The sequence below is a fragment of the Aedes aegypti genome, chromosome 2, assembly GCF_002204515.2.
Source record: "Aedes aegypti strain LVP_AGWG chromosome 2, AaegL5.0 Primary Assembly, whole genome shotgun sequence".
NCBI lineage: Eukaryota > Metazoa > Arthropoda > Insecta > Diptera > Culicidae > Aedes > Aedes aegypti.
In genome coordinates, this window is record NC_035108.1 from 163,499,193 (window position 1) to 163,571,281 (window position 72,089).

At 35.7% G+C, this 72,089-nt stretch overlaps 1 long non-coding RNA gene across 1 annotated transcript; it reads right to left on the bottom strand.

The window, feature by feature from the left end:
• Window positions 1-2,744: 2,744 nt before the first annotated feature.
• Window positions 2,745-18,506, bottom strand: LOC110676179. The gene is made up of 3 exons (XR_002500136.1): window positions 18,071-18,506; window positions 3,601-3,755; window positions 2,745-3,531 (listed from the first exon to the last, which is right to left on the bottom strand). It is a non-coding gene; the product is annotated as an uncharacterized LOC110676179 (long non-coding RNA).
• Window positions 18,507-72,089: the final 53,583 nt, after the last annotated feature.

Consider the following 72,089-nt stretch of genomic DNA (forward strand, 5'->3'; position numbering starts at 1 on the left):
ATAAAACCCCTCATGCCAAAGTGAATCATGAAAGTGCCCATGTAGCTCTGCATCCTCGGGGACAAAAAAAAGTAATTTAGAAAATGTGTTGGTCTTTATTTTTATACCTTTTAGTGTAACTTTTCTTTAGCGTGTACGTTGAGGCTGACAGCGACGACATTCTACTCGCTTAGTAGGGTCGGATGACACTTGCCTGAAAGAGCGAGTGAGCTAATGGCACAAGCCGTAAAAGGTGTGGAAGGCCTTTGAGTACGTTCCAAATGGAAGCGATGATTGATGGCCCACGAGTAATGGGACCATGAATCGCAATAGGAAGTACCTCCCAAATCTGTAGGTGACTGCTGAGCAACTCGATGTCGTAATCGAGTTTATTAAGACCCAACTGAATCAGCAAGTACTTGAAAACACCAGCTAGTGACCAATCAATTAGGTTTCAGTTTAAACGGATGTTTGGTTCTCCAGATCCGTGCTCTTGAAAATTTCAAATTTGGCTTCGATTCATTTTCACCTTAACTGCAACGTAGGACTACGAAAAAGTCAAGGCAAAATGTGTCAAGGCAGAGGGTGAAATAGACACTAAGTCATGTCAGACTCAAGTGCGAAGAGAATTTCAAGTGGACGCATTCCAGAGCAGATGATGGACGAAACATAGTCCAGTTGCCGAAAAATTCAAATTTCATCCGGATGTTTGGCGATTCAAGGGCGGCAGTTCTGGACAGGAACCGAAAACTGGAGAACCACCTGGAAGAGGATTTCCAATACGGAATCGCTGTTCCTATTCAACATTGATGACGAGCAAAATGAATGGACCAAGAGTTTAATAGTATCTGCAATAACAAAGCTATTCGATCCTTTTGGATTGATATCTCCAGTCGTGGTAACCTCAAAAATCATGATGCAGCAGATAGTACTGAAAACTGGTTGCGATGCGCCAATACCAGTCCTAGCTAGCAGAATTCAGCATCTCTAGATTCGCATTTGTTGTGGATTACGTCAACGTCGACAGTTTTGCCAACGCTTCGGAGGTGGCATATGGAGCTTGCTCTGTGGACCACCATGGCATCGTCCGAATCGAACTTCTATCCGTGAAATCTCGAGTGACGCCACTTTAAAGAATGACTATTCCAAGATTGGAATTATGTGCCGCTCGAGAAGCTTCACACCTTTATCAGACCGTAACCAAAGCCCTTGCGCTGAATGGGCTGAATTGCAACTTGTGACGGGTAAGAAGAACCATGCTGAGTTGATTTTTCGCAAAATTCCTGAAAAATGACATCTGGAAATGAGAACCTTATTTTCTGAAGCAAGTGCCCTCTAGCTGGTTGTCAGTAAACGTGGAACCAATTCCTGATGATACGGATTTGGAATACCGAATCGTCGTTCAACCAAACATCGTAGCAGTGGAGCCGAACTCCATTTTTTCTCTCCGATCTACGCTACTTCCTCTCATCAGAATAGTCGCCTTATTTTTACGGTTTTTTGACAACTGCTGGTGAACATTCCAACGGAAAAGTGCAGTATTTCTCACTGCACCAGAGATCAAGGCTGCTAAGATGGCTCTCACTCGGTTAGTACAGTACGAAGTCTTCTCTGAGGAAATCACATCCTTGAAGAAAACCTTCCAAGTTTCGCCTAAATCTCTGTTGAAACTTCTACGCCCATTCATCGACAAGGAAGGAATTATAAGAGTAGCTGAATGCCGGTGCTATTCCATCGAGGATTACGCCGCCAGAGCCCAGCAGTCATTCCGCAGTCACATGTCTTCACTATAGTACTACCATCTTCAAACCCACCATGGAGGACATCAAGCGACCTACGCGAGTTGTACTACAGCCTTAATAGCATAAAGAGTGCGGATCTGCAGCAAACTATCTTTGTATATGTACCGTGGCGTGTAAAACAAGGCACGTAAAGGTAAAGTGAAATAATCGGTTCGCTTTTTTCGGATCAGTTTTGTCTGATCCGTGCTGATCAAATGAAACGACACTCGTTAAGGCCTAAGTAAAAATTGAGCAAATGACAAAACTTTAAAACAGTTTTCTTCTTTCAAACCGACAAATCTTAGAAAATAAAAAGGCACAGCTCTTTTATTTGCCAAACAAAACAGCTATATGTTTTTATTATATATGATTTGTCAGTTTGAAAGAAGAAAACTGCTTTTTCAGTTTTGACATTTGCTCCATTTTTACTTGGGCTTTAAAAAAGACCCACGGATCACTCGTTCTTTTAAGTGACTCGGATCTTTTGAAAAACTTCGATTCTTTTTGCCCATTTCTACTCACTAATTCAACATCTGGATGAGATCTCCGATGCAGTTGAGGTCCCGGTAAACCCAAACGCAATGATAGCGGAACGGTAACAGAAAGCGGAACCGTTTTGCCAGCATGAACTATAACATGCTTGATGATTGAATATTGGTTCACTTTCGTTCGTTGACCGCTCAGTCAAGATGTTGTGATTCATGCTGGCTAACCCGTTCCGCTTTCCATCGCCGTTCCGCTATCGGTTGCAGAGGTCAACAAAGCGAAGAATTTGGCCATAATTAAGGTAGGCTGGTCGGTTGACCGGCTGACTGGGCATACAAGACTGTCGAAAAAGTCATGAAACTATGTTTGTGATAATCGAAGATCAGATTTAATTACTGAAGGAGTATCAAAATGTAACCATGGAATAATTTGCTTCAATTCAATCATACGAATAAGGTTGACAAACACATAGAATCCATATGAAAAGTTATAGTCAGCGTAATATCTTCGAGACGGAATCTTCAGTTGTTTCTATGTAACGTCGAAATCAGTAACATGCAGCTGGTTCACAACCCGCCTATCGGCACTGTTCATCATACAGAAAAGCCATCACAAACTAACGTTTTGCGACCTCAAAAAGACCACAAACTGGCAAATGGATCTGCAATCTCAGTGTATCATCATCTGGTCCTTCAAACTGGTACTCTCAATTAGGAATATGCCTAAATGTTCACTCGCACAGTCTCTCAGGGTCAGGGGATGCGATGCCAAAGACAACCGACAACAAATGTTGATGTTTCGCTCACTTGACCAACACAAGACGGCGGTAGTCCCATCGCAGCTTCTCTACGTCTATTCCGTCGATTAGTGGGGTGACATTTTCCGACTTTGGCCTGCCACGTACCAAAGTAGCAGCCGTGGTGACATGGCCGTTGTTGTCATCGGTCGGTTGCCCATCGCAAATAAATGAACAGCAATGAGGCGTGGATGAGGCAAAGTTATCTAACTCTCCGTATATCTCAAGTCGCTGTTTTTGTCATATTAATAATTTATGGCTCCCTGCCGGTATCGTCCATGCGGGAACATCGAAAATCTTTGACTCATCCCCCAGGCATGTTTGGTTGCACTCTAACTAATGTACATCTCTACGTGCATGTTGGCAAGTAACTATTTCTGTTCAATGCTATAAAATCTGGGTCGTCCTTTGCGTTGTTGCGAGGTATTTCAAATTGTCACGGCTTTCTGATACTGTAGGTGAATTATGCATGATTGCTCAACAATGTTCCTGCGTTGCCAGATGTGGAAACAACAAGATAGATACAAACTAGTCTGTGAAACAGTGTACAAATCTTACGGTTGAGGAGAGTGAGCAGGATCATGACCGTGATAAATTACCCCGAGTGCATATCTCATGTTTTCCACGCTGAAGACCCGTTCGGGACAGGAAACTGTTTATCCTTTGCTGCACTACTGTCGGTTATGAGGATGATGTTTGATAACAGCACTCACCTGGAAATAAAAATGGAGAATGGCGAAGAAAGGATTCATTAGTTATGCAGATGAGAAGTAAACATTCACGCATGGATGGAATGGGATTGAATCCAAATATGTTTGCATATTCTGATAAAAGCGTAATCATTGAAGACGAGAGGTATGAAAATACAGCACACTCATCTGGTTGACTGGAAGAGTTTAAATTGTCTATAGATGTACTAAAACCTCGTTTTTTGAAGTCTGTTCAACGCTAATTCAATTTTCGTAATATTTCTATGAGGTCCATAAATTGAGTTAAAACGATCCGATGAACATTCATGATCATGGAATGATAATTTTTGCGGTGATAATGTTTTGATATTTTAATTGTTTTCTTTGAAATTTATTTTTAGACATATTTAATTATTTAACCGATAAAAATACCTAAATATGCCAGGTATAACACGATAGTACTTCGAAATAAAGTGTACAGATCTACATATCTTTTTATATTCTTGGATAATATAAGAAAATTTTTCGAAGTTATCCAAAAACTTCCTGGGATAAAAGTCTTTACAAGTCATACAGGTCACTTATGACATTTCGGCAGATTATTGATGCAGCATATGTTCATAGTAGTTCAAGGAAATGAGCTTTATGAAATCTAGGTCAACTTTGAAGGTTAATATTATTCGTAGACAATCTGAGTCATCCGTAAACTCCATGTAGTATAATTATTTATATCTAAGGGAATAATTTATTATCTACTGAAGAATTTTTAAGTACAAACATACTAAACAAAATTCAAACTGCGTATCTTGATGAATATAACATCAGTTCAAAGTCATCCGAGAACTTCTAAGAACAGTAGTTCGAAATCGACATGATCTGCTAGTGTGGGCAAGGAATTATGCAGTTTGTACAGTATCAACCGTTGAAATTAACAATAATAAATTCAAAAAAACGGAACAATCCTGAAGCCTAGAAGAAAACTAAAAAAGTGTTGTAACTTAACCTAAGAGCTCAGAGTTGTTACACAGAGTTTTTTAATTGGTACGAATTAAAACAACAATGAGCAAGACGCACAATATATAGGGTAGGTGTACTTGTTATGGACATAATGGTTCCCTATTTCGCCATACGGGATAATTTGATGATCTCCGAATTTTTAATCATTCTGTGTCTGTGAAACATTAAAAAAAAATCAAAATGTGAAAGTTTTCGAGAAAACACATATGTTTAAATTTCTCTATAGCCATAAATGGTACACTTTCCCTACCCGTTTCTTATGTGACTAAAGCGTTCAGAGCGGACAAAAAATCTGACAATTTTAAAACTACTAAAAAAATTCATATCACGCGACTACAACAGATAGTGGGTTACGATCACGTAATTTTTTCAAAGATGCTATCTCTATATCTTAAAGTATAATCGGCGTCCTTTATGAACGAGATAAGCGCCGCCGTTGAAGAGGGGTCGTTCTGCAGGGCTTCTCGGATGCTACCTGAAATCCTATATGTACATCTGATGTCATCAAAGGCTGGGAAGTTGCGGATTTTCTATCTCAATTATGTTACCCGTGACATAGACCTCAAGCTTTTTGTTTTATTCTATCATCAAATTTAAGATTTGAGCTGTACCAGTCTCATTCATCACACCAGTGTGTTTTGGCAATTGGTGGGAGATGCAAGCCAGTGGCGTTCTATAGCAGGTGATCTGCGTCGTCCATGAAGCGAGTTCTGCGGTTTCCCGCGGTTCTCTCTGCGATGGCGGCTGCTTTCGTGCAGAGGGCCATGATGAAGAAGAAGTAAAATGGAAGGTGTGGAAGGGAGAAGCACCGAGACAATTCGAATATATCAGTTGTAGATCGGAGATAGTGCGTCAGTGAGATTGTTCACAGCCATACGTGATTTCCAATCCGTACAGCAGGCGACTGATGACAGCGGATACACGGAATCGGACATTCTGGTTGTTGCTGTGATGAGGTCTCGATAAGGATCTCAATACATTTGACTTCTTCATAGTGGGGCTTGAAGGTCTGGCCTCGGTCGATGGTGACACCGAGGATTCTTGCCGTTTTACGGACGGGGATGGCTTGATTGTTGACGTAGATCTGAGGCCCACTAACCATGTTCCCGGATAAGCATATATGCCATCGGACACTTTTAGAAGCCAACGGCGGACGACCACTTGGTTACTCTGGTAACGGCAACTTGGCCTTTCCTTCATTTAGCCGCGATTGTAGGTCCAGATAATACAATTACGATGTCATCCGCGTAAACGCCGTTCTCTTCTCTGAATGAATCGGATTTGGTGTTTTCAATGACAACGCTGAAGGTACGATTGGTGAGAAAGTTTTTTACGAAGCGCAAAACGTGGCTGATGAAACCTCAGCTTTTTTGCAGGACGAGTGGCGTCCAAAGCTTTTGAGATATCCAATGAAACAATTTGGGTATGGTGATCCAAAGATTTTGTCTACTGCAGAGCCTTACCGAGGGCCGCAAAGTAGGTATAAGTACGGTAACAGGGCCGGAAGGCGCGTTGCTGGAGATGCTGCGTAAGCCGACCGTTTTTCCTTTCGATCTACTATCTTAAAAAGGCATCAGATGAGTGCAATTGTACGATAGTTTGTTGTTTCTCGAGCTTGATTGTCGGGTTTCGTGATTGGGACAACGAAACTATCTTGCCATTCCGGCGGGTAGCAATCATCAGTCTGTAGTAGATGAAGCTTACATAAGATATAATTTAAAAAAATCGTTATTAGGACACTTGATTAGAAAATGTTCAGCGTGTCTGTCATGAATTCAAAACATGCCATAATTTACGAAAAATTAAAATGAACCAAATGAGCCAAAAATATGAACCACGTAAAACGTGATTGATCGGCTTATTCTCGTGTGAATCGGGTTGTTTTCGGTGGAAATGGAAAGTTCGGCGTACCGATTAGAATGGGAAAGATAGGCGCGTTCGGTACTTCGGATTAGAACCGACACAACGTGCACACAAACGTAAGGCATGCGACCATCGAAGTGTGCCAGAAAAGGAGAGCATGATATTTGTTACCACTCCATCTCGGAAAGAAATTAAAACGACGTAGAACCGAACAGGCAGACATAGAATCTGAGAAAATGAAGCGGTGGACAAGCATGTAGGTTTTGAGTCCCCACGATGCATCTGAAAAGATCATTCTGTTGGTAATTGTTCACGCGATTAGACGTATTGGTTTTTGTAGAAGCAAGGTATAGGAATTTGTTCTGAGCCAGCGGTTTTTGAGTTTTGGCGGATTTTTGTTGAAAATTATAAATTCGTTACGACACAGTCCACAGTTGATTTATCAGCTCAAGTAGGATAAGCCTTCAAGGTCTGCGAATTTCGCACTACTTCGACTCAAAGCATACTGCAACTGCCTAAATGAGAAAGGTTGATTAATGGCAAGCTGCACATTATCCTCGGGTACAGTGAAACTGCTTATGTCGTTGGCAGTCGCACCGGTTTGGGTAACGAAGACTCGGTCAACAGGCTCGTTTGGCGTCTCGTATGGCTTCCCGCCAAGTGTTGCGTTCGATGTGATACCGATCAACGATTACAACTCGGTTTGGATGATGCCAGTAGGTGCCATTCCCTTCACGGCGCGAAGAGCCTTTCTACGTGACTTGATCACTTTTTCGATCTCTGGAGACCACCAACGAAGAGCTTTTCGACCAGGCTTGATGCGGTATCGAAACGGCAGCCGCTTGCGTGAGAACGGCAGTGAATTCTGTCATGTTATTCGGGTGGAGTGAGCCGAGTGATGCACTGACGCTGTTATTATAAACAGTCCAATCTACCTAATCATACAGCCAGCGGGGACACCTGGTTGTGACGGGAGCCTCGAAGGCTAACGAGATTTGAAGAGGATTGCTGCCATGTGGATCAGAATTGACGCACCAACTGAACCTTCCGATTTCCGATCGGGTCATAGCCGTAACATCGATTGCCATCGAATAGCGAATTTTGAAGAAAGTCGGGGAATCATTGATTGATCGTAAGATCACTATCTTCGAAGAGATGTAGTAGAGTATTGTCAATAGAAAATCTAATATTGAGCTGGAAGCCACTAGGATTATCTTGAAGAAATCTGAAAACGCATAAGAATTTTCGAACGCACTGTAATGTGTTTTAGGACTTAAAAAAAACTTGAAAACCTCGTTTGAAGACGCAGGAAACTGCTAAGAGCCTTTCGGTAACCCCTGGAAAGCTCTCCGAATTTCCATGAAAATCATTAGGATCCACAAGAAATCTTCTTGGAAACCTCTGAAAATTTTTCTGGACACTTTAGAATCCCCAGAGGTAACTATTGATACGCCCTGGAAACTTCTTAGGTACTTCTTGAAATCCCTTGAAGGACTTTGGTAGCCTCTGGAAACCACTTAGGAACCACTGTCAAGCCGCACGAAATCATGGGCTACCTACAATGATTACCAATTGGATTCATCAAATGCTCAAAAACCGACATCTCTTCTCGACATTGCGTCAAGCAGCGATTCGAAAATTGAGTGTTTGCGGATGCCCCCAAGGGGGAGTCTTGTCACCACTTTTGTGGAATCTCGTAGCAGATACGCTATTGAGGCAACTCAATAATTGCGGTTTTCCAACTTATGGATTTGCCGACGACTATCTAGCTCTGATAGTTGGTATGTGCATAAGCACCTTATTCGACCTGATGCAAAGTGCTCTTCAGGTAGTCGAGAGTTGGTGTCGCCTTTCGGTTAACCCGAATAAAACATCTATTGTTATTTTTACGGAAAGACGAAACCGCGATGGAATTCGACCTTTACGTCTTTTTGGCACTGAGATTAATGTGACTGATCAAGTAAAGTATGTCGGAGTCATTCTAGATTCCAAACTTTTATGGACAGCTCACATTGATTTCAGAGTCAAAAAAGCTTGTATGGCCTTCGGTCAATGCCGGCGAACCTTTGGTAAAACTTGGGGCCTCAAACCCAAATATATCAAATGGATTTACACAACAGTTGTTCGACCAATATTGGCATATGGATGTCTTGTGTGGTAGCAAAAGGGCGAAGTGAGAACAATCCAATCAAAATTGGGCCATCTCCAAAGGATGTGCTTGATGGCGATGTCTGGTGCGTTCTCTACAACTCCCACAGCAGCGCTCGAGGCCCTTTTCGACGTTGCGCCACTACACATATATCTTAAACAAGAAGCACTTTCTTGCTCTTACCGTTTATGGGTACTGGATCTACTGGAAAAAAATCCAGTGAATCGTAGATCTACACACACTTCGTTGTTTCCACTTTTGGTAAATTGGGACAAAATTGTCCTTGCTCCAAGTGATCTCACAATTGCTTGTAACTTTCCTTACAGGACATTTACCACACAATTCCCTTCACGGGAAGAGTGGACGTCTGGCTATTTGGAAAGAAGTATATCAAACAATATAGTATGTTACACTGATGGCTTCCTTCTTGAAGGTAGAGCTGGTGCAGGAGTATATTCTCGTGAGCTAAGGCTGAATCAGTTTTACTCACTTGGTAGAAACTGCACCGTTTTTCAGGCGGAAATATTTGCTCTTATGTGTGGAGTGCAATCAGCACTTCAACAGCGCGTAATGGGTAAAGTCATATACTTCTGTTCAGATAGTCAGGCTGCTATAAAAGCTCTCGCTTCGGCCAACTCAAGGTCGAAGCTTGTTATCGCATGTCGAACTCAAATTGAGGAACTGAATTCAGTCAACTCTGTAAACCTTGTATGGGTACCTGGCCATTCTTCCATCGCTGGATATGAATTGGCTGATGAGCTAGCTCGCGATGGAGCATCGCATGACTTCATTGGCCCTGAGCCGGCTATTCCAATTTCGAAGTGCTGGGTGAAGCTTCAGATAAACTCTTGGGCGGCAACTCAGCACAAGCAATATTGGAATAGTTTGGAGTCGTGTCGTCAAACAAAATTGTATATTACTGAGCCATCTCCAAAGGTGGCGAAGTACTTAACAAATCTGTCAAAGCAGAATTGCAGTCTCTTGGTCAGAGCGTTGACAGGCCACTGCCGACTCAACTATCACATGGCAAATATTCAGCGTGCTGACTCATTTGTGTGTGATAGTTGTGACTCCGATTATGGGACTTCGTATCACCTGATATGTAACTGTCCAGTTTTTGCGCAAATGCGATTCCAATTACTTGGTAAACACTTATTAAGTGAAACTGAATACAGAAGCCTGAATCTTCAAGACATCCTGTTATTCTTAACCCGCTGTGGTAATGAGCTATAGGCTCTCTTTACGCTCATGCGTTTTGCAGTGCCCTTTTTAGGGCGCTGTTCGAACCCATTGTGGTATGGAGCTACATGCTCTCATTTCGCTTATGCGATCTTCCCTCTTCAAGGGACCCCACTCCTATTTCCTCCCATCTTTCCCTTCCCTTTCCTCTCCCATCGGGTAGATGATAAAATAGGCTCAAATATGGCGATGGCACAAATCTCCCAACTGGTGGGGAACGTGCCTTTGGAGCCGGCCTTCTGATACCTGAATGTGTTTTAGGACATAAAAAAAAACTTGAAAACCTCGTTTGAAGACGCAGGAAACTGCTAAGAGCCTTTCGGTAACCCCTGGAAAGCTCTCCGAATTTCCATGAAAATCATTAGGATCCACAAGAAATCTTCTTGGAAACCTCTGAAAATTTTTCTGGACACTTTAGAATCCCCAGAGGTAACTATTGATACGCCCTGGAAACTTCTTAGGTACTTCTTGAAATCCCTTGAAGGACTTTGGTAGCCTCTGGAAACCACTTAGGAACCACTGTCAAAAAAAACTCTGTAAATCCCTCAGGTTTGCCTGGGATCCTTTAGCAAACCTTTGTAAACCTTTAAAATACCCCTTGCAAACTCCTTCCACCTCAGAAAGCCATCTCCACGGCATATACAAATTTCTTGTAAGGATCCTGTGGAATGAAAACCACGGAGAACTTTCGAAATATAAATTACATTACTAATGATAGGCTGTTGTAAAATATCATGTAATCCCCCATACAAAATAACACATTAGTATTCTCCAGTTTTCCCGATTATTCCAGATACTTTCCTAACCTTTTTCCTCGCACGATCACGTCGCATCCCTAATCGCGTGCAACAGTGAAAAACTTTGATCAATCCGTTCATCCGTTATCTAGCCACTTTGTGACATACAAACAGCGCTTCATTTTTATTCATATAGATTTTCGATTTCCAAAATAACAAACCATACATATTTCGAAATTGAAGAGAATGCTCTTTTAAAATACCTACTACTTTTTGCTACTTTATCCACGATTTTGCCCATTACTGTTTTCATACCTGAATTCCTAGCTGGATCTCTTAACTATTATCTACAATTCAATAAATAGATACACCCAAAACCGAAGTGATCCAACATAAAAATGAAAATGCCTTGAACTTTTAAGAAGTGTGTATATTTTTCTTAAAGATATATTTGGTGTGAGACTCACAATAATGCGACACACTACATACATTCTTGAATAATCGGACCAATGTCGTAAAAATTCATCCGAATGAGTCCCAATCAGTGCGAAAACGAACAGAAATAAACTCCGCTGGCACGAAGCCAATCTGACTTTGAGGGCGAATGTGACGAGAAAGAGAGTGGTTGAAACACACGCATACATTCAGTTTCACCCACTGTTGGTGTCATTTCCATACTGAATTTCACCTACATTGAAAATTGAGCATAAGAAATTTCAAATTAATTTTATACTACTGGTGTAAGAAAACGGCAATGTGATGCCTCCAGTTGATGAATCATGCTTGTATTTGAAGAAAAAGTACAACTTTTGCAATTTGCGCGTTTTTTTTTTTGTGGGGTATTTTGATGCAAATGACTTTTTTCACAAGCGAAATTGAATTTGCTGCCACCGAATGTCAGTAGGTTAATGAGAATCAGTGTAAAAAAGTAATTGAAAACTGAATGCACGCTCCACCATATTCGTGCATATTGTCAAAAAAACATTCTCACAAAGAAGAAATCGGCGATGACGGATCATTATTATTTATTATTTATTATTATTCATTTGTCACTGTCTCGAATTATTGAAATCCCACAGACTGTTTCTTAATCTAAATCCTTAATCCTATTCTTAAAAACATACTTAGACACATTAAAATCGAACAAAGCACTAACACTATTAAACAAACGAAGGCACTTGGACAGCGGGTAGCGTTGATGAAAAGAATGGTCCTAACATCGCTACCCTGCTGCACGCCCGACGTGATTGAGATAACGCGAGAACGCGTGCCGTTGATACTGACGAACGCCTTACGCTGCGTTAAATAGGACTGCAACCATAGAGCTATCCAATTTGGAAAACCTAGGTGTCTATGCTTTGCAATAGCGAGATCATGCGGGACTTTATCAAATGCTTTGGAAAAGTCGAAGTAGATGGCGTCTACCTGGTGCTTATTTTCGATTTCGGTCGAGAGAAAGTTTGTGAACGTCATGAGATTTGTCGTAGTTGAACGCTTTTTGACGAATCCGTGTTGAAATTCTGATATCAGAGGTTGACATGCAGTGTCATACTGAGGGTCGGCGTTGTTGACTGTATATTGAAATATGCAGACACTGAAACGGACAACAAAAAGATGATATTCTTGTATTTGATCCAAATCGATTTTGAGTCTCCTTATATCTTTTTGAAAGTCATGGATTCATGTGAATCCAATTCATCATCAACATGAATAATCTGTTTTCTTGATATTGTTCAATATGCTCTCCACTCTTCCCCACTTCAAAAAGTTCATTGATAAGCTTTCTGGTAGTGGGCTGAACTTTTCCAAGTTAACTGGCAACATTCATAAGAAAAGGCATAATTAGAAAACTTATAAAACTATTTCTAATTAATACTAGCAACAAACAAAACTACAGAGACAGCTTGATTTATCAGCTTTTGAGGACTTAGATGACTATAGCATAAATCCAGAGGAGATTTTTCTTGTTTGAATTGATTTTCATCAACGATTGTAGAATATGTTCATACCTATACCACACTTAAAAACCATCAATATGTAACTGCTTATGCTAGTAGGACTTGGAGGACATGGAGTATTTGGAGGATCGCAGCATCCGTACAAAATAATACAATATTCTGCTGAGTTAAAGCTTTGGAAAACCAAAAATGCCGTACAACTCAATCCAATACTCCGTTTGCTTATATGGTTGGTTGAGACTCTATGTCGGAGCAAACATTATCCACAAACAACTACTTTCCTTTGGAGATCTTAATGCCTCTGCACTGTGGAATCTATTGATAATCAAGAACATTCGCATAGTTCAATAAAATAATTCGATTACTAGTATGAATATGATATTATGCCGTAATGATATTCACCAAAAGGTTGATAATTACATGAGTTGGTTGAAAGTGTGTAATTTATTACGCTGCTGGATGAACTAGGACACCTGTTGAACTATTTAAGATACCCAAGCTTGAAACTTTACGAAACAAATGATTTTGCCAACGATCTCCATTTGCGTACGTATAAAGCCTAAATACCAAGGAACAATTGGAACTTCCTTACATGTTAGTTTCATTAAGATCCACAAATATCAATAATGGACTTAATATATTTTATTGTTTAGAGATGAATTTCTAATAAACCGTCTTAAAAAGTCAAAATCTTGTTTTACGAGCTTCATTACCTCGTTTACGAACTGATTACGAACTTCTGATCTAGTTATAAAATTAAGGTAGAGTAATTATAAATAAAATAAGTAATTATAACATAATTAAAGTTTCTCAAGCAAGAACATTTCGTAAACGAAAAAATCAAGAGTGTAATTCTCTAACAGTTATTAAAACCCTGAATCGCTTTGAATAACTTAAGTTATCATTCGGTTGACCTTTATTATTACTTGCATCCATGTGAATATAATATTACAATACGTCATTTTCCTTGTGGAGCCTACTTCCAAGAAACTGTCATCACCGCTTTCGTTACATCAATCATGTGCGGAACTATTCCGCAAAAAAAACAGCACAAGATTGATAAGCATTTATTACCAAGCTTCCGAGCTTCTGTTTCACAGCACGGCCCAACACTTAGTCGACACCAACAACCTTCATTCCCAGGAAGCCGTGGTCTGGCTATGCTGGTCCCCAAAGGCAGATAGACAATCCGTCTTCGGGGACGCCTTGGTGTTTTTGATTAATTAAGTCTACGACGGCTACGGCTTGGGCAGTTCGCTCTACGGTTCTGCCTGCTGCTAATCTGCACGAAATACCATTTCACACCCATTACGGGCGGTAATTTGGCTGACGTTTGTCTGTCCCTATTGAAACCATGAATAACTCTGGAAGCCACAAACAGTTCAGCACTACTGACAAGCCGGTTGTGGATGGAGCATGAGCGTGTGTGGTTTATGTGTTTCCGAAGAATTGACCAATCATCGTTGGTGGAGTGGGAGTTTTGCTTTCCTCCCAGAGGAGATGAAACCTTGGGGGAAAAATTGAATTCACGTAACAAGTCAAATGGAGTACGGTTAAATCAGTGGAAGTATATTAAGTTGTACAGTTGATCTGTTTTTCTTCTTAAAAAATCATTCATCCTAAACACTTATCAAATAAGCAGCTTACAGTAATAAATAATCTTAACAATCGTATTCACGAATGACAATGAAAGTAAAAGGTATGAAAATCATTCTAACAGTTTTAAGTGGATAGAATTATTACGAAAATTAAATAAGAATCTTGAAGCCAAGATCAAGTGGATAGCCTTAAACAGTCATTGAACTTTTGAATTCATCTCTCATTGAATTTGGGGAGGAACAGTCGCTGAATTAGCTAGCGGCCCTCAAAAATAACGTGCCCGGCAAATTTTAATTTGATAATCTCAGACGTAGCAATCATTTTGAAATTTTTAGAAATTATTTAGAATTTAGAAAAATTAAGCTACTCTAAAAGTGAAGAGCTTTGCCGTGCTTTTTGATAACTTTAATTTTTAATAATTTGATTTACACTGTCTTCAGCCAAAAACTATAAACTAATTATCACAATGGACACACGTATCCAGGAGACTTATGAAAAAAAAAAATTCGTTCGACGAATATTTTACTTCGACTGGGACGAGAATTGAACCCATACCCCGTTGCACAATACGTCTTAATGACCCCCTTTTAATATGAACCACTCAATGATTATCCTAAATCCAATGTTAATACGCAAATTTTAAGCATGATTTAATTATCGCAAACGCCATTAATCTAGAAGACGAATCAATCACGATGCCCGAAACCACAATCGAAAGTCAACCTCCTCGAAGGAAAACGATGAAGTCGCCACCTCATCAATGTTGACTCCATAAATATTCTAAAATATAACTTCCCTAAAGTTGGCATTTCCTGTCAGGTGGTGGTTCGCTTTCATTTGAAGAGCAATAAATTTCCCCTTCTCCCAGGATCCCGATCACGTTCTGGTAGCAGCAGCAGTGGGGCCGTTCGGAATCCTCGTTTCAGCAATCACGTGATACGATACGACCTAACAGTTACTCGGATGCCATTGAAATATGGCACAGCGCATTATGACCATCACCACAGAGCCCAACTAGGCAGTTGGTTGGGCGGTTGGTCGGTTTGTCGGTTTGTTGGTAACCTCTGGCACACCGATACGCTTCGGTACCTTCCGATGCTAATTTCTCAATCAACCGGGTGTCTTCGTAGTTTGATAAATGTTCACCGAAGAATAAAGCCATGCTCGCAAAGTTCAAAAGTTGATATCTACTTAAGGAGTGTTTCGGAAAGTAGTCTGCAACATTTATAACGGTCTCAGAGATATTGAGTCGAACCCACAAGCAATTTTATGATTAGGAATATCTTAGACTGTATTCGAAAGTGATGTTGTGGTGATATTGTTAACAGAATGGCGCGTTGGGTGTGAAGTATGAGCAAACTTTTATAATAAATGTCATTGTATTTTTTCGAAAATACAAATATTTTTTAAATAATTGTCTGTTCTTTTATGGCAGAGATTCCCAAACTGCGGCTCACGGGACATGGTTTTGTGCATATCATGAAAGTGTTTTAAATATTAATGTGATGTAGCCCTTATGTTGTTTTATGTTTATAATGTTTATAACATTTTGATCAAGTACCATGTTTTCAAAAAGTAGGTAATAGAAATCATGCTATTCTTTTTCTATTCACCCTAGCATAAATCAACTTTCAAAAGCAGTGCTTAATTTTCTTAATGCTTCAGCTTGAAACTATTTTATTCAACGAAATATAAGCAATCAAACATCTATAGCAATTAAGGTCTACAAAAAAGTGCTTCTAATACCAATTTTGTTTATATCTGCTTTCTTACAGCAAACAAAAGCAATGTTGTGACAGTTTTCACAGCAAACACTTAAAATATTGTCATCATTGCACTATTACGCAAGCAATTGAATTTGTCTATACACTTCTTTTCAGGTTATTTATATTACAGTCTACTTACATCAATAGTTTTTACTTGCCTTTATTTACATTCTCGATCGGTTCAACAGCGACTTTATTGCTTCCTCTAACAGTAGAGATTTACCTTTTCGTCATCAAACTCATCACATATTAATAAGTCTCGTCTCACCTAATTCAGATTCCAAATTACAAATACAATGCACTCCTCACTCTTACACGGAAAAAAATCTGTTCCCGTTATCATGAATAAAAAATCATGAAAAGAAAAACAAAATATCTCATGAAACCATGAATCAAATTCATGATATCATGATGAAAATACAAAATATCATGAACAAAAACGAACCGTTCCATGAATAATAATCATAAACACTCTGGGCGTTACGCGCATCTGTCAGTTTTGTCAGTTAGAACCGGTTTGAAAATTTTCTGCGTCGGTGGTGATATTAATGTTGTTCGAAACAATTAAAAAATGTGAAATTTCATTTGCTTCCCACAGAAAAAAAAAAGTTTGGATTACATTATTCAGGTTAGCTGTACATAACAATGAAGTTAGCTATTGATTTTTCTGCATCCACTTACTCCACGGTGCCTTATCTCAAAAAAACAGACGTGATATTTTTGAAAACGGCAACCCTAAATTAGGAAGATAGCGGTATTTTAGTGCTTGAGACGAAAATAAAAAATGTTCCGCAGTGTTATACGAACAAAGACTTAAATACCAGGGTTGTTAACGTTAATCAACGACAAACGCCGCTAACGTTGATTTTGATCTGGATCAACGCAACGCCGTTGCTTTGATTTTCATGGTTGTTAGCGTCAACGTTAACGAGTTTGCGTTGAATCAACGTCAACGATCAGCGCTAACCAAAGCGTTGATCTTATGTTCCGTACAGGTTTCTAGAGAATGTTTCGAAGCATCAATAAACAACTCGTTTCTATGCTGATATCCCGTATCCAAGGAAAATCGATTAAAAAATCGAAGTTCACTGTGCAGAGCAATGATTTGGCTCCCAACAAAGCCTCGTCAGAAACTTTGCTTGGAAGAACTTTCATTAATTACAAAGATTTTCCAAGCAATATATTGTATAGTGGTTATCACGCCCAATGGTATGGGTGCTCTAGTGTAGATGTAGTTGTGAACCTTAGAGGTAAACAATATGCACTCTGTATCGGAAAACACCCACAATCCGGGTATACATTTTTCGTGTGTTCAAATGTCACTAAGCTCTATACTCTCATCGTTCCAGCCCCCACAGCAATGGGCCAAAATCGTTGCCAGAGAGCGGCTTCCTTTGCCTCCATGAAGTACACGGCATCCTTTTTTCTACCCAGCAAAAAAAATAAAATGTTTCTGAGTGACCACCCCAGGATGACCCCGATCTCCCATTTTCAAATACAAGTTGCTATAACTTAACATGACAGACAAAAGTTTTCTTTTAAATCAAAACTGGCAATGGCCGTGGAACAGATTTTCTTTCTTGCAAGACTGTGGAGCCCACAAAGAGGAAGTCAGTTAACATTCCAGAAAAACTGCAATAAGATCACGCATATTTGTCTTTCAAGGACATGTCAAGTTTCAGAGTTACTTATTTTTAAATACATCACATGACAAAAGTTATTAATTTTTTTAGACATCAAAATCGTCGTTAACGTTAAAAATAACGAAGTCGTTGACGTTAAATCAACGCTGTACGTTAACGTTATCGTTAAATCGATTTTCGAACGAATCAACGCAAGCTTCGTTAATCGTTACTGGTTAACGTTAACGAATTAGCGAAACGGCGTTAATCGTTGATTAACGTTAACAACCCTGTTAAATACCAAATACTGTTTTGACCATCTTTTCCAGGGATCGACTCAACAACACCAGCAAGTCGACAGTCTGTTCCACACATTACAAATACATTACCGCAATGTCCCTGGTCATCGCTGCTGGCACCGGTAATCTGATGGATCTTTCCCAACTCATCATCCATGGCTTCAATGTTGGTCTTTTCTCTGGAACTAATGTCCTCGTACTCCAACCGTCCTTCCTCTTCATCGTCGTCGCTTTCGATTCCCCCTCTTCATGTTCATCGTCAATGGCATCACTGTTGGTGACCCCAGGGTATTCAGCGACGTCGTTTGGACCGATGCCGTATCTTCTGTTCCTGGAGGTGGTGGTTCCTCATCCGGTGCACTACTGCCAACACTTGCCACGAACTTTGACGATATTTGAACAGGGGGTTGCTGCCACCGTGCTGCTTGATGGAGGTGACTCTTTGTATTCTTTGTTTTCCGTCACCATACCGTTTTTTCCATCGAAAACACCACTTCGCCTGAAGAGGGAAACGGGAATCTTGCTCGGGGCACTACGAGTAAACAACAATGACGACTTCTGAGTTTTGACACTCGCGCAAACTGACAGCTGAAACTTTCCATCCAGAATCATGAATAAGCCATTTTACGAGACCTAGTGACGTTTTCTGAAGGGCCGCTCATTGTTGTTGTCCAAAAAACTAGCATGATATCTGAATGGCGCTGGTCACATTTTTGTTGGCGATGACGTCCCCGTCTGTTTCAGCGCATGTTTCTACCCGGTTTACATGAATTACAGGTAACGTAGATGAAAAATATCTTCCCTGCCCACTGATTTAAATTATACATGCGAAAATCAAAAACTTTGTTTCATTGCCACCAGCGCCATTGATGAATATGCTCCTTTCAAATGTAGCGCTAGAAGAAACGTAAATAAATCGGCCCGCCAGAAACTTTCAAATCTGGTAAACAAATGGAAACCATATGATTCGAAACGTCTCATAAAATGGCTTATAGGATACCAATTTACATGATTTTTATTCATGGCCTACAAAAAAAGCCATGGAATCATAAACGATTTGCACCCGTATTCATGAATAATAATTTCGTTTTCCGGAATTCAGTTCATGATTCCAAGTTCGATTATTCATGATTCTAGGAATCATAGTCATGATTTGCTGTCAACGGAAAATATCGTAACGCACGGTGCGTGTTACGAAGATATAATTCATGATTTCGTGAATATATTTCATGGTGTATTTTCATAACATAAAAACACACTTTATTCCCAAAATCATGACTCAGATTCCAGATTTTGAGAATGGATTTGTTCCCGTGTAATCTAATGAAATAACCTTAAAATACTCCAAATTTTAGATCGAATATTTACCTTCCCGATCTCTATATTCAACATTTCAAACTGACAGCTACCCATACGGAGCCACAAATCATCCCAACTTTGACATTTTTTTGACTCAATTCGTCTTTTCCGTGCGATAAACCAAACTTGGGTTAACTAACATATAACTATCATTAGGTAGTTTTCGTTTGACAATAGCGAAAAAAAAACAACTCAGTGCAAAAAAAATCTACCCAGCGCTAGCTTTCGAAGTCTTCCTAGTGGGTTAAAACAACTCAATGTTGGGTAAACTCGAAAGAACCCTAATTTGGCTTATTCCATTGAACTTCGACGCTGGGTTAATCCATCATTCTCCGTTTTTGACATTATTGCTGTTGCGAGAGTGGTAAAACAACCCAACCGTGGGTAAAAACTAAATGCAGTTTACCCAAATTTGAGTAAAAATAACTTATATTTTGGGTAGTCTGAATTCTCCGTGTATATAACACTTAGGGTGAATGGATGTGCGGCTGTCGTGTCTCTTACTGGAACGTGTTGCTTTATTGCCTTGGGTTGCTCTGCAGCTAACATATGAAAGATTTGAAGGGCAAAATTGCTATGCTTTATTTTGTATTATTTATTAAGTATTGATTACCATAAAATTCTTAGTGATACGATTCATGTAGCCTTAATTAAAAACAAATATTTATCAGCGCGTCGAACTACGTAAAGGTAATGTTTAGTAAATGGAAAGAAAATATATATATATATATATACAGCCATTCCATGAAAAACCGATCTAGTGGGTCACCGAATTCCGTGAAAATTTGCTATTTTGTTCCTTATTCGAAATAAGGATACACGTATTTTTGGATTTTTTGATTAGGGTGACCATTTCCAAAATAGGGTGACCAGAAAAATCGCGATTTTGCAAAATTTTTATTTTTAAAATAATTATAACTTCTGAACCGTTCGACCGATTTTCACTCTTTTTGGATGAAATGAAGGCTAGAGATTTTGACTTTTAAGAAAAAATATAAAATTTCACAAAAATTTGTTTTTTTTTTTCATGGAAAAACTCAATAGTTTCCGTTTTGTCGTGTTTTGAAGGCCTCGGGACCAAAGGGGCTATTGCTGTTCTCAAAAGTTGAAATTTTAAGCTTTTATTCCATAAAAAAAGATTGGAAATCGGTTAAGCTGTTCAAAAGTTATGATTTTTTTTTTAAATAAAAAATCTAATGCGCTGAGACCTACAGTGTGTGCCGATGAAACATGACTGATTTTTTATTTTCAAAAAAATATATCTCAAAAACTAAAAAACATACATCGCTGAAAATTTCACAGTAGACGTAAAATTTTCTAAACTTTCAAGAAAAAATGAGAACAGCAATAGCCCCTTTGGTCCCGAGGCCTTCAAAACACAAAAAACGGAAACTATTGAGTTTTTTATGTAAAAAACACACTTTTTGTAAAATTTTATATTTTTCCTGAAAAGTCAAAATCCTTAGCCTTCATTTCGTCCAAAAAGATTGAAAATCGGTCAAACGGTTCAAAAGTTATAATTTTTTTAAAAATAAAAATTTTGCAAAATCGCGATTTTTCTGGTCACCCTATTTCGGAAATGGTCACCCTAATCAAACAATCCAAAAATACGTGTATTCTTATTTCGGATAAGGAACAAAATGGACCAATGCACGTGTTCATTATTTGACGTTTTAGCGGTGCCGTGTTATTTATGTGGCCATGGAAACCAGTGAATTCCGCACCGTTCAAACGTCAAATTAGTGAACTCGTGCATTGGTCCATAGCAAATTTTCACGGAATTCGGTGACCCACTAGATCGGTTTTTCATGGAATGGCTGTATATATATGTACTCGTGCCGAATTCACTCGTTGCCATGGTCACGTAAATAACACGGCACCGCTCAAACGTCGGATAGTGAACTTGTGCATCGGTACATTGGTTTTCGCTATGCTTACTAGATTGCCTGATCTACGATCGGGTGTCATCTTCACATTCTTTGGCTACTATGTTATCGCTAAGCGTTATCATAATGCCACTGGGAGCATAGGGTTATAATAAAGCGGATCAATACCACACAAAATCATTCACCAAAGATCTTGCATCACTGCACCTATCTTATTAAATAAGACAAGGACATTTTGACAAGGACAAATTTTGTCCTCCTTTTCCTGCTCTCTGATTGCAGAATAGAATAGAGAAACGAAATGTCAAAAATGTTTGTTTTGATTTGATTGGCTCAAGGAAGAGGGTCTTATCTGTTTAATAAATTGATTGCAAACCGTGTCGGAATATGTCATAATATAGACGCAAATAACGGTACAGGAAGCAGTGATACAAAAGCTCCGAAAAAACAACGGTGCGTTGCTGAGACCATTAATAAAGTGAAGAAAGTTTTACCGTCAGGAGAGCATCGATAAGCTGTTGATCTGGACTGCGTATATATGCAGAGCAAACTTGTGATCGGGAATTCTAAGCGACATATTCTAACGCATCGTCCAAAGGAATATGTTCTGCTTGGCCTAGGAAAAGTTGAAAATTCCAAAGGTGAAGAGAAACGAGTTCCGGTACTCCCTGTGCGTATGCTAGACGGACTAGTGGAATTGACGACCCTAAACAGTCTCCCAATCAAATATGTTAAGTGGGAAGGAATGCAGTATTTAATCCACCCTTATCGTGATGTACCGTTTTGATTCATATTACGGACTTTTAAGGCCTTAATAAAGTATAACCCATCAGGAAGCATATAAAATAAAACAATATGTATGATTCCTCGGCGCTATCGTACCTTCAAAACACTTAACTTTCGAATGGAGGGGGAAGATTGTGTTTCTGATACATGAATAATTTTAAATAAATAGAAATGTGTGGATTTTTCTTGATTCTTATTCCGGACGTTTCCTTACTTTTGCCTCATATTTCGGACACTTTGATTCAAATTTCGGACAGCTCATGAAAATCATAAAAAGACAAGTCAAATCATAATTTGATATTGGCAAACCACTCAAGAGGCGTCGAGGGCAGTTGAGTGTCATAAATTTTTATAGATATCTATAAAAAGTTTTGATTAAAACGAACCTCAAAAGTGTGAATTTTTGAATGGCAAAAATTGAAACATTTCATGTGAAATGTTTCCCATACAAAGTCGAGTGTCCGGAATAAGAAGCTGTCCGTAATATGAATCAAAACGGTACCTAATTTGACTGTCAACTGCCACAATATGCTTCAGTATGTAGCCAAAAACGGTAGCCTAGATTGACAAGGAGATAACTTCGGAAGTAGCCGGAATAATGATATCCCTCAAAGCCGACATCGCTTCAAGAATACATCGGATTGTTCTCGGGTTAAATGCACAATTCATCGAAAGTAAAGGCCTTTTGCAAAAGCGAACACTTGGTAAGTATTGGTAAAGCGATTGTTTTACTTTTCTCCAAATTTCATTCCCCGAATGTCATTTCCCCGAATATAAGATGCTTTTAAAAAAATCTTATCCTAATCATATACGTGAAAATCAGATTTTGAATGGTGACTTGAATGGTGTAGACTCATACTTTCTGAGATACCCTATACTGTATGAATATCTTCAAGCAACTAACACATAGCGAAGAAAATCAAGCAAACCTTTAAAAAACTGAAAAAATATACAAGAAAGAAGTAATTTTTATGCTTATTTGTTTGTTTGTCTATTGATCAACGGGCCACGTAAAGCTCAAATGATATATCTTAAATCTATTGTACATATTACAACTTACGGAATTTCAAAAAGTTAACAAAAAGACCTTTTCACAAACATTAACACACTAAGCACCTTTCGAAAAACACAAGCTGAATCTCCAACGAAGCAAATAGCGGGACAAATTAAAATATCAAATAATCATCATCATCATCAAAATTCTCTGCAGGCCGTTGATAGCAAATTGTATGCTACAATTTTTCCATTGCAGCGACAATCGTAGCATTGTACTATGCCTAAAAGCACGATGTTGAATATTTAGGTTGATTCTCGCCAAAATGTACGGACAATCTATACGCCCCTGCAATGCATCCGTTAACAGTAGCGCTCTAGCCGTGTCTCGACGATCTGATAGTGGCTCCAGATAAATCAACTGGCTACGACTTTCGTAGCTACGAAGATGGGAAAGATCTGCCCAAGGTAATCGTCGCAGCAAAAATCTCAAAAATCAACGTTGAACAGACTCAACCCTTAGAACGCCGTTGTTTCATTTGAGTCCAAACAACTGAACAGTATTCTAGGACGGACCGCTATAGAGAACAGTACAAGAATTTCAGGCAGTAAATGTCCGTAAACTCCTTACCAGTTCTTAGCTTAGCTTAGCTTAGCTTAGACTGACTACACATATCAATGGTTGCTATTCCGTGATTGACCAAAGTCAGTGAAAATGCACAAAGAATCAACTAGAAGTTCGGCTGGGATTGGCCATAATCTTCTTCAGTGTGCATAATTCAGTGCCTCTATTCATACATGGTCAATAACGGCGCCGGCCACGTCCTTGCAGTCAGGTGGGGTTGAGGGAAGGAATGTTAGTGTGTAACCTTTGCTATTTGGAGACCGTGTTTACCTCTGCATCTCCACAAAGGTTACTGGGAGGGATGGTTGTTAATGCGGAGGATCGTTGGGTCACAGGATTCACTTTGATAAGCGATTAGACCATGATGAACGATTATTTGTTAACATGCTTAGGAATAAAATATATTCAATTGACATGGAAAATTTCCAAATAGGAGTAAATAATGTCGTTACTTGAAGTGACGAACCATTCAAAGTTTGTTGAACAAATAGGTAAAAGCAACATTCCTACAGCTGTTATGACGAAAGTATGTGTAACAATATTTTACTCAAATTGAAAAATATAAATCGATTGGCTGGATCATCACATAATATTCTTATGCCGACACTTACAGTGGCGAACCATTCAAAGTGTTTTGAATAAAATTAACGTTTTGCAAGTCTATACTTCTAGCACAGATAAACAGACCGAACCATTCAAAGCCTTTTTTTTATAAAAATAAAGGTAAAAGGAAGGATTTTATATATAAAAATATGAATTAGAGTTTATGCCGACACTTACAGTGACGAACCATTCATAGTTTGTTGAATATTCATATTTATGTCCCACCGTTAAAACGATTAAATGTGCGGTCATACATATGTTATAGATTAAAAAAAGGATGAAACGAGCTCACCAATTGATCCTTCATCCTTGATTGAGCAGCCACAATTTTCAGCTTTATTTAAAGCATACATACTAACTGAGAAACGCGAATATTTTTTCGCACTCGCGCCACGCGGACCGAAAACAATTGGTCTTGATTCCGTCGCTCGCCCTGCAGGAGCATGCCATGGAATCGGAAGACCACACACTACTAACGCGAATCTCTTTTCGCACTCGCGCCACGCGGACCGAAAACGATTGGTCTTGATTCCATCGCTCACCCTGCAAGAGCATGCCATGGAATCGGAAGACCACACACTACTAACGCGAATCTCTTTTCGCACTCGCGCCACGCGGACCGAAAACGATTGGTCTTGATTCCGTCGCTCGCCCTGCAAGAGCATGCCATGGAATCGGAAGATCACACACTACTAACGAAAACCTCTTTTCGCACTCGCGCCACGTGGACTGCAAACGATTGGTCTTGATTCCATTGCTCACCCTGCAAGAGCATGCCATGGAATCGGAAGACCACACACTACTAACGCGAATCTCTTTTCGCACTCGCGCCACGCGGACCGAAAACGATTGGTCTTGATTCCGTCGCTCGCCCTGCAAGAGCATGCCATGGAATCGGAAGATCACACACTACTAACGAAAACCTCTTTTCGCACTCGCGCCACGTGGACTGCAAACGATTGGTCTTGATTCTATTGCTCACCCTTCAAGAGCATGCCATGGAATCGGAAGATCACACACTACTAACGCGAATCTCTTTTCGCACTCGCACTCGTAAACTCCTTACCAGTTCTGAAGATAAACCAAAGCAGTCTTTTAAACAGCATGTGGACTACGCCGTCGGAAAAGCCTCTAGAGTAGCTTTTCCGATGGCGTACCACATGCTGTTTGAAAAACAGCTAGGGGAAAAGCACCAATTTTCGACCTAGCACTAATTTTCGACCCATTCATACGATTTTGGCCTACTTTGTATGGAAATCCGAAAATTGGCACAGATTTCTGGGTCGCAAATTAGTGCTTTTCCCCTATGCGTCTAGAATCACTCCTCAATTTTTGACCTGGCTGACACGTTCCGTTCCTGACGGGGTATAGGGTGCAATATCTGCTGTTTCTTGCGCGAAAACGAAATAACCGAGCACTTAGGCGGGTAAACCACCATTCAGTTTAGGATACACCAATCCGAAAAAGCATTCAGTTGTCCTTGTAGATGATAACAGTGTTAGATGAAGTGAATACGAAGGTACAGTTTAAGATCATCCGCATATGATAATCGAGGTCCTTCGATTACCAGATTGACATCATTGGTCCCAAATGAATGCCTTGCGGATTCCAGATGCAGCAGCAAACGATGATGATAACGGTCTTCAATAACCACAGCCAGATGTAGACACGACTGAAGCCATTCATTGGAGAATACGGCCGTTTATCCCAAGTCGATCAAGTTTTGCGACAGCCAAGTGGTGATTCAAATTTGGTCTAGTTTCAGTAATTTGCCTGACCATGAACATTGGCCACCGGACAGTGGAGATGTTCCGAATTTTCCAAGATCATGTCCAAATCATATTTTTTCTGTCCCCTATAATTTTGTACAATGGAATAAATGCTGACATTTTTTCAAAGAACAAGAACCAATTGAAGATTGAATGCGGGTGGATACATTAAGATTGGAAAGCTTCCGAGATATGGCCATTTCCGTAAATCAGTTCTGGAAATTAAGTTTCCTTTTCTTTTATATTCATTTGATTAAATTTGGTTTATAATTCATTGAATTTTCAAATGCCATTTTGTGCAAAATATTGATTTTAATGCTGGATATTTTTGTTGTATTTATATAAAGATTGTATATTTTTGCATATGTTTTCAACGTCCACAAAATTGTATGGCATAATTAATATTTTCTTGAATAAAGTTTTAAAACAAAAAAAAACTAAGCTCTACAATATATAATTTGAAATGTTTGCGACCACTTTTCGACACACTCCTTATAAACAGATGAGCTGATGGAGACTGAAACACATTATCTGAATTAGAGAAGACGGGGATACTTCTACAAAATGCTGATCGTTAAAAATTGAACTTTCTCTACCTTGCTCTCCCCGGCAAGTATCTTCCCCGGGCAGAAGAATCAAAAACGGATGAGCCATTCATGGAAGATAGAACTTTCCTAATGCTTGCCTTCCGCTGCTGTCAGAGGAATTTGATGAAATCATCAATTATGTGCTCGGGACTTATAAGAGTTTTTCTTTGAAGACACACGCTCCCATCCACCACTCACTCGATTGCAGAATTCACCACAGTCATCTTCGGAGAGGAAGCATCATCTATGAAAATTGTTCATCAACGGATTCACGCTCGAAGGCGCAAAGAAAGAGGGACTCGATGAAAGGACTTTTAACCATGATCATCACATGGTTATAGATAGAGCAACATTTGAATTATGTGGTTTCGGGGTACGGTTCGGCTAAATGGGGGTAGAGTGGCTGATGCTTTTCCGCAAATGGAGGCATTATAGAGAAGACATCAATCAAAGTTTAAAACAGTTTAGATTTGGGGAAATTGAAAGAACTAAACTTCATCGTTTATAGACTGCTTGGTGTCGGAGATGATGGGGGTTGTTTTCTGCGGGTGCTTTGCGTAGCATCAAATGATTAGATGACTTCCAAACATTGAAGTTAGCTAAAAGCTTTAATAGTTTTGTAAGTATTAGAGTTGGACGTGTTTGCTTATGCTTATCGAAAAAAAAATTCCTAGATTCAAAATTTGTTGGTTTTTGTTCAAAGCCAAAGTACTTCTATATGTACATCAGATAGTATATTTTGTTATTTTAAAGCTTTATTTGGATAATATATTACATCTCGTGTAATATATGAGCTATAATAAAGTGAAGAGTTGATATGACCAAACAAGAAGCAGGTTCGTTTGTAGCTTATCAACATGTTCATCAAAGTTGCTTGCGTTGATTAGGAGCATATTTTTGTGGAAGACAGTCATGCTAAAAAAAAAAACAAACAGTTTATGACCAAACAAAACGAAGATACAATTTTCGTAGCACAAATATGGAGTTTTCTTTCTACTTTGAGAACAGAACATAAGTTTAAACAGTCAAACTTTGTTTTGATTTTACCATTGAATCTGGGAATTTTAGTGAAATAAAATAGTTTTGGGTTGAGGACTTTTTATTTGACAGCACTGTGTTTTGTTCTTTTTTTGCATCTTATTTCCGTATAACAATACAAATAGTAACAGGGATATTCAGTTCCCAGAACTACAACAACAACAAAAGTTGTAGCTATTATATACCATTAAACTTCACCATATATTTTCCTTGTATTATTCGTCATAAAATTTTACCCAGTGTTCTACGCGAAAACACTTTATGGGCCTCAAGTGTACGAAACTTTCCGTGCCGAGAATCATTTCGAAAGTCTACTGACAATGCACAGTGGTCCAGGAATCAGTTTTACGCGGAAAGATGAATTTTGAGCTTTAGAATGAAACATTAGACAAAAACGGTCTTCTACAAAGTTGTTTGTATTAGTTAAGCCCGTTGTTTGGTTTTATTCAAAATTAGGGTGGATCACATTTTCATAGAAATTGTGTAACTAACTTTCTTATTTGTAGAAATTATATTATACATGCTTCAGCAAAGTTGTAGACCATTCAATTTCAAGCAACTTTGCCAAAAAAAGTTTTTTTGTATCTCTTAAATTGACCGATTTAGAGCTTTTTTCCTACGGTGACATAGGGTGGTCCGAACAAAACTGGTTTTCTGGCTCTAGAGTTTTCAATTCAAATTTCTCATCAAAGTAGTCTATGAAACACTTTTAGAGCTTTGAAAAATGCGTAATTTGGTGAGTGAAAAAACTCGCTATCTCCTTCCGTTTAGGAGTTATTGTTGTTTTTCTCTCAAAAACATGCCTACTTTGATTGTGAATATCTCTGATTGGGGCAAACATAAAAAATATCTTTTAACGGCATTCAAAAGACAAAATAAAATTGTATATTATATCAAAAAATTACAGATGTGTTATTTTTGTAACTCTAATAAAATGCCTTGAAAAACAAAGGATTTGAAGCAGAAAAACTTTAATAACTTTTGAACTAAAATAGATATCATCAATATTTTTGCATGAAAATTTGCGTTTTGTTAAGTTCTTGAAGTCGTTCATAGACCGCTTTGACGAGAAAGCTGAAATAAAAAAGATAGGGCTCTAAAACTATTTTGAAGATTTTCATAGTATGCATTACTTTATTATTTTGCATTTTGAGCATGAAAATGAAATTTTAGACAAAAATGATCTTCTACAAAATTGTTTCTAAAAATGTAAGCTTACATACTGTGTCATTTGAAACTAGGGTGGTCCACAATATCACGCATATCATATAATCAACTTTTTTATTTGCAAAAATACTGGTATATGCTCTTAGGCAAAGCGGTAGAACTTGAAATTTTGATCAACTTTGCCAAAAAAAGTTTTTATTTAGCTCAAAATTTCACCAATCTAGGGCATTTTTTCCTAATCATCGCAGGGTGGTCCAACAAAAATAAGTTTTTCAACTCTAGTTTCTTCAATATTATTTTCTCGTCAAAGTCGTCTATGAACGACTTTTAGAACTTAACAAAACGCAAATTTTCATGCAAAAAGATTGTTGATATCTATTTTAGTTCAAAAGTTATTAAAGTTTCTGTGATAAAAAATATTTGACTTTCAAGACGTTTTATTAGAGTTACAAAAATAACACATCTGTAATTTTAAAATACTGGTATATGCTCTTAGGCAAAGCGGTAGACTACACTTTTTTATATTAAACTTTGGGAGGGATTATTAGAGTATGTTTAAAACTACAAATGAACTTTAACACTTCACTTTTTGCAAAAAAAAAAAAAATAAAATACTAAAATCACTAAGGTGAGCAAATACCTTTAAACTCTAATATATGTTGCTTATCTTGACAGATAGGCCTATTTCGTCTGCGACTTACAGACTTCTTCAGTGTCGACACTCGACACTCGACTAGTTTCTTCAATATTATTTTCTCGTCAAAGTCGTCTATGAACGACTTTTAGAACTTAACAAAACGCAAATTTTCATGCAAAAAGATTGTTGATATCTATTTTAGTTCAAAAGTTATTAAAGTTTCTGTGATAAAAAATATTTGACTTTCAAGACGTTTTATTAGAGTTACAAAAATAACACATCTGTAATTTTTTGATATAATATACAATTTTATTTTGTCTTTTGAACGCCGTCAAAAGATTTTTTTTATGTTTGCCCCAATCAGAGATATTCACAATCAAAGTAGGCATGTTTTTGAGAGAAAAACAACAATAACTCCTAAACGGAAGGAGATAGCGAGTTTTTTCACTCACCAAATTACGCATTTTTCAAAGCTCTAAAAGTGTTTCATAGACTACTTTGATGAGAAATTTGAATTGAAAACTCTAGAGCCAGAAAACCAGTTTTGTTCGGACCACCCTATGTCACCGTAGGAAAAAAGCTCTAAATCGGTCAATTTAAGAGATACAAAAAAACTTTTTTTGGCAAAGTTGCTTGAAATTGAATGGTCTACAACTTTGCTGAAGCATGTATAATATAATTTCTACAAATAAGAAAGTTAGTTACACAATTTCTATGAAAATGTGGTCCACCCTTATTTTCAATAAAACCAAACAAAGGGCTTAACTAATACAAACAACTTTGTAGAAGACCGTTTTTGTCTAATGTTTCATTCTAAAGCTCAAAATGCATCTTTCCGCGTAAAACTGATTCCTGGACCATAGTGCAATGATGCTTGTTGTTCCACTTTGCAGTTACTGCATCCGTGGGCATTCAAGTGCACCTGAGTCGTTTAGAGCACCGTCCATGTCGGGTCGGCTGGAAGGCCGTAATAAAGTTTTCGCTTCTTCATCAGTTTTTCCGCACCTTCGTGCAAAATGGTTCTTAACCAGTTTATTTGCAGAAAGGGTCGCTTCGTTTATGGGAAGATGGCTTTATATTTTCGGTAAAAGAATTTTCATATTTGTAAAGATCAACAAGAAAGACGGTGGACCTATCTGCAAAGATAGAAGCCGCTAATGATGCTCCAGCTGCATACTTTTGCAAAGAAACAAACTAGAATAAAGCTATAACATCTGTTGTTTCCTGACTTAGTGTTGTATGCTGTTAATCAATTGAGTTGAGGTTAGTTATTTCATTCTACGCAGGATTTTGCTCATACAATTCTTGAAATCTGCCAGGATTCAGGGACTTCCAGGAAAACTTCAAGTACCAGCGTATTCCCTTGAAATCGTCCTTCCGGTCATCGTTGTTGGCTGGGAGGCTATCGGCATATCCAATCAGAGGCGGAGCATCGCTGCGCTGGAACGTCAGTATAGTGCCCCTCGAGGGGTCATCCATGGAAAACGGACTGAAACTGCAACGAATTACATTCTGCCATTTCGAAACTATCCACGGCCTTTTCCTAATGCGCATACTGCGTGAGCTGAAAAAAATCCTGCTTGCCGGTTGCACGCAATCTTCATACCTCGAAAATGACGAGTTCCTCCGCAAGCGGTCATACGGAAAACAGTCTTCAATCGAATGATGGACTCCAATTTCCTCCCCGCAATTAGAAGGTCGTCGACATACAGCATGATATCCTCATAGTCCACGCTATGATGTTTCAGGTAACCCTTCGCTCGTAATCGGGCCTTATAACGAGCAGCTTGAGCATCTTCATCTTCATTTCTCGGAATATCAATTTGGTTTTTAAGGCCCAAGTCAGTGGAGGATCTGGAATCAACCGACAATTTGAAATTTATTGAATGAACATCTTTACCGAAATGAACTAATCACTACCACATGCGCAAGGGAATATTTCTCTACCGGAAAAAGTATTGTTATCCTCCACATGAGAAAATGCGATAATATTATGAATGTTTATCCACAATATTTAAAAATCTACCAGTACCACTTAGCTTTAAAAATAATAAACTTTTCGTTATTTATAATCCCTCTATATAGCAATCAAAGTCACCATGCATGATATGGTTTATCATATAAAGAATGCACATATAGGATAATGCCACTTCATAATTGCATTACAAGGATTCAAATATCCCGTCAAAAATATTCAGTAAATAATTCGATTGCAAATTGCCAACGAATAAAAAATTGATGCACGACCACCACAGTTCAATATCAACTTCCAGAGACAGAGAGATCTCGCTGTCCTCCGGGTATGAACTCCCACTATTAGCAATATTATCACAAGGGAATAGATGTCAACAATATATAAAATTATGTTTGCTAAAACCTGATAAGGAAGTGTTGTTATGTTCCATGTTTATCTGAAAATGATGAGTAAACTACCTATCTAACTGATGCTTTTCTGAAATAAATTTGACTGCTCCAATTGCAATATTGAAATTATATGAAAATTCGCATGCCCACCCTAGCCGTTGAAGAAATGAACCGTTACTCTTTGAACGTGGCAAACGATGGTATTACCATGGATGGTGGGTGCGCTCGTAAGACATGCAGTTGTTTGCCCCAAGATTATTTGGTTTTCTAATATGAAAGCATACATTTTTTTATATACCAATGAATTGCTGAGAAAATTTGCAATCTATTGGTGCTAATTATAAGGCTGAAAAATAAAATTCATAGCATACTTTTTCAATTTCCATTTCATGCGCAAATGATTTCCGCTGCAACAGCAGCGGACCGTGGGAAGTAGGAATACGAAAAACCGACCAACAAGCGATAAATGAAATGTGTTCATCTAACTGTGAGTCATTTTGCTAATGATGTAGGATGGGTGATCTGTTGATATTGATATTGGTATCACGTGTTGATTACTTCGAGCCTCGAATTCTTGGATCAATTTTAATTTTATCTGCTAATTGTTCTGAGCAAATCTTCTTAATTTTGTTGAATAAAATATATTGGGGGATTAGAGATTTCTAAATTAGTAAATAATACGTCATAAGTCATTTTTAATTTCAGAGCGGTCGGTTCTCAGCTTGCTCCTGGCGATCAACATGCTCGTGCTGTATGTATCAAGCGAGCGTGCTTGTGCGGAATGTACTAAGTATACGATGCAACTGATCTTGAATTAAATATTTCAAATTACTATTGGCATTGGAAATTGCAAGCAAATATTTGTATCTCAAGGCTTTCTTAGTGGGATGCTCGAAATTAATTGAAAATATTCTAATTGTTTGTGGCTGAGAACTTTGGACAGACGATTTGAATTTGATTATTGGGAATTTGTTGAATATTTTCCAATTACTGGTAGACACTGAAAAAGGCTGCAATATGAAAAGATGATTGCTTAAAAAGTCTTTGATAAAGTGTACACTATTTTGAAATACATCGAGTTGAAACAAACAAAGCTATGACAAGAACACGATTTGTATGACATGTAGGTTTCTTAAAATAAATCCTAATAATATTTGAGATTTTTATGGAATAATTTGAATATTTCCGAATACCTGATGACAAATGGGTTTCTAAAAAAAAACAGTTGAATGTATAAACGAAATGAGTATTTTCTAATAAACTCTCGAATATTTAAATGCTCTCTCGAAACATTCGCATATTTTCGAATACCTGGGCATTTCAAAGATTCCGACAACGGTTTTTTAATGAGATTAGGGTATAAGAATTTTTTTTGAATAATAGTAGTTGCTGAGTATTTTTTCAGCAACTTAGAAATACTTGTGTTTTGTGAAATTCTTTAAATTATTCTGAATATTTGATGGCGATTGAGAATTTCTGACTTATATTTGAATGAGATTAGAATATTAGAAAATTTCTGAAAAAATAGAGTATCTCGTCAGTGATATTTGCATAAAAGGAATGTTTTAAAATAAATTCTGGAGAATGCATGAATGAGATAAGTATTTTTTAATACAATTTTAAATAAAACGTCTCAATATTATATGAATAAAATTCAATAAATTTTTTAGGAGACGAACCTGGTGTAGTGGTTAGAAAACACGCCTCTCACGCCGAGGACTTGAGATCGAATCCCATCCCCGAGATAGTCACTAAAAAATTCAGTGACGACTTCCTTCGGAAGGGAAGTAAAGCCATTGGTCCCGAAATGAACTAGCCCAGGGCTAAAAATCTCGTTTATAAAGATAGAAAAAAAATATTTAAACAATATAAGTTCCGTTTTTAAATAATTACCGATGAATATTTGACTGAGATGAGAATGACTCCGGAATAATTCAGTTATTTCTGAAAATTTTGAATATTTCTGAATATTTGATGTTATATGAGAACTTCTGGCAAATATTTTAATGCGATGATCATTTTGAAAAATTTAAGAATAACAAAATATTTAAATGAGATGAGTTTCTCGTGAATAATATTCATATATGGTTTCTGAATGAAATTTTGATAAATGTATGAATAAGATGAGTATTTTTATTTCACTTCAATATTTAAAATATTACGGAGTTCTTTGGAAAAAATCCGAATTATCGATGGCAATATAAAATTTCTGACAAATATTTTAATGAGATGAGGATTTTTACGAAAATTCTGAGAAATATAAGAATGCGATAAGTATCTCGTAAACAACATTCGAATAAGACAGAATTTTTAAAATAAATACGGTATCATGCATGAATGATACGAGTGTTTTCTAAATAATTCTCGACTATTTGAATGCTCTCTGGAATCTTCCACATATTTTCGAATACCTGGGAATTTCAAAGATTCTGACAACTTTTTCTATAAGATAAGGATATAAGAAAACTTCTGAATAATAGGAGATAAACATCTCGAAAGTAATATTTGCATATAAAAAAGTGTTTCAAAATAAATTCTGACGAGAATGGGATAGATATTTTCTTAATATAAATTCAAATTATATGAGTGTCAGAAAATTTCTTAATAATATATGAATAAGATGAGTATCTTATGAATGACAATTGAGTAATATGAATGCTTTTAACAGGAATTCCGCTAAATGTTTGACTAAGATGAGTATTTTTTTAATTACTCCGGAATACTCGAATAATTTATGAAATACTTTGAACAGTCACGAATTATCGATGGCATGATGGCAATCGAGAGTTTCTGACAAATATTTTAATGAGCAGAGGATTCCAAAATATATTTGGAAAATATATAGATGTGATGGGAATCTGTAAATGATATTTAAATTATATAAAGTTTTCTTGAAGAAATTCTGAGAAATATGTAAATGCGCTGAGTATTTTTTCAGTAACTTCTAAATTCTTGAGTGTTTTGTGGAATTCTTTAAATTATTTTGAATACTTGATGGTGATTGAGAATTTCTGGCATATATTTGAATAGAATATTGGAAAATTTCTGAAAAAAAATTGGAGTATCTCGTCAGCGATATTTGCATGAAAGGAGTGTTTTAAAATAAATTTTTGAAGAAAGCATGAATAAGATAAGTATTTTTATAAATCAATTCTAAATAAGATGAGGATACTAGAAAATATCTATATAATATATGAATAAAATGAATATCTCGTGAATAATATTCAAACAATATAAGTGTTAAATAACTTCCGCTGAATGTGTGACTGAAATGAGAATCTTTAAATTGACTCCGCAATATTTTAGTAATTTATGAAAACTTTGAATATTTCCGAATACTCGATGCCTATTTAGTACTTCTGATAAATATTTTAATAAGATGAGGATTCCAGATAATTTCAGAAAAAAATATACGTGTGAAATTTCTCGTGAATGTTATTTATATACGATGAGGGTTTCTTGATGAAAATCTGATGAATGTATGAATGAGATGAGTATTTTTAATTGACTGTGATATTTGCAATGTAATGGAATTTGTTGAAAAATCCGATCTTGATAGCAATTGAGAATTTCTAACAAGCATTTGAATAAGATGAGGATTCCAAAATACATCTGAATAACATATAAATGAAATGCGTGTCTTGTTATTTGAATTACATAATGGTTTCCTGGAGAAATTCTGAAAAATACATGAATGAGATGAGAATTTTATCAATGACTCTGGATTACTTGAGTGTTTTATGAAATTCTTTCAAGTGTTCCGAATACTTGATGCCAATTGAGAAATTCTGACATGTGTTTGAATGATATTAGGATATTATAAAATTTCTATTTTATTCATAAAAGAAGTGTTTGACAAGAAGTTTTGAAGAATGCATGCATGAGATAAGTATTTTTTGTTCCATTTAATTTTAAAAAAAATCTAGAAAATGTTTTGATACTATATGAATAAAATCAATATTTCGTGAATGATATTCAAACAATATAAGTACTTTTTTTAGAATTTCCGCTTAATATGACTGCGACGAGAATCTTTTAAATGACTCCGGAATATTTCTAATATTTCTAATATTTCTAAATTTTCGATGCCAATTGAGAACTTCTAGCAAATATTTTAATGAGATGAGGATTCTAGAAAATTTTAGAATACAAGATATATAAATGAGATGAGTTTCTCGTGAATTATACTTATATACGATAAGGGTTTCTGAATGAAATTTTGAGTTGACTTAAATATTTAAAATGTTCTGGAATTCTTTAAAAATAAATAGTATTCCAGATGGCAATTGAAAATTTGTGACAAATATTTGATTGAGAAATGTAAGAATAAGATGAGTATCTCGTAAATTGCATTCGAATAAATTCTATCTTTTTTTCTGAATTAAATACGAAAGAAAATATTCTAAATAACTCTTGAATATTTCAATGCTCTCTGGAATCTTTCGCATATTTTCGAATACCTGGGCTTTTGGGAGTTTTTGAAAATAAGATGTTAGATAATTTCTGAAAAATAGGAGATAAGCATTTCGTAAGTAATATATGCACACCGGAAGTGTTTTAAATAAATTCTGAAGAATGTATGAATAAGATAATTTTTTTTTTAGTTTAAATTAAATTGAACCGAGGATACTAGAAAGTTTCTTTTTAATATATGTATATGATAAAAATCTCGTAAATGACATTTGAACAATATAAGTGGTTTTTAAAGAATTTCCGCTAAAATATATGACTGGGATGAGAATCTTTAAAATGACTCCGGAATATTTGAGTAATTTATTAAATGCTTTGAATATTTCCGAAAACTCGATGCTAATTGAGTGCTTCTGACAAATATTTAATAAGATGAGGATTCAAGAAAATTTTAGAAAGAAAAAAAAATAAATTAGTTGAGTATCTCGTGTATGATATTCATATACGATAGGTTGAAATACTAATAAATGTATGAATGATTTAAGTATTTTTAAATTACTTTAATATAAGATGGTCTTATAACTTAGGAATGAAAAAAAAATGATTTGTTTTTACCCCTTATATGTAATCCGGCACAGTCCTTACGCAAAAAAAAACTATGGATGATTTTGTAATATATATCTGTTTAAAGTTATTTAACATTGATGTTGTTTACTTTTTTATTTCTATTTTGAAACCGTCTGAAACTTTAAGACATGTGTATAAAAAATGTTTAAATCAAACGAAAGTAGTAAATTCACGTTATTTTTAGTTCGCCACCGCAATTTCATGCCATTCGGATCATTGCACACCGAACTACACCCGATTCTGTTTTTGCACGGTTTTTTTTTACATGGCCATGCAAAAAAAGTGTCCATACATTTTTATCCGCCAAAACCTTATTTTTGCATGAAACGTCGAGAAATGTTGTTACTTTTTTGCACGGTTTTCGAAATTATGAACCGAAAACTTTTTTTGCACGGTACGCATCCCTCGTGCAAAAACAGAATCGGGTGTACTGGCCTCCAAACATGACAATTGACGTCTTATTTAAAATTGAATAAAAAAATACTTATCTCATTTATCTATTCTTCAGAGTTTATTTTGAAACATTTCATTTATTCAAATATCAGAAATGCTCAATTGCGATCAAGTATTCAGAATAATTTAAAGAATTCCACAAAACACTTAAGTATTTCGAAGTTACTGAAAAAATTCTCAGAATTTCTTCAAGAAACCTTTATATAATTTTAATATCTTTTACAGTTTCCCATCATATTTAAATATTTTTCAGATATATCTTGGAATCTTCATCTTATTGAAATATTTGTCAGAAATTCTCGATTGCCATCATGCCATCGATAATTGGAAACTATTCAAATTTAATTTATGAAATTTCGAGTATTCCGGAGTCATTCAAAAACTACACGTCATAGTCATACATTTAGCGAAATTCCTGTAAAAAAAGCATTTATATTACTCAAATGTCATTCATGAGATACTTATTCAGATATTATTAGGAAATTTTCTGACACTCATATAATTTGAAATTATATTAAGAAAAAATTTATCCCATTCTCGTCAGAATTTCTTTTGAAACACTTCTTTATATGCAAATATTACTTTCGAGATGTTTATCTCCTATTGTTCAGAAATTTTCTTATATCCTTATCTTATTGAAAAAGTTGTCAGAGTCTTTGAAATTTCCAGGTATTCGAAAATATGCGGAAGATTCCAGAGAGCATTCAAATATTCGAGAGTTATTTAGAAAACACTCGTATCATTCATGCATGATACCGTATTTATTTTAAAAATTCTGTCTTATTCGAATGTTGTTCACGAGATACTTATCGCATTTACATATTTCTCAGAATTTTCGTAAAAATCCTTTCTCGTCTTATATAAAATAGAATTAACACAATACTTATTCATACAAATATATGTTCTTATGTCTCAATTTCTAAAAATTGTACGAAATTTGGAAAAATAATTCATGAAATACTCAAGTATTCCGGAGCCCTTGAAACATATTGCATCTCATTCATACATTCTTTAGAATTTCGTTCAGAAACAATTATATCACTCAAATGTCATTTACAAAATACACATGTCATTGAAATATTATTTGGAATCCTCAACTCATTCAAATATTTGTCATAAATTCGCAATTGCCATCGAGAATTTAGATTTTTCAAAAAGTTCCATAACATTTTAAGCATTGCATAGTCTTAAAAAAATAATCGCCTCCATACATTTGTCATATTCTATTTCAGAAACTCTTCAAATAACATTCACGAGATTCTTATCTCAATAATAATTTTCTAAAATTTTCTTTTATCCTCATCTCATTCAAAAATTTTTCAGAAGTTCTCAATTGGCGTCAGGCGTATTTGGAAATATTCACAGTACTCCATAATATACTTAAATATTGCGGAATCATTACTAATCTCAGTTAACGTTCAGCGGAATGACTTTAAAAAAAGTATTTATGTTGTTTAAATGTCATTCAATCATCTTATTAATATATTATTAAAATGTTTTGTAGTACCCCCGTATGATTTGAAATTGAATTAAGGTAAAAGTTGTCCTATTCATGCATTCTGCAGAATTTGTTTTATAACACTTATTATATGCAAATATCACTCACAATTATCTCAATTTTTTTCAGATATTTTCTAAAATCCTAATCTTATTCAAAACATGAATTTCTCAATTGCCATCAAGTATTTAGAATAATTCAATGAATTGCACTAAACACTCAAGTATTCCGAAGTCAATGAAAAAACACTCATAATTCATACAATTTTCAGAATTTCTATGAGAAATCATTATATAATTCAAATATAATTTATAAGGTGGAAACCTCATTTCTACTTTCATTATCTATCTTTATTAAAGAGACTTTCAGTCGTTGTAGGCTCGTCTCTGGCTCATTTTTTTATATATTAGAAAAATTTTGGAATGCTTATCTCATTCAAATAGTTGTCAGAAATTTTCAATTGCTAACGATAATTCGGATTTTTCAAAGAATTCCATAATGTTTCTTATATTAGGGATGGTACACAAATTATGTCACGCTAAATTTCAACTTTTTTGACCACCTCCTCCCCCACCTTTGTTACGTTTTTTTGTATGAGTCCTCCGAAATTTTTGTAAGGCTTGTCACGCTTGGCTTGACCCCCTCCCCCCTCGGATCGTGACGTAATTTGTGCATGACCCCTTAAAGTAATTTAAAAATACTTAAATCATTCATACATTCATTAGTATTTCAACCAGATACACCTAACGTATATGAATATCATTCACAAGATACTCAACTCTTTTATTTTTTTTCTTTCTAAAATTTTCTTGAATCCTCATCTTATTAAATATTTGTCAGAAGCACTCAATTAGCATCGAGTTTTCGGAAATATTCAAAGCATTTAATAAATTACTCAAATATTCCGGAGTCATTTTAAAGATTCTCATCCCAGTCATATATTTTAGCGGAAATTCTTTAACAAACCACTTGTTATTGTTCAAATGTCATTTACGAGATTTTTATCATATACAGTTGTGTTCAAAATAATAGTAGTGAAAGCCGATTTTCATACAAAATGCTCAACTTTGGCATGCTGTAACTTTGTTTTCATACGAGCAATCGGCATGAAATTTTGGTAGTGAACTACAAATATGCTCAATTTTATTATCAAAAAATTTGAAAATTTTCACACTACCGGCTAAAAAGTTAAGCACCAGATGAAATCGCTCAAAATAATAGTAGTTTTTCTTTTGTAAATTTTTGTTCAGCAACAATTTAGTAAAAAATTGTATTGCCTATACATTTAAAGCTTGGGTGGAAATGGTTGACACGATGTGTAAAGAAAAATTCAAAAACTCAAAATACAGCAGATATTTAAATTATTAAAACTACTATTATTTTGAGCGATTTCACCTGGTGCTTAACTTTTTAGCCGGTAGTGTGAAAATTTTCAAATTTTTTGATCATGAAATTGAGCATATTTGTAGTTCACTACCAAAATTTCATGCCGATTGCTCGTATGGAAACAAAGTTACAGCATGCCAAAGTTGAGCATTTTGTATGAAAATCGGCTTTCACTACTATTATTCTGAACACAACTGTACATATATTAAAAAGAAACTTTCTAGTATCCTCGGTTCAATTTAATTTAAACTAAAAAAAAAATTATCTTATTCATACATTCTTCAGAATTTATTTAAAACACTTCCGGTGTGCATATATTACTTACGAAATGCTTATCTCCTATTTTTCAGAAATTATCTAACATCTTATTTTCAAAAACTCCCAAAAGCCCAGGTATTCGAAAATATGCGAAAGATTCCAGAGAGCATTGAAATATTCAAGAGTTATTTAGAATATTTTCTTTCGTATTTAATTCAGAAAAAAAGATAGAATTTATTCGAATGCAATTTACGAGATACTCATCTTATTCTTACATTTCTCAATCAAATATTTGTCACAAATTTTCAATTGCCATCTGGAATACTATTTATTTTTAAAGAATTCCAGAACATTTTAAATATTTAAGTCAACTCAAAATTTCATTCAGAAACCCTTATCGTATATAAGTATAATTCACGAGAAACTCATCTCATTTATATATCTTGTATTCTAAAATTTTCTAGAATCCTCATCTCATTAAAATATTTGCTAGAAGTTCTCAATTGGCATCGAAAATTTAGAAATATTAGAAATATTAGAAATATTCCGGAGTCATTTAAAAGATTCTCGTCGCAGTCATATTAAGCGGAAATTCTAAAAAAAGTACTTATATTGTTTGAATATCATTCACGAAATATTGATTTTATTCATATAGTATCAAAACATTTTCTAGATTTTTTTTAAAATTAAATGGAACAAAAAATACTTATCTCATGCATGCATTCTTCAAAACTTCTTGTCAAACACTTCTTTTATGAATAAAATAGAAATTTTATAATATCCTAATATCATTCAAACACATGTCAGAATTTCTCAATTGGCATCAAGTATTCGGAACACTTGAAAGAATTTCATAAAACACTCAAGTAATCCAGAGTCATTGATAAAATTCTCATCTCATTCATGTATTTTTCAAAATTTCTCCAGGAAACCATTATGTAATTCAAATAACAAGACACGCATTTCATTTATATGTTATTCAGATGTATTTTGGAATCCTCATCTTATTCAAATGCTTGTTAGAAATTCTCAATTGCTATCAAGATCGGATTTTTCAACAAATTCCATTACATTGCAAATATCACAGTCAATTAAAAATACTCATCTCATTCATACATTCATCAGATTTTCATCAAGAAACCCTTATCGTATATAAATAACATTCACGAGAAATTTCACACGTATATTTTTTTCTGAAATTATCTGGAATCCTCATCTTATTAAAATATTTATCAGAAGTACTAAATAGGCATCGAGTATTCGGAAATATTCAAAGTTTTCATAAATTACTAAAATATTGCGGAGTCAATTTAAAGATTCTCATTTCAGTCCCACATTCAGCGGAAGTTATTTAACACTTATATTGTTTGAATATTATTCACGAGATATTCATTTTATTCATATATTATATAGATATTTTCTAGTATCCTCGTCTTATTTAGAATTGATTTATAAAAATACTTATCTTATTCATGCTTTCTTCAAAAATTTATTTTAAAACACTCCTTTCATGCAAATATCGCTGACGAGATACTCCAATTTTTTTTCAGAAATTTTCCAATATTCTATTCAAATATATGCCAGAAATTCTCAATCACCATCAAGTATTCAAAATAATTTAAAGAATTCCACAAAACACTCAAGAATTTAGAAGTTACTGAAAAAATACTCAGCGCATTTACATATTTCTCAGAATTTCTTCAAGAAAACTTTATATAATTTAAATATCATTTACAGATTCCCATCACATCTATATATTTTCCAAATATATTTTGGAATCCTCTGCTCATTAAAATATTTGTCAGAAACTCTCGATTGCCATCATGCCATCGATAATTCGTGACTGTTCAAAGTATTTCATAAATTATTCGAGTATTCCGGAGTAATTAAAAAAATACTCATCTTAGTCAAACATTTAGCGGAATTCCTGTTAAAAGCATTCATATTACTCAATTGTCATTCATGAGATACTCATCTTATTCATATATTATTAAGAAATTTTCTGACACTCATATAATTTGAATTTATATTAAGAAAATATCTATCCCATTCTCGTCAGAATTTCTTTTGAAACACTTTTTTATATGCAAATATTACTTTCGAGATGTTTATCTCCTATTATTCAGAAGTTTTCTTATATCCTTATCTTATAGAAAAAGTTGTCAGAATCTTTGAAATTCCCAGGTATTCGAAAATATGTGGAAGATTCCAGAGAGCATTCAAATAGTCGAGAATTATTTAGAAAACACTCGTATCATTCATGCATGATACCGTATTTATTTTAAAAATTCTGTCTTATTCGAATGTTGTTTACGAGATACTTATCGCATTCTTATATTTCTCAGAATTTTCGTAAAAATCCTCATCTCATTAAAATATTTGTCAGAAATTTTATATTGCCATCGATAATTCGGATTTTTTCCAAAGAACTCCGTAATATTTTAAATATTGAAGTGAAATAAAAATACTCATCTTATTCATACATTTATCAAAATTTCATTCAGAAACCATATATGAATATTATTCACGAGAAACTCATCTCATTTAAATATTTTGTTTTTCTTAAATTTTTCAAAATGATCATCGCATTAAAATATTTGCCAGAAGTTCTCATATAACATCAAATATTCAGAAATATTCAAAATTTTCAGAAATAACTGAATTATTCCGGAGTCATTCTCATCTCAGTCAAATATTCATCGGTAATTATTTAAAAACGGAACTTATATTGTTTAAATATTTTTTTTCTATCTTTATAAACGAGATTTTTAGCCCTGGGCTAGTTCATTTCGGGACCAATGGCTTTACTTCCCTTCCGAAGGAAGTCGTCACTGAATTTTTTAGTGACTATCTCGGGGATGGGATTCGATCTCAAGTCCTCGGCGTGAGAGGCGTGTTTTCTAACCACTACACCAGGTTCGTCTCCTAAAAAATTTATTGAATTTTATTCATATAATATTGAGACGTTTTATTTAAAATTGTATTAAAAAATACTTATCTCATTCATGCATTCTCCAGAATTTATTTTAAAACATTCCTTTTATGCAAATATCACTGACGAGATACTCTATTTTTTCAGAAATTTTCTAATATTCTAATCTCATTCAAATATAAGTCAGAAATTCTCAATCGCCATCAAATATTCAGAATAATTTAAAGAATTTCACAAAACACAAGTATTTCTAAGTTGCTGAAAAAATACTCAGCAACTACTATTATTCAAAAAAAATTCTTATACCCTAATCTCATTAAAAAACCGTTGTCGGAATCTTTGAAATGCCCAGGTATTCGAAAATATGCGAATGTTTCGAGAGAGCATTTAAATATTCGAGAGTTTATTAGAAAATACTCATTTCGTTTATACATTCAACTGTTTTTTTTTTAGAAACCCATTTGTCATCAGGTATTCGGAAATATTCAAATTATTCCATAAAAATCTCAAATATTATTAGGATTTATTTTAAGAAACCTACATGTCATACAAATCGTGTTCTTGTCATAGCTTTGTTTGTTTCAACTCGATGTATTTCAAAATAGTGTACACTTTATCAAAGACTTTTTAAGCAATCATCTTTTCATATTGCAGCCTTTTTCAGTGTCTACCAGTAATTGGAAAATATTCAACAAATTCCCAATAATCAAATTCAAATCGTCTGTCCAAAGTTCTCAGCCACAAACAATTAGAATATTTTCAATTAATTTCGAGCATCCCACTAAGAAAGCCTTGAGATACAAATATTTGCTTGCAATTTCCAATGCCAATAGTAATTTGAAATATTTAATTCAAGATCAGTTGCATCGTATACTTAGTACATTCCGCACAAGCACGCTCGCTTGATACATACAGCACGAGCATGTTGATCGCCAGGAGCAAGCTGAGAACCGACCGCTCTGAAATTGAAAATGACTTATGACGTATTATTTACTAATTTAGAAATCTCTAATCCCCCAATATATTTTATTCAACAAAATTAAGAAGATTTGCTCAGAACAATTAGCAGATAAAATTAAAATTGATCCAAGAATTCGAGGCTCGAAGTAATCAACACGTGATACCAATATCAATATCAGCAGATCACCCATCCTACATTATTAGCAAAATGACTCATAGTTAGATGAACACATTTCATTTATCGCTTGTTGGTCGTTTTTTCGTATTTCTACTTCCCACGGCCCGCTGCTGTTGCAGCGGAAATCATTTGCGCATGAAATGGAAATTGAAAAAGTATGCTATGAATTTTATTTTTCAGCCTTATAATTAGCACCAATAGATTGCAAATTTTCTCAGCAATTCATTGGTATATAAAAAAATGTATGCTTTCATATTAGAAAACCAAATAATCTTGGGGCAAACAACTGCATGTCTTACGAGCGCACCCATCATCCATGCTAATACCATCCTTTGCCACGTTCAAAGAGTAACGGTTCATTTCTTCAACGGCTAGGGTGGGCATGCGAATTTTCATATAATTTCAATATTGCAATTGGAGCAGTCAAATTTATTTCAGAAAAGCTTCAGTTAGATTGGTAGTTTACTCATCATTTTCAAATAATCATGGAACATAACAACACCTACTTATCAGGTTTTAGCAAACATATTTTTATATTTTGTTGACATCTGTTCCCTCATGCACATCATAATTAGTGTGGAAGCGTCAAATCAATTCTAACTCGCGCAAAAGTTTTATCAAGTTGTTGAATATTTCTTTCACTGCTGAACTAGGTATAAAAGTGTGAGATTGCTTCGAATCATGGTGGTGTCTTCAGATCATTTATCCTTTGGACTGCGATGAATAATCCCGCTGAAGAAACTGACTCGATTTCATGCCATCGCGCAGTTTCATTAGCGTTCCCGCACATGTAAAAACTTTTGCGATAGTCCAGCAGTGAAATAAGTATCATTATGAACTTTGACCATGAAATGAAATTGTACTTATCCAAGAAACAAAATAGCTTTATCATCAAAACTCATCAACCACCAGAAAGTTTCCCATTAGCTGCAACGTGGATTACTCCTAGAATTCATTTTGCCCACTTGGATGAACTAAGCCTGATTCATCGATCGTTGCATGGCTATCGTTGGCGATTTGATGGCTAATTTTATGAGAAAAATGATGATTTTTAAATCGCGTTTAAAAGACATTCCCGTATTCCTGCCTAATTTTATTGGAAATATTTTTTTACAGGAATAATCCTTGAGGAAATATCTATCGATGGATGTTTTCCAATTTTCAAAATATGCCCCCAAACAGCTTCTATAAGATGAAATAGCAAGCAATGTCTTATATTTTCGGCATTTCATTTACCACTCAAAAGACATTCCAGCTAAATCTAATAACTTTATTGTGGTGAAGTATACATATCTATTTATCAAATCTATCACATCTATAATGATAATTGCTCTAGAATCTAGATAGAAGTCAGTAATAATGATAATTAAGAAGACAGCACTGATGAATATTACCACGCAATAAACATTATTTGCATATTTGGCCCTATTCAATGTTTACTCTTTAGGCTGCGTTCTGTGATTGAACGAAATGTCCCTTGGAGAGTTATTTGAATTTATGTAGACAGTTGATGTGAAAGAATCCAACTGACAAATTAGAGAGGAAGAGCGAGAGCGAAGAGACAAAAGAAAGAATCGGAAATCCGACCAAGCAGCAATCGTTCACAGAAAGCTGAGATCAGTTTATCGGTTATTGTTGAGAGCAACGGACGTGTTGCGACGAAAAGTTTAGCTTTCCGGATACGACATGGCGCAGTCAGTAGCTGAACCATAGTGCGTATTTCCAGAAAAACGGAAAGAAAATTTACAAATCTAAGTGATTAAAAAAAAAAATGAAATTATCTGAGCTTGAAAAAAAAAAATGAACAGAATGAGCAAACGGAGGAAAAGAATATGATGCTGGAAACATAGCGGATAAGAGAAAATTTGAGCCTAAAAAAAATATATGAGGCTGTGAAAAAAGCGAGATGGATGGACCCAAAAAATAAAAGGGTAAAATAAAATGAAGTTGGACACAAAGCGTTAAAGAGGAAACTTGGGCCAAAAAAATATATGAGGCTGTGAAATAAAACTAGACGAATGAAGCCAAAAAATAAAAGAGGCAAAAAAAAAATAAATGATAGCGAAATAATGATAAATGGAGACAAAATAAATGGCGCTAACACTGAACAAAATAGTGAAGCCAAAAAAATAAATGAGGCTAAAAAAACAGCGAGACGAAATAGAACTGAATGGAGTAAAATAAATGGGATTCAAGCCATGCGTGTAAAAGTAAATGAATGTGAAAATGGATTGAAAATTAATAAGCAACTCAAGGAATGGTAAAAATTAGTAAGGACAAAAGGATTTGGAATGGGTTTTAATTGGATTTGTATTGAATTGGAATTGGATTCGACTTGGATTGGAATTGAATTGGATTTGGGCTGGATTTAAATTGGATTCGGATGGTATTAGAATATTTGGATATTTGGATTGGTTTCAAATTGGATTTGGATTTAGTTGGATTTAAATTGGCTTTGGATTGGATTCGAATTGGATTTGTATTGGATTAGAAATAAATTCAGTTTGATTGCATTTGGATTGGAATTTGATTGGTTTTAAATTGGATTGGGATTGAATTGGATTTAGATTGGATTAAAATTTGATTCGGTTGGATTAGAATTTGATTGGTTTTAAATTGGATTTGGGTTGGATTGAAATTGAATTGGATTTGGATTGGATTGGAGATAGAATTGAATTGGATCTGGATTGGTTTTGAATTGGATTTAGATTGGATTTTGAATAGATTAGAATTTGTTTGATTTTAATTTGGATTTGGATTGCATTGGATATTGATTTGGATTGGAATTGAATTGGTTTTATTGGAATTGAATTGGATTAAAATTTAATTCGGTTGGATGGGATTTTGATTTGTTTCAAAATGGTTTTGAATTCGATTGGAATTGAATTTGAATTGGATTGCATTGGCTTTCAATTTGGTTTGCATTGTATTAGAATTTTATTTGGTTGAATTGTATTTGGATTGGAATTTGCATTAGGTTTGACTTGGATTGGATTTGATTTGAATTGGATTTGGATTGAATTCGGATTGGATTTTAGATGAAATTTAATTGGATTTGGATTTGATTTGAATTTAGTTTTGTTGGATTGTATTTGGATTGCATTTGAATTGGATGTGGATTGGATTTGGATTGGATCTGGATTTGGATTGAATTTGGATTGGATTTGGATTGTAGATGGATTGGATTTGGATTGGATCTGGATTTGGATTGAATTTGGATTGGATATGGATTGTAGATGGATTGGATTTGGATTGGATCTGTATTGGTTTCGGATTGTGGTAGGATTGGTTTTGGATTGAATTTGAAATGAATTTGAAATGAATTTCGATCGGATTAGATTTTTTTTATTGTATTTGGATTTGATTCGTTTTAAATTAATTTTGGATTGGATTTGAATTGGATTTGGATAAGATTTGGATTGTGTTTGGTTTGGATTTGGATTGGATTTTCTTTCAATTTGGATTTTGATTGGAGTTAGATTGGATTTGGATTGGATTTGAGTTGAATTTGGAATGGGTTCGGATTAGATTGGGATTAGATCAGAATTGGATTTGGATTGGAGCACAGTTTAGTTCGGTTGGATTGTATTTGGATTGGATTTGAAAAAGATTTCGATTGGATTAGATTTTTTTATTGTATTTGGATTTGATTGGTTTTAAATTAATTTTGGATTGGATTTTGATTGGAGTTCGATTGGATTTGGATTAGTTTTGAGTTGAATTTGGAATGGATTTGGATTGGATTGGGATTGGATTAGAATTGGATTTGGATTGGAGTACAGTTTAGTTCGGTCGGATTGTATTTGGATTGCATTTGGATTGGAATTGAATTGGATTTGGATTGGATTGGAGATTGGAATTGAATCGGATTTGGATTAGTTTTGAATTGGATTTAGATTGGATTTGGAATTGATTAGAATTTAATTTGGTTGGATTTAATTTAAATTGGAATTTGTTTGATTTTAAATTGAATTTGGATTGCAATGGATATAGATCGCTTATAATATGGATTTGGATTGAAATTGAATTGTTTTTTTATTGGAATTGAATTGGACTTGGATAGGATTAAAATTTAATTAGGTAGGATTGAAATTTGATTTGTTTTAAATTGGAATTGGATTCGATTGGAATTAAATTTGAATTGGATTTGGATTGGATTTGCATTGGCTTTCAATTTGATTTGGACTGGATTAGAAATTAAATTGGTTGATTTGTAATTGGATTGGATCGATTGGATTAGAGTTTAGTTTGTTTGGATTGTATTTGGATTGCATTTGGATTTGATTGGTTTTAAATTAGTTTGAATTGGATTGGATTTGAATTAGATTTGTATTGGATTTGGATAAGATTCGGATTGTGTTTGGATTTGATTTGGATTTGGTTTGGATTGGATTTGCTTTGGAGTTGGATTGTATATGAATTGGGTTTCTATTAGCATTTATTTTTTTTTATTATATTTCGATTTGATCGGTTTTAAATTAGTTTTGGATTGAATTGAATTTGAATTGGATTAGAGATTGGAATTGAATTGAAATTGGTTTTGAATTGGATTTATATTGAATTTGCAATGGACTAGAATTTAATTTGGTTGGATTGAATTAAGATTGGAACTTGTTTGATTTTAAATTGGATTTGGATTGTATTGGATATGGATCGCTTATAATATGGATTTGGATTGGAAGTGAATTGGCTTTTATTAGAATAGAATTGGATTTAGATAGGATTAAAATGTAATTCGGTTGGTTTGAAATTTGATTTGTTTTTAATTGGATTTGTATTCAAATTGGTTTTAAATTAATTTTGGATAGAATTGGATTTGAATATTGTATTTGGATTGGCTTCGGATTGGATTTGAATTTGATTTGGATTTGGATTGGAGTTGGATTGGATTCGAATTGGATTTCGATTGGATTTGGATTGGATTTGAAATGTATTTGGATTGGATTGGGATTAGATTAGAATTGGATATAGATTGGACTACAGTTTAGTTTGGATGGATTGTATTTAAATTGCATTTGGATTGGATTTGGATTTGGATTTGATTGGTGTTAAATCAGTTTTGGATTGGATTGGATTTGAATTGGATTCGGATTGGATTGGATTTAATTTTATGTGATTTGGATTGGATTTGAATTTTAGACATGTTGCAAAAATGCGAGTGAGAATCAAACGGATAACATTCTGCCTCGTTTATTGATATGTATCAAAAGACGAGGTAAAGACCTATTTTTCATGAAAATAATATTGATGAGAATCGCTCACAAATTATCAAATAATTGTCAGGAAAACTTTCTTAAGAGAGTAGAGGTGAGAGGGATTGTGGTGAAGTATACATATCTATTTATCAAATCTATCACATCTATAATGATAATTGCTCTAGAATCTAGATAGAAGTCAGTAATAATGATAATTAAGAAGACAGCACTGATGAATATTACCACGCAATAAACATTATTTGCATATTTGGCCCTATTCAATGTTTACTCTTTAGGCTGCGTTCTGTGATTGAACGAAATGTCCCTTGGAGAGTTATTTGAATTTATGTAGACAGTTGATGTGAAAGAATCCAACTGACAAATTAGAGAGGAAGAGCGAGAGCGAAGAGACAAAAGAAAGAATCGGAAATCCGACCAAGCAGCAATCGTTCACAGAAAGCTGAGATCAGTTTATCGGTTATTGTTGAGAGCAACGGACGTGTTGCGACGAAAAGTTTAGCTTTCCGGATACGACATTTATGAATATGGTTTCTTCACAAGAAATAATCTCCTTTCAATTTCGAAGAGACAAGTGAGTTTAGAATTTTGAAAAAAGTTAAAATTTCCTAATCCTAATTTGTTAAAATTAGGATCAAAGTTGCCCGCGCGCATTTCAGACGCGCCACTGACTTGGGCCTTAAGGACTTCATCTTCCATACACCGTTTGCCTCCATTGAACTCAGTTCGTCATCAATAGTCTCCAGCCATTCGGTTTGATCATCCGTTTCACGATGTCGCTGTTGAATTGAGGAGCATCTGTAGTATGCAATGCAACAGATGTTGCTCTAAAACCAGCAAAAAGCTCAACTTATCGGGGAGGCTGCGCTACCGATCGCTGCGCCTCAACATCGGACTCGAGCTGTGCTATTTGCGAAGAGAGTGTCCCGTTTTGATCCGCCTCGAAAACGTCCCCGTCATCAGTAACCGAGGACCGGCACGTGACAGGGATACATTGTAAGGCTGCCTTTCAGCTCAAGATTGAACGTCAGGAACAAGAGTACCTTCACAAGACATTTGACGTTTCTTCATCAACAGTTCATTTGAATCAGATTTGGCATGGTAAATGGCTGGATATGGCGTACACCATTGGTAGCTCGCGTACCTGCAGCAATAAAATAGACCCCTTTATGTGGTCCTTAGCCTCTTGCCCAAAAACTCCTATCCCTACTTCCGCGCTGTACTGACCGGGGTACCAGTACCCGACCAGACGGAAGAATCAAGTTTATAACAGAATGTGTTCCTCTGATATGATTTTTTTTTATATCACCAGTTGTTACAAAACATGTACCGTTAGTAGTTAAAATAACAAAAATTCTAACAAAATTTGCACCAAATTAAACTAAAATATAACAAACCCTGTTACAATTATATCAAAATTATTACAGAATGTGTTGCAAGGATGTAACAAAATAACAAAATTATTGCAAACTATGTTACTGTTTATGACATCGGATGTTATTTGCAACAAACTTATAAATGCGATGTCAAAAATATAACAAATGTTGATATAAATGTGTTACTTAAAATATAACAAGTTGAGAACAAAGCTGTCTTGATAGCAAAATTTTATCAAGTTCTGTTATTTTTAACTGCTGTTGATAGGAATTTGTTATAATCTTGTTATGTGGTTCTGGTTGGGTAACCTTAGGGAAGATCGGGTAACCAACCCCGGTGGGAACTATGGTCGTATGCTGACAGGGAAGGGGGGTTTGCTTTTGATTTTCCTTCTGCAAACATGGAGCGTCTGTACTCCATGTTAGGAGCGGCTCACAACAGCGTCTGTTCCCCATGTCCGGGGCGGCTGATCATCGTCCGAGTGCCAGAGAAGGACTCTAAGCTAAACTGCGCACTGTGCCCCTCCTCCTCCGGAGGAATGGTCCTCCGGAAATCTAGGAGGTTGGTGTCAGGTCCTGACAAATGAACTCAGAAAAGATGCGTTTTATGCGAGAAAACTCACCAATCTGACATCCACTGTGTTTTGCGGTTTTGATGTAGTTTGATTCCCACTTAAGCCATTGAAACTTTTTGTCAGAAGTGTTTCGTGGCTGTGCCACTGGAGCATGCTTGTACGTTGTCTAGTGTTAAGTCTGTTCAGCTAAATAACTGAAAACGGTGTCCGTGTCTTTTTTTTTAATTCGCAGTAGCAATGACCTATTCCTTTATTCAAAATCGCCTCAGAACCGCAGAAGATCACCAGCGTTCACCAGTTTCTTCTCTGACATCAGGTTGTTCCGTAATCGAGAGTACAGAGCACATTCTTCATAAATAACGGTGTTTTCTTGTTGCTCCTTCCGGCGATAGTTCCTGTGTATTTGACCATCAGTGCTTCAACATATTAGGCTACTTACTTGAATCTCGATGGGTGTCTTCAGCATGCGAGTTTCTGAAAATACGTTCGCTTCAGAATGCTCCAGAATCGAGTTTCCACCTTTCCGCTTCGGAATTTTTCACTCTTATGACTTGCGACGAAACTCATCACAGCCCGCTGATCTCGTTGGTCTTCTTCACTGCTTTTCTGATGACAGTCCTTCAACATGTGGTCCCGTTCACCATACTTGTGACACATATGCCTTGAAAATATATTGCCTTACGAAGCTTCTCATCGGAATATGCTGTCAAATTCACCTCTTTTGCGGAACTTACCGCTTTACAACTTCCAGACACAGCTCTTGCTCAGAGATATTTTTAGGGGCCGTTACCAAAGGGTCGTATGTTTCGGGTAGCTTTTGAAACAGTGAAATGACTAGATCAACTTCTTCAATCAGTATTTACGCCAGCGGTCTTCAATTGCTTGATCGAATCTTCAAAAGCCAGTTGATGCGTCCTCATCGAATCGCCGTCTCGTAGCTTCAAACGATTGAGTTGCTTCCTAACCAGGTTTAAAGTGCTGATCGGTTTGCAAATTGTTAACCCAAAATCAGTTCTAAACTGAATTGTTTGTTAAGCAACTTTCTTCCTAGAAGTTTTAGTAATAAGGTTCAAAGTTGTACACTAGCATCAATGTGGATGTGTCATGTGGTACTACCCTAGTTCTCCTTCAGCGTCTATGAAAAACGAAAAAAACATGAACTTTTTTCGTCATTTGCAACCAAAGTTTTTGAAATTCTGGGTGTTTCTGGTACATCACAACTAAATTTACTTCCAGAGCAGAGCTGCAAGTTCGATTCAAAGTTTAACTGTAACAAATAGACTTGTAGAAATCCATGAGTCTATTACTATTACTATTCTGTTATTCACAATGAGTCTATTATTTTGGAGATTGTTCAAAACAGAATAAAAATCCAATCTAAATCCGATCTGTCGTCTAAAAGGGTTTTGTTCTACTTCGTCGTAAGCGCCATTATTCGTGGTATCATACTTTAAATGTTACACTATGGTGGATATTCAAACTTACCTGCAACATAGATTCATTCCTAGTAGGAATTTCTTCTGGAAAATAAATCCGTGTGATATTTTAAAAGTAAATCTTAGGGTAACTTCTGGTAAAACAGATGTAAGTTTAAAAGTCACCCTCAATGAACAAGGTTCTCTGAAATAACTTCTGGGCTCTTGATGAAGGTTTCTTTGATAATTTGCAAATATAATCGAAAAATATTGTACATAATTTCTATAGATATTTGTGAAGGAATAATCGGAGGAAACAATGAAAAAAAAATGCTGTAGTATAAACCGGTGGGAAATCTGAAACAAACTTTTGAAGATTGCATTTTTTGGATTTCTCAGAGAAAACGTGGATGAATTCTTGAAGGAATCTACATGAACAGGCGGAGGAATTCTTGCAGGATTTCTTGGAAAAAAGAACCCTTGAGCTATATTTTCCAAACACTCTGGTCTAAATCTTCATGAATTTCCTCGAAAGTAATTTTGTAGAAATCTTTGGAAGATCTTCTAGAGTAACAACTGGCGAATTCGGTTAAAGGATTAGTTAAAAATACCTAGAGTAAATTCTCAAATAGTTTAGGAATAAAATCAAAGTAATGCTTGAAGAAATTGCTAATTACTATGCAGTTCTAATGGATTTCCTTGATCAAATGATAGAGAAATTCTTCTTAGCATCCTTTGAAAAATCGCTGAAAGAATTTCTGAGAGAATCGGTAGAGGAATTTCTGAAGAAATCCCAGTAGGAAACCTTGAAAGTATACTTAATAAAATCACTATGATAATTCCTGAAGCTTTTCTTGAAGAGTCTGTTAAACCAGTTATAGTCTCCGATGGTTTCTTGGAGCCTGTTAAATTTTGCATCAGGGTTCAATGCAAGCAGAATAAGGAAAAAGAGACTTTTGAGACAATTTTAGTTGAAATAGACACTTTAGAGACCCTCCAATAAAAAATACAGAGTTTTTAGAGACTTCCATTAAAACAGAGACCAAGTCTCTAAAAAGAAATCTGATTTTCACGTCTTAAAACAACAAATAGCCGAAACTTTTTCCATATTTCAATCAGTTTCTAAAATAATTGGAGGCTTTTACTTGGATAGCACACGCTATGTCTGAACCAGCAGATTATAAATATCGAATGTACCTCGGATTTTTTCCCGCTAGATATCATTATTTGGTCTATAATTTCATAATCGAAAAGTTTCAAAATATTCTATCGGTGAAATTTTTCCCATACATTTTGTATGGGCTGATATGTGTAGGAAAACGTGATTTTCATTGATTTTCATAGGCTGTATATGAAAAAATAGTTAAAAATTGTAAAAAAAAACAAAATTTCACCGATGGAGTATTTTAAACCTTTCTTTTATAAATATATAACCCGATTACTGCACTCTAGCGGATGAAAAAAATCCGAGGTACATTCGATTTTGAAAATCTGCTGGTTTAGACATAGCGTGTTGTATCCGAATCATCGTGACATTTATCACATTGATATGAATTAAGCTAGAAATCCTAAAAACATAAACTCTTGCTCACTGGAACTTTTACTCTACTTTACTCTATCAAAATGGCTGAAACTTTTACGATGTTTTTTTATCTTTATTTATAGTTGAAATGTTCGTCCTCTTCTAATTAGTATTTTGAATCACCTTACACGGTGTGCTGGAACACACATATTATCGGACTTGCATGAACCTCCGATCTTTTTTCACTAAAAGTTAGCCTTGGTAGTCAAAAAAAGCTTGCTGAATATTAAAAAATCTTTCATCGGCAAAACATTGAAAAAAGACGATTTTTGTATTTTTACCCTTTTTCCATATATGAGTTCATAGGAGAATATTAGAGATACACTAATATGATGACTTTTAACGACTTAATGACCAATTTGACATATCTTTAACATGAATGAATTGTTAGATTTAAGCATCATTTCCTACATACACCAACACAATATGACCAGCCCATGGTGGTATGCCGTATTTTATATAATGGAAATTTCACTTTTCACTTCAGAAAAGCTCATACGAACGCTTTGTATTCTTTTTTCTGCATCAAATCAGTAATATTTTACGTATGCCGTATAGTTTTCTAATCAGAATAGGAATTCCCAGAAATTGATACACATGGCAGTATGGGCTGTATTCATGTGCTTATACGCGCAAAAGTTAAGAAAGTGGGTCTCAAGCTCATCATGATACATGTTTTGTGCAGTCACTAATCTACTCATATGCAATGCACACATTATATTTGGGGTTTGAAGTGCCTGATTTTGAGTAAAAGGGCTGGATTACTTTGGATAAATGTGGCGACGGTAACAAATCGATCCAACGTAATCCAGCCCTTTTATTCATGACTTCACACTTATGGAGGGCACAATTTCAATAACCAACATGGACACATAAATTTTAGTATCGCAAAACGAGGTATCTTTGAAAATGCGGGTAACTTTGATAGTGCGGGATCCGCAACGTACTAAACAAAAATTATGTTATTCAGTTAAGCAAAACGAATGCGAAACTAAGGAGTATCAGTGTGACACTTCACCCTGAGCTGTTTTCGTGCCAATCAAGAGTATATGAGGCTTTATATTCGAATATTAAAAAATGATGAGATTTTGGTACTTTCAAAACGCTTACAATCAATCTGTTTTACTATCACTATTTCATGAAACTATAATGAGTTCGGTACGTATGCTTGATGGCCTAGCTATAGTAGAACATGAATCCGGTATCAAACCTCATAGCGAAAAACAGTTTTACAATTTGGAATCATTTTTGTAATCAGAGTCACAAATTCCCACATTACATTAAAAACCTAGAGGTATGCAACACCTCATGTACTTTACGGGATTCCGTCGATTTATGCTCATTCATGTTCCAAAAACGATTGGTTTATGGTGAATTCAATGTCGAAACATGATTATCGATAGATATCTATTCAGAGATATGTTTTTATACCCATTATTATCAACTTATAATAGTTGTTTTGACTGAAAACCTTTTTAAAGATGTTTTTTGTTCAATAAATTCTGTACTTTAATTGATAAAATCTAATCCAGTTTCTCTATTAACATTCTCCAATCCAATTCAAACTGTGATGATGTCAAACAATAGTTTGGTTTGGATTTTCATGTGCTTATCTACTCTTTTTTTTTTTTTTTTTTTTTTTTTTTTTTTTTTTTTTTTTTTTTTTTTTCTTTATTATTGAGATTTTCAGCCCTAGGCTGGTTCATCTCATGATTATCTACTCATTATCAATGTTACCCCATTACTAAAAAACTGGCTTTCGATTATATGAAAAACTATAGATTCATTAAGATCGAACCGTTATGCAATTATAAATAAAATATTTCGATTTTCTCTCAAAAAACTATCCCCGTTACCCCGTTTTATGGTATGTATTTAGCTTAAGTATGTGAAGGTAACTAAGGATACGTTAATGATGTGAGGTTTTAGCAAACGCACCCAACCAGCGGCTGCAAGATTTCAATATAAATCGGCATGACAACTTTTCAAATATTATATAATATTGTTACTCATACAAGGAATATACTGCCCATAAAGGCATAACTCTCCCATATGGAAATAATAGGCATTGAGAAAATTGCGCTCTAAATTTGAGTTTTGTCTTCTCATCTAAATGTTCATAATTTTCTAGTGCATTTCTGCATGCCATATTTATTTAGCACCACCGCACACATAACTCATTTTGCTTCTATTGATCAGCAAAAAATATAATCTTGCACAACGCACGTTTTGCAATTGTTATTCGCATTCTCCATATAGACTGACTGTTATGCCTTTATTTTTCAATATGGGACTGCACACGCTTCATATTTTTCCGCAACTTTTTCGAACAAAGTGTGTTAAATTTTATATGCATAGTAAAGTACACATAAAAACATGAATGTGGCGACGAAGAAAGGTGTTGGTTCTAAAATCCATATGGGACAGTTCTGGGGCCCAGATAGCCGTAGCGGTAAACGCGCAGCTATTCAGCAAGACCAAGCTGAGGGTCGTGGGTTCGAGTCCCACCGGTCGAGGATCTTTTCGGGTTGGAAATTTTCTCGACTTCCCAGGGCATAGAGTATCTTCGTACCTGCCACACGAAATACGCATGCGAAAATGGTCATTGGCATAGTAAGCTCTCAGTTAATAACTGTGGAAGTGCTCAAAAAGAACACTAAGCTGTCCCAGTGGGGACGTAACGCCAGAAAAGAAGAAGATATGGGACAGTTATGCTTTTATGGGCAGTATAAGACTATCATAGATTTTTTTTTTATTTTCACATCTTACATTTTCTGTATAAACCCTGTATATGTTACGATATTTTACAATATTTGTATGCATTTTGGATGTAGACATACCGTATACAGATTTGCGTAAAATTTTCCTCCATCTTTCAATCAAAACAAATGTGAATAACAAGATCAGCTAGAGTGAACATACCATACAAAATTGAAACAGTACATTGCCCTATATAATTGTATGGCGGTTTATTTTAATGGTTGCATGTAATTAAACAATTGCCTGTTATCTTAAAAAAGCTTCATGTTCAATAACGAACTCCAATGATTTCAATTATTCAGTAGAATAGGAAACATTGATTGAAACTTGATAAGTTGTAGTATGTTTACCTTAATAAATTTATGTAAAAATGCGATGTCGTTAATAAACGGCATACCACCATGGGCTGGTCACATTGTGTGAATGTAGGTATAAATTATGATCAATTTGAAACGTCTTGTAATCGATTCGTGATCTAGGTTTATTAAATAAGTCTTTGAGCTACTGCAATGCATCAAAATTAGTGTAACTCTAATATTCTCCTATGAACTCATATATGGGAGAAGGGTAAAAATACAAAAATCGACTTTTTCAATTTTTTGCCGATGAAAGATTTTTTAATACTCCGCAAGCTTTTCTTGACTATCAAGGTTAACTTTTAGTGAAAAAAGATCGGAGGTTCATGCAAGTTCGATAATATGTGTGTTCCAGCACACCGTGCCTTAGTTACCAATCGACAGTTTCTCAAACGCTACAGCATGGCAGAGCTAACGATTTCGGTATTTACAACTGTTAAATGGCAAAAATGTGTAAAAGGCAATCATGTACCTTTTGTACAACTCAATTCATCCCTTAGAGTGATAGCACAATACACCCCGCACCATCGACCAAGGAATTAAATTCGAAATTATTTCGCTAACTGGTTAATTATGACAGTGTCTTACAACATCTACAGCTCTATCCGCCTCAACCTTCATGAGATGTGCATCTCATCATCATCCGTGATCCATGCGGAATTATTTATTCAATGAAAAGGCACCACTTCTCTGTCAGGCGGTGGACGGAAGGGAATTTAATTTTCTTTGTTCCCATACCATGCCATTCGAGAGAGATGTGGAGGCCCTCGGATCCCAGTGTGGTGGAAGATTTAATCTTCGTTGGTGCGCCCCCTTCTTTTAGGCAATTCATTTTTCCGGGTTGATACTCAAGCTAAGCCATCGTCATCGTCTTCGTATCGCAGCACAGCCAGAGCACGGTGAAAGTGTAAATATTTTGGCATGATTTCAATTAGTGTTATCCTTTTCACGAAATTTGCTCCATCCGGACGTCTTGCTAGAACAGAGGCATTTGCTTTGGTTACTCAGTCAAAGATCAACCGATGGTTGTTGGTTTAGAATTTGCACATGTACCTTTTTGTACACGAGACGAAAGTTGGAAGCTTATTCCCGGAGCACATTTGCGTGAGAACGAGACGATGGGAAATAATTTGAACAAACAGTACTATTTTGACAACTAAGTCTGAAAGCTTAGAGAGGAAACTAAATACTTTTTTTTGCTGGAAAAATATGAGTGCTTGAGAAGCAGTTGTTTTTCACGGAAGGGAAAGAGGTCACTTCTTGTTCATTTTATCAATTATGCTTCATGTATATTTGAACGAACAACAGCATCTCATTAAGCGGCTTAAAACCAAAAGCTTAGAGGAACCGACTGGAATACTTATGAAACATACATTGATAGTAATCTTGATGTTAACATTTCTTAGCAAACAAAACTTGATACTGACAATGCTATCGAAAGTTTAACTAAATCCATTGTTGAAGCAAGGAACATTGCAATACTAAAATTTGAAATACCATGACCCCACAGTTATGGATCAAATAGTGTGGAGTCCAACCTAAAAAAATCAATAAAACGACATGGAAAACGTAAAATTGTAATTTAAAAGCACGAATCGAATCGTTTCAAATTGGAACATCGGTTAGTAAACTGTTTTGAGTGTAATATTTACATAGGATTGCATAAAAATTAAAAAATGTATCGGTTCCTGAAAACCATATTGTGGATCAATTTTCATATTATGGATCAAATTGTGACATATTACGGATCAGTGCGCAAAATCAAGAGATTTTCAACTCAATGCATCTGTATTGCATGGTATGGCGAATGTTAACAATGTGTCATATATTACTGCCAAAAATAGCAGTGTTAGAGCTGGAAACAAGGGTAAAATGCCCTTTTTATGGTGATACTGCATTGTAGTAACTGAGACATGAACTGTTTGCGCTCCACACCAAGTTTTCCACCCATTTTTGTCTGCTAAAAAATGAAATTTACAAACCTTGATGTTTTATTAGTTTTATCCTTAGTGCTTTTGTCTGAAAATGTTGAATTCAATGCATAAAATAGCAGAAATCTACATTCTTTAGAAGTGATCCATAACCGTGGTAAACAATCATTTCCTGGTCCATATTATGGATCTCTAGTTAGAAGTGCTAATATTCGGTATTTAGAATAAAAATTCAAGTAAAATGTTTTTCAAAGATGAATTCATACTAAATCAAAGCGAACGAGCATAAAACATGCTATAACATTTGAAATTTACCACCTGTGGGAGCTTATGAATGCTGACGGCACTTCTTACAGGAAACGACCATATAATGATAGCTGTGTGCTACCAACTAAACATTTGTCAAATAAACCGTTATTTTGCGGTTGAATGTTGTGCTTAACATTACAAATGGTAGAAGACAAATAGTATAACATGGGAAAAATATGTTTTACGTCAACGTTAATGTTTTGAGCGAGTTATCCGATGTTGAACGCCAAAGTGATCCGTCACTGTGGGTGATCCGCAACTGTGTGGGCATGGTAAAATTCAAATTCGCGATTATAGACGATGATCTTCAACTCTTGATCCGTCTTAAAAACGTGAAAAGAAGACAATTTCAACGCACTCGTGATCTTGCTATGTAAATTATATGACAGGATTCGCAAAAAGAAAAAAGTTTCTCAATTAGGAAACAAAAATTTTAAAAATAAAATTTCTCGACTAGACCCTGGCTCTAAGCCCTCTTGAAAATTGTCAAAATTTTGGGAAAAAAACCTCTGAAACCAATTCCGGCCTTTAAAGAGTAAAATGAATCATCACTTACTAATTGCGAAAAAGCCTAAAAGCTTGCAATGCAGTTTGAAAGCGCGCATAATTTAAATTTGGAACTAACTAGGAGAGTTGCTTAATATCAATCGTATCAGCTGATGGCTGATACTCTAAAACTATCAATATCATTTGCGAGCTATCAATATCACTTTGATTTGACAACCAACAGCAGTGATGCGACAGCGCACTCTAGATCATAATCAGCGCGGAATGAGTGATCACGTGATCATAATCCATGCTATTAATGTTTTTTAGTGACCAACATATAGTTTTAATTTATCTGAAGCACTGTCAAAAATATCGTACTGATAAATTGCCATTTTATGTGCTTAATTTAAGGCTAAACTTAACCCATCAGTGATATCCATAGTGTATCGCTATCAATGCACTGGTGATGGAATAACCAGCATGATGCTGATGGAATACAAAATGATCCGAATTGTATCGCAGTCGGCCTGTCGGAATCGGCAAATTTTAGGCGTTGATAGTGACAGCGAGCAACTCTGCTCACTAGTCCTATTGAAAATCAAGTTACTCTGGACTTCGAAAGCATTCTCAATCAAGAGAAAAGTTTTCGAAAACTCCTGAGAACGGATTTGGAAGAAGTGAGAACTATTATTAAAAAATATGAAAGCCCTAGGCGATGATGGAATTTTCTACATCCTCATCAAGACGTTTCTAGAGAGTAGCTTATCATTATTGGTTGACTTATTTAACAAATGTCCTGTCAAATGTAAAAATGCCGATTTTGTACTTTTTTTCGATTTCCGATTTTGTACTGACTTTTCCGATCAGGAATTGAAAATACAGCGGTATAATCATACCCAACGTTTCGACCCTTGGTTGGGGCCTTCTTCAGGAAAGTGATGGGAGTACCACTATTGATTCATTGCCGATTGCTAGGCTGTAAGTTGTCGGATTAAGTGGGGTTTTGCTTGTGTAGGCTATCTGTAACACTTACCCACAAATAGCCAACACAAACAAATCCCCTTCTTAATCCGTCAACTCGCAGCCTGATAATCAACAATGAGCCAATAGCGGTACTCACATTAATTTCCTAAGAAGGTCCCGACCAAGGGTAGAAACTAGAGATGGGCAAAACGGCTTATTTTAGTGAACCGGATCTTTTGAACTTTTGAATTTTTGTAACTCTTGTAGAAGACCGTTCTTGTTGAAGACCGTTTTTGTCTAATGTTTCATTCTAAAGCTCAAAATGCATCTTTCCGCGTAAAACTGATTCCTGGACCACTGTGCATTGATGGTGAGATCCTCCACTGCGCATGCCAAATGCACATGACGTGAGCACTTTTGGCAGCGCGCCATTTTGTCCTTGGGATCTATCAATTGTCCACAGAAACACGTGCCTGGGGCTACCGCTGTCGCCATGATGTTCACTTTTGGTTGTTGCGAATCAATTTTCCGATCACGGGTAAAATCTTGAAGTTTTGTTGGAACAGTCGAGGAGAAGTCGTTCGGACAATCCAGTAGCGAAACTCTTTATTTGTTTGGAAGTTTGCTTCAAGCTGAAATTCATTATTTTATTAGTTTTACAATTATATAGTTTACGTTATTTTAGTTCATTTGTAGTGTAATTCAATTTTAAACATAATAATTGCATGTTAGGTTTGCTCACATTTTAGTCCTAATTCGTATTTTAAACTGTCCAACAAATAAATTTTAGTGTTCTAACAATTTGGTTTCGTGTCCTCTTTGCGCTAGTTCACTAAGTACTGAATGTATTTTGTGTGTTCGCCTTCGTCAATCCCTGTTTGTCGCCGTAGAGTTGGTAGATTACACCCCATTGCAAAAACTATGGTGAGTCAATTGGCGCCGTCCTGAACAATGACCCTTGAAGTTTATTCACAAATTCTTGCAAAAATCACATGATTTTTTGAGAGTGTGAGAGTGTGAGAGTGAATGAATACTTAATACAAAGCAACTAATAATTTCTATGTTTAAAATTCATGTTGATCCCTAAGAAAAATATTGTATCTCGCCATATAAAACAAGTTAATGGCAAAAAAAAGATGCTAATACACTGAAAATATATATTGTTTTATATTACGAAATCGTTCGTTTGAACTACGAAATTATTCGTTGTTTTCTGCAACGAATCAGTTTCTTAAAATGTATGCAACCAGCCAGTGTTGATAGACTCACACTCAAAATGTCAATCAATACGCTCTCCCGTGAGAGCAAACTCATTAGTGATCTGCTTCGAAAATCTCACGCTTGAGATTTTGATGCAAAATCAACTCAATCAACTCAAACCGTAAAAAATGATTCAGTCGCAAAACCTGGCAAAAACTCGTGAAAACCGAATGTTGTTGTTTACGTTAGAAAGGATTACTATAATTTTACCAGACTAACAATAAATTATTGCCGTGTGTGAGTAAACTGTGGAAATACGAGACAATGAGTTAAAAAGGTGAGCCAACTCATCCATGATTTTTTGACTGCTGAGTAGCATGATTAACAACTCACGCATGAAAAATCTCAAGCGTGAGTTGTGAGAAATTGAGTTTTTCACAACACTGCAACCAGCTTCGTAATATGAAACAAGCAATGATTGTTATAATGTGCTAAACAATTCGTAATCGAAATTCGTTTGTTTCGTATTCAGAACGAACATTTATACGCGCTTCTTCTTACCGTCCTCGGCTGCGGTTGTGTCATGTTGTATTTTACGAAATGTGTCTACGAACCTTTTCGTTGCAGAAAACAACGAATGATTTCGTAGATTGAACCATCAGTTTCGTAATACTAAACAATTCGTAATACGAACAACGCGATAACGCACATCGTCGAATTGTATATCGTACATCTTACGATTATTTCGTAAAGTCACTGAATGGCAAAGTTCTGTCAAGTACAAATAATTCGTACAATGAATGAAAATAGCGTTATATGTGCGAAATTTTGTTCTACGAAATGGATTTTGGATAAAATACGAAGAGATGTTTTCAGTGTAGTTGTAGCTCATAAGAACACTTAGCTGAGACGCAGGCTTATTCCCAGTTGGGACGAAACACCAGAAAGAAGAAAAATATCTTCAAATAAGAAATAATTGACCACTACCGATAGAACATCTTGCTTTCTCACTCGAGTTGAAGAGCCTTGGCTAAAACCTGATTCGATTTTTTGTTCGGAGGATGTTCATCGAAGTGATTTCTTTAATATTTAGTCATGGGAAGAACCTACTTCCTCAAATATTAATACAACTACCCCATGATGCCATTGCAGTTTATTTGATAATCATCAGGCACCACAGCAGACAAAACAGAACATAAAATTAATTGCTACATCAAATTTCACAGCTCTGTAATGCATTTAATGCTACATTTGTTCGTAACCATAATTTGCAGAAGAAACCCATTAACTTAAACACAACTAAACTAAACACAGCATCAGCCACTTGAACAAAACAAGTATTAGCTGACGTGGAAAACGATCCCTTATATTCAAAAATAGTTCTACTAATTAGTGCCGGAGCAGAGCAATTTACGGCAAGCTGCAAGTGCCACATGCACTCGGCACGCTTTCTGCTGGCTGCCCTCGAGTGCAACAAAGTTCTGGACTGGGCAACCTTTGGCCGATTTTGTTGTGGCAGCTACAACCCTACCTAGCACCCGACTTCTGGCATACCTGCAGCCATTTAATTTAATTTTCAGAATGTAAAACGGTTTATGAATACGATTATGACCGGCTACATAAACGCAGGCACGAGTTGGGCAACTATTTTATACCTCCCACCAGGCGACCACTAAGGCACAGAAGTCCAATGTTTTAAAAAGCCAGCAAAAACCCAGTTAATAACGGTTAAAAACAAAATAAAACTTTCATAAGATAGCCTCGAACACATAAAATTATGTAAGAAGGAAATAGTTTTCATCAGAAGCTCAATTGATGCACATGTCCCATAACCATAAAATCTTCTAAAAAATTCAGCAGCTTACATTTCTGTCGCGATGATACCTTTCTTAAATGCGCTTTCAAGACCAAGAAATCGATAAGAGATAATTCCTCTGGTCTTAGTTTACCTAAACATTAGTTAAGAAGAAGTCTGGATCCTTAAAATGTGTGTTACAGAACACTTTGAACGACTAAACATAGTAAAATATTGTCAATGTGGAATTTATGACATGGATTTCAAAATCGGGACCACTGTGGGACGACCACCAACGACCTTCTTTAGTTGTATATATGGCACAGATTTTGAGGCAGCACTGTCCGATGCCGGCGACGTCGCAGCGATAAAAGAAAGCACTGGTCAGGCTGCTTGTCTGGTGTAATGTTACAAACCAATGTGTATGCATGTGTGGCTTTAAATACCGGTATGAGGGTGCAATAAATATGACAACTGCCTGCATATTCATAGGGTAAGATGATTCGGAATGCCAACCTAAGTTTAATTGTACCCAGACAACTAGAGTGTACGTATAACGCGTTTCACGTTATGCGTTGCTTATATGTGCACAGTTTGACGTTTAAGATATCTTAACAATTCCTTTTGCAAACAAAAGTGATACGTACATATTTTACTAATGAAAAATTTCACACCATTATTTGAAAAACCCAGATACGTTAATGCTTTCAGTTAACAATTTACCCTTTGAAGTCTAGAAAACGGAATAGCATGTAACACCCAGTGGCACAGACGAACTACGTTTCTGACGAAAAGTTTTCCGGACTGAAGCGGGAATCGAACTCACACTCCTTGACACGATGTGGCTCAATGTTTAGTTACACTAAACTAACCGTACAGTAACGAAACTCACTAAGCGAGTGTATAGATTTGATTGCGATCCAATCAGTAACTACAGGGTGTCCGCAAATTATCCGTACAAACTTTGAAGACATGGCTCTATACAATCAAGCATAATAAATTCAATATTCTTGCATGGTTTTAAACATTGGCTTATTATATTCTTAAGAATTAAGTTTGACACATATCTGATTTCAAATAATTGCGAAACCAACCCAAATGTATTGAGGTGTCTTAAAGGGAGCTGTTTTCCGAGCTTTATGATGGAAGAGAAATGTCCATAGAACTCACTGGATTTGAACCGTACAATTTTCTATTTCCAGTCTAACTTGAAGCCACTAACCTGTAGAATACTTCAAATAATAATAGGACATTTGGATTCATCTCTTTTAGGTTTTAGGGGTAACACATCTCCAGTATGACTAGCGGCCCTCAGGAAAAACGACTCCGAAAAATTTAAATTTGCCTATCTCAGTAACAAGCAATCATTTCAAAAATTTTTAAAGTAGTATTTCGTGTCAATATATAGATGTATTATAAAAGGTACATGGACATTGATTTTTCATTGTTTTCAATGCGAGATCATTTTTTCAATATTTTGCTGTTCGGATAATTTGCGGACACCCTGTACATGCGACTTTATGGGCGGTATGAATGAAATGTAGTATAGCTGAGTTTACTACATCTTCTTCCATAATGTAGTAGGAAAAAAATTTCTATCAGAATTATTTTCTGACTATTCATCACCCAATATGCGATATTAGCTGTACATAGTTTCAGGCTCAAATAAGCTCTTTTGAGTTCTTGGTAATTTTTAGAAATTTTAGTTTCTTCGCATACTGCCATAAAATTGAAACTTTGTATTTCATTGACACAATGCCTACTTTTGTCAAATGTTACAAATATGCAGTTATGAGCAGTATACTGGACGATACTTTTGTTTCCAGATGACAGCATTGCATCGCATCTTAATAACATGTGGGATCCAAATACATTTTTGAGAACTTTAATTATATATGACTTGTTCAGTCAACTCTTCCTAACTCGCTATTCCCCCTAATTCAGTGTTTGGATTTTGATCCGAAATAGCCGACCATATTCGGAGATTGTGAAGCATAACAGTTCATGGCACATTGCAATATGGCTCTGCACTGTTTTGATTTTGTATGAGGTTTTGACGTTCACTGGCATTGTAGTTTACTAAATTTATGAAGGAGTAAAAGAGAGACTGATTTATGTGCAGAGACCCATAGGAGAGCCCTATGAATCAAGGCGGGTTCAATTCACTATGGCAGGGGTTCCCGAACTTTTTGTAATCACGGCGCCCTTTGGCATTTTTTATCAGAAGCGCGGCGCACTATTATCATTTTATACAAAAATATGAATATTTTCGACAAAGTTTCTGCCAGACTTTTCATGCTAGAACAAAATCTACTTTTGCAAAAAGTACGTTCTTTGATAATTCAATAAAATTATTGATATGAAAAACAATTGCACATTTTTTTTACAAAAATAGGAATCTGCAAAAAATATTAAATTATATTTTGAACTATCACAGTTTCTGGTGTTTCTGGATCCTGTAGTGAACTTTAAATTCTTGCTAAATTTGCGCAGCTTGTATTGTAAAAAGATTAAAAATAGAAAAAAAGACAAATTTTGATCGAAGCAGAATTTAAAAAAAAATCGTCAAAGGATTCCTTTCAATTCGAGGCTATAAAAATGTCTTTACATTTGCGAAAGATTTTAACATGGTTAACATTTTTGCATCAGAATAAGAAATGAGAAAAGTTAAATTGTTTCTCCCAGTGTTGTGAAACCCCCTTCTCGATATAACTAAGCGACTTTAATTTTGATAAGGAGAATAAAAATTATGGCATTTTCCAGGTTAGTTTACTTTTTGACATATGATCGCAGAAATGAGCCAGCCTAGGGCTGCAATTCTCTTAAACAATTAATAACATAAGTTCTTCCGTTTCTATGAAAATGTGTAGTATAACACAGGTAAACAGAGGAAGAGCAAGCAAGTAAGATGAAAAAATCATAGTGGAGCTTTTAACAACACAATGTAACTCCATCCAGCCTGAAGATCTGTTTGTTACTGAGATCCCTACCAGCAAGGTTGTGACTATAGCGTAATAACAATTTGATAACATTTATAGAGGATGTTGTTTCAGAACTTCATCAATATATAAACTCTGAGAAAGTTCTAACTAATCCTACAGAAAACTCTATTACAGTAGACGTTCGGTCGGTGCAAACGGTTTAACTGCAATGCTTTTTAACTGCAAGTCCGGTAACTGCAACAATTCTCCAGTTATCGCACCACCAAACGTCAAAATGGTGCGCCATGTTAGCCCCTGTTAGCCCAAATGAACAGTCGAATGAATTTCACGTTCATTTTACGTCAGTTGATGGGTTGTTGACGTTTGTCAGTCGTTACAGTTATCGAATTTCGTTCGCTAAGTGAAACGTAAACATGTTGCAGTTACCGAACGTCTACTGTATATACCTTTACAATGTTTGTCAACATAAATTTGGAACATGGAATTTGAAAAACTTTGAACATAGATATTATTTTTTTTTTGAACTGGTGAGCGATACCTCAAAGCTATCTTAATGTTTTCACTCCCAAAAAGTTGCATTCAACTTCTGTGGCGAGCTGCTTAATTGTCTTCTTTGTTCGATTTTCGTATTCAACTTTCGTCTGATGCTTTCGATCAATGTAATACAATTATAACATAAGTTGAGAAGGTTTGCCAGGCCTTACTTTTAATCGGCCCACGGCGCCCCTGAAAAAGATTTAAAGCGCCCCAGGGCGCCGCTGCGCACAGTTTGGGAAGCACTGCACTATGGTGTCCCACTATCCTCACTTAGTGGGAAAAAAAACAGACAGGGTAGGTGAGGAAGGGCTGGCCGTTTTGTTTACAAATATCTGAGATAGGTGGTCGAGAGATTGACTCCTAATTGGTTAGAGAAATAGTGTTGTTGAGAACTATTCTAATCTGGTCGCCTTCTGGCTACAGAGTCACAGAGAAAAAATATTAGTAAATACAACCAAATCTTGGTTAAATTCAACCAAAACAACAGTTCAAATTTTGAACAAACAAAATATCAGTTTGCTTAAAAACATGTTAAAATAAACTTAAATTTTGGTGTGTTTTTTTCGGCATATTTACATTTCATTTCAAATAAAGTCAAATTCAAAACAACCAAAATTTTGTTTTTTTTTTTGGAATCATCAAATATCAGTTTGAATCAAACAAAATCGAGGATTTAATTTACCAACCACCTCGGCAGGAAGCATGGTCCTAATAATTGTAAATCAATCGAAATGACAGAACACCTAAATATAAGAAATGAATGTAATGTTTGTAACGATACTAATAAAAAAATTAAAAAAAAAAAAAACAAAACAAAAAAACGGCACGTGGTTGGAATGAAACCCTTTGGGGAAGATGTACGGAGGTTTTCCGTAGCGTAAATAAGTACCCGTTGAAGTAAAGTAACAAAGAGGGGCGGTAAGAAATTTGAATAGTAATATGGCGTGGCTTAGTCGATCGCCAATCAGATTTCGCTCGGTACGTCTTCGTCTTTGTGATTTCAGTGAAAAAGACTATAATAGAACTGAAGTTATTTATCGAAATACACTTGTTTTATTGCATTTTTGGTGTAAAAGTAGACGATCCATAATAGCTATTACAAAATTACACTTGGAAAATGGAACAATATTGCAAGTTAGTTTGAATATCCACCGTAGTGGAACATTTTAAGTTTGATTAGAAAAATGTTAGCACATGCGACGAAGTAGATCAAAATCCCGCATTTGTTGGTCGAAATGGATTTGAATGCATTTCTTATAATGTGTACCAATGCAATGACCCGTTTGTCCCATGAAAGCGTTTTTTATCACTTTGCCCTACCTAAGTAAAATGCTATCTTCATTACATCGTGATAGTTGGTGCTGCTAAGTCCAAGACTATGGTGGAAAAATGAAAGTATTTTAAGTTGTACGGTTTCAAAGAAAATGGCTATGGTGACTGAAATCAAATTAATATTCTATTATCATTATTTTGTGGTTTTGGAATATTTTTGTACAATGTTAAGTGCTTCAATATTAATCTGCCTCTAAGACACGTTCTTCCTCTGGATCTTACCTTGCTTCCGAACAAAGCACCATTCATTGTTGAATACAATTCAAAATATCTTCAACAAAAAAAAACAGTACTGATAGCGACTAGTTCTTAAAATAAAAACTTGAGCTTATAATAGTCACCTTCAACGATGGCAGCTTTCCTGCAGCTCAAATAATCCTGCGCTGCTGTGTCTCATTAAATTTTCTGCAGAAACAGAGTCTTCCTGTGCGATTTTTCAACCATTTTCAAAGCGAGAAGCAAAAGTGCACGAGGAGGTTACGGTGCAAAGTTTACCTGCCCAAGTTTCTTCTGCCACAGAATTCATGGGGAATTTTTGCATCAAAATGAATAATGATTATGATGATGGTTATGACGATGATGATAGTGATGGTGCAGCAGCAAGTGGATCATCTCGAGTGGGAAAAATTAATTACTTTTCTACTTGTATAACTATGGGAAAACTTGCAGAGCGCTTATTTTCTGCGAGAATATAAGGAGATAAGGTTTTTTTGCGCGTAGTCGAAATTTTATGCAACGAAGTTTAACCCTTGGCCACTGTACATCAGGTTAATTATAACTAAAAAGTACAAACTGTCTGAGTGCTTGGTTCTCAATTTGTTCTAGTATTCATCCACCGGTGTTGTCCGTAGTGTAACATATAATTCAGTTTACAAATTGCATGCTCATCAGTGTATGAAACATCCACCACATTTACCAAGTTTTCCATAATTGCAGAAGAAGTCCCAGGAAAAGTGATCGAATACGAAATTGAGTAACACTACATCCACCAACACAAAACATTGCATCTTTTTGAACTAGATGGTAGAATGGTACAATTCTGTCCTCTGACTATACATTCGATCCTCAGTCAATGGTTTAAAATGGGTTTAAACTCCCCGCATGAAATGGTCAAATATTAATATTCCCTTAGAAAGTCTTCCAGGATTTTCATTGGATGGTACCTTCTCAGTTTCTCATAATAGTTTTCTAGATATTTCTACACGAATAAGTCAACAGAATCTCAGAATCTTGGAGGAAATCTTAGAAGAATTTATAAAAAATACTGGAGAGAATTCTGGGAAAATTTCAACAGTACGACATAATTAATCGAAATATACCATAAAGAACATAAATATCTCATATCAAACCGGCACACTCATCGATAGCAATGGTGCTGATAAATCAAGTAAATTTCCAAGTAATTGAACCCAAACCATATGCTCCATGCTCTAGGTTCTGCAAACGAATGGGAGCGTTTAGGCTTACTGCTATCAGAAGGCAGGAAATCTGTATGCATGAGAAAGATTGACTGCCGGCTATGAAGAAGGCATATGCTACAGTTACTACTACCTTCATACTTCTACTCGTGCAAAAGTAACTACCGTGGGAAAGTGCTCATTTCCTATTCCTATCCTTGCCATAGTTACCACTAAGCCGCTCCCCCAGGAATTTTTAGGAACTATGCCAGGAGAATAATAATGGCATAAGGATTATGTATGACGATTGATGGAAGCAGACATGGGTCCGAGGGAAAAGTCAGTTTGATTATGAGAAATTAGGTAGTTTAACGAAACCGTCGAAGTCCATCTAATGGTAAATTTGGAAACATCAATGTCCTGTAATATTTCCAGCAGCTATACATATTTTCATCCTTTAAATATCGTTGTTCTTTGAAAATATGTACTCTAAATAGTTTTCTTCGCAGGATTAACCTTTGTAAATATTTATTTTGAGTTTTGTTATTTCGGAAACAAGTAATTTATTTTTTTTATGATTTTTACCAAAATATGTAATTGAAGATTGAAATTCAGAATACCGCAATTAGAGGCTTAAAATGCTCAAAACCTCAAATAACTCGGCATTGCAAACATTGTTGCAAAAAATAAAAAGGTTTATTTTAAAAATTTTGATTGAAAATATAATAATTACAATGCTGGAGATCCTTTTCCCCAAAACGTTTAATGACCAAACTGTTACGATCACATTTTAATGAATGCATTTTCAATCAAACCATTCAAATTTCATGCAGATTCTCGCTCATTCGTTCCCATCAGTTATTCATAACGACTCGGAAAATGTTTGCCCACAGAACGGCAAAGCTCGGAATTAAGATTAGATTCCACAGAAATGCCGGTCCACCTGAGCCGCCAAATATTTACCGAGCACTACTCATTTGCATAAGCACGTCGTCGTCGTCGTGTTCTGCTTTTGACTACAGAGATCAACTTGTCATACATTTAGCGAGCGCGAGAAAGCCTTCAACCCCCCCGAAGCGCCACAAGCAAGAAAACATAAAGTTTTTTGCTACTTTTGTTGACGACTTCACTGCTTCTGGGTTGCAGTTGGCTTCCGAGTGGTGGGCCCTCGAAATTGCGACGACGATTTAGGCTGCCATGTGGGAGTCTTAGAAATAAACATGAAACAGAACATATTCTAGTTGCTTGAAGGGGGAGGGAACGAGCGACTGACGTGGCGTAGTGGTAACTTCAGTGTTCATGTGAACTACGAAATAGGTACAAACACCGGTTACACAAACAACGCAGCCGTATAGCAGCGGTGTTAATTACCCTGCTTCATGACGCACACGGGAAAATCAGGTGAAAACACACTTGACCTC